A 62,194-nucleotide genomic window follows, 5' to 3' on the forward strand; every position below is an offset into this window, starting at 1 on the left:
CATAACTTTCCTTCCAAGGAGTAAGCGTCTTTTAATTTCATGGCTGCAATCACCACCTGCAGTGATTTTGGAGCCCCCCCAAATAAAGTCTGACACTGTTTCCACTGTTTCCCCTTCTATTTACCATGAAGTGATGGGACCAGATGCCATGATCTTCGTTTTCTGAATGTTGAGCTTTAAGCCAACTTTTTCACTCTCCTCTTTCACTTTCATCAAGAGGCCTTTTAGTTCTTCACTTTCTGCCATAAGGCAGTGTCATCTGCATATCTGAGGTTATTGATATTTCTCCTGGCAATCTTGATTCCAGCCTGTGCTTCCTCCAGCCCAGCGTTTCTCATGATGTACTCTGCATATAAGTTAAATAAGCAGGGTGACAATATACAGTCTTGATGTACTCCTTTTTCTATTTGGAACCAGTCTGTTGTTCCATGTCCAGCTCTAACTGTTGCTTCCTGACCTGCATGGTTTTCTCAAGAGGCAGGTCAGGTGGTCTGGTATTCCCATCTCTTTCAATATTTTCCATAAACAGATGAGAAACCGGAGGCGGAGGGGAGTGAGGTGACCAGACACCAGCAACAATTGTAATCATCAACATCACTGTAGTAACTGCCTATCGGGGCAGACACAGAATATCCCACACTTCCTCACAGCACCCCTGGGAGAAGAGGCCCATAGTTAGTCTCATTTCACACTTAGGGGACCTGAGGTTCAAGAAGATGAAACTCCTTGTCCAGGCCACACAGCCAACAACAGGCAAAAAGAAGGTTCTAACCCAGTCTGCCCAACCTCAGAATTGGGGTATTATAATTTCCATTTTGCCACTAGGCATGGAGTTGTCTCACCATTTTCCAATGAGGCAGCTGTAGCCTGGGGCCATCACACTTGGGCCCCTGGGCTGTGTTCCTGATTCAGGATAACTCTCTGCTCAAGATTTCTGTACAACCCTCAGCTCTGTGCCCACAACAAGGAGAAGCAGGGCCTCAGATGTTTGCAGAACTGGGCACAGACAGCCTGGGAGGTGAGTCTGCTGACCAGTCCAAGGCTCTGCTGGATGGGATCCTCTGTGTCCCAGCCCCAGAACTGGGCACTTGCCCTGTGCTCTGATGACGGGATCACAGTTAGCATGAAGAACACTAGCTACCCAAGCCTCCGATCCTACCCCTACTTTGTCCTGGCCACGTTCACCTTAGGACAGGGTTCCAGTTTCCTGCTGAGGTGCCGGTGGGTGAAAGGACAAGACTGACCTTGGCTGACCTGGAGCTACCAGCGCTCCCAGCCTACTGCCACGTGGGCACCCGTCTGTGCTTCCTGGCCTGGGAGTTCCAGGTTGGCATACGCCCAAATGCACCAGGCATTACCACCAACTAAAACAGCACAGGTCAAGGAATAAACAGGGCATTCAAGTGCAAGGACTTTCCTGCCCCACCATCCGACCTCAGTGTGATCTGAGTCAAAGGTCCTTCCTGGGGAGTCAAATGCTGGGTTCATGTCCTTGTGAAACCTGGGCCACTCACCTCCTTTCCCTGAACATCAGTACCCTGAATTGGAAAATGGGGTTTTCCAAATCTCCTTAGGGGGTTGTCATGAGCACCAATGGTGAAAGGAGACCTGCAGTGCCAAGCCCACGGCCCGGGTACTGCCCTTGACCTACTGGATTCTGGATACTGGGGCCAAAGAGTGAGACTTGCTGCAGCCCCCAGAGACTGAGAGTCAGAACAGCTGATCTCAGTGGGAGAGGATGCAGAACTGGGTGCACTCGCCAGCTCTGCCCCTTCCTATCTGTGTGGCCTTGAGGAAGTCATCCTCCCCTTCTGAGCCTCACGCCCCAAAGTCAAGATGAAGACAGTAACATCCCTGCCTGGTTGCTGATGAGGTGACACAAGATGAAGCAGGATAAGCCCCTAGGGTTGTGCAGTCATGTCTAGGCAGAGGTGGGGCTCCGGAGGATGCTGTGGGGATCACAGCTCTTAGAACACAAGGTAAAGTACCTGTGAGCCACCCTAGTCCAGTTACTTCCAATTCTGGCCAGCCACCCCTGAGTTCCTGACCCTAAGTATCTAGGGAGGAACTCAGGGATCTATTGTTTAAACAAACTTTTTAGAAAAACTGGAAACAGAACTGCCATATGACCCAGAAATCCCACTGCTGGGTATATACACCGAGGAAACCAGAATTGAAAATGACATGTGCACACCAAAATCATTGTAGTACCGTTTACAATAGCTAGGACATGAAAGTAACCTTGATATCCATCGGCAGACAAATGGATAAGAAAGTTGTGGTGCATATACACAATGGAATATCATTCAGCTATAAAAAACAAGGCACTTAAGTCAGTTCTAATGAGGTGGATGAAATTGGAGCCTATTATACAGAGTGAAGTAAGTCAGAAAGAAAAACACCAATACAGTATATTAAGGCATGTATATGGAATTTAGAAACATAGTAATGACCATCCTATATGCAATACAGCAAAATAGATACAGATGTAAAGAACAGATTTTTGGACTCTGTGGGAGAAGGCGAGGGTGGGATGATTTGAGAGAATAGCATTGAAACCTGTATATTACCATATGTGAAATAGACGACCAGTGCAAGTTCGATGCATGAAGCAGGGCACTCAAAGCCAGTGCTCTGAGACAACCCAGAGGGATGGGATAGGATGGGAAATGGGAAGGGGATTCAGAACGGGGGAACACATGTACACCTGTGGCTTATTCATGTCAATATGGTAAAAACCGCCACAATATTGTAAAGTAATTAGCTTTCAATTAAAATAAAATAATTTATTTAAAAATTATTTAATCTTTTGTCTTAAAAAGTGATTACCCAAGCAGAAAATTTCAACAAATGAAAAAGATATGAAATGGAAGAGGAAAATAAGTTGGGGTCAATTCATGTGTGGCTATGGATTCATCCTTCTCCTTCTCTGGACCATGGGTCCTCAGTTGTCCCAGCAAGGAGGTTAAGTTGAATGCTAAGCTTTCCTGTGGCGATTATGTCTGTTATGTTTCCAGTGTGGTTATTGGAACTGGGAGTTGTCATCTAAAGGCAGGAGGTGATGTGAGTATACAAATGTATTAAATAAGGACTGACTGTGAGTTTGAATGGCAGGAAACAACTCACACTGGCTTCAGGAGGAGAGTTCTGGAAAGAGGGAATGGTCTGTGCAGAGGGCCAAGGCAGCAATGATGTTGGTATTTTTCTGGAAAAGAAGGAAGACAATAGGGCCACGGAGAAGGAGGCAGATGAGTTTGGGGTGGCAGTGAGTAGATGACACAGGGGCCATGATGGGGACTTTGGTTTAAGGTCAGTGTTTTAACTTCTTGCAGCTGCATTGAGAGTAGAGGAGTTGGGGGCAAGTGTGCAGAGGGATACTGCATATATGGGGATATATATGGAGGCAGACCATATTCACCCTCAGGAGAAACTCTACTGACTCAATGGAGTGGGCAGATGGGGAGGACGGGTCCTGAGCAACCTGTCATTGCAAACATTTTTCCTGAAGCTGGTTCCACTATGAGGGATGTTATGGAGAGCACTCAGACACAAGAGAAGGTCTGGGAAGAATGACCTCACAGGTCACTGACCCTGATGCTATGGGCCACAAGTCTAGCCCCATCTCTGTCCCTCTCTTACAGGCTGGCTGCTTTCCCTCTCTGAGCTGAGTTTCCAAACTCTGATAAAATTAAGCTGGATGATCACTATGGATCCTTCTACCAGAATATTCTCCAATTCATCTCAGTTTTTACCCCAGCCCCCCACCAGCATGGCCACCATGTTCGTAGCTGGAGGCTCCATGAGAACCTGCTCTTAGTCTTGGAACAAAGTCCTCTCCATAGCCATCTAATTCAAGCATCCTTGGTGACCTTTGTTTTGGAAGTCTCTCTGTTCACTCTGGACAGGGCTTATTTTCACTGGAGTCTTCTTGGATGGCTCTGGACGCAGAGCTCGTTTCTGGGGACAGCCTTCCCATCACCATCAATATGAGGGCCCTCAGCACCCAGCAGAATTCCAGGAGGCTGTGCAGAGGAGCAAGGACTTTGTAAGTATTTTTCTTCAAACCCGTGACTGCTGGGTTTCCCCCTTAATGTCACCCCACATGGAGGCCTACTGAAGTCTTTGGTAAGAGGCATAGGGATGAAAGTGAAAGTGTTAGTTTTTCAGTTGTGATCAACTCCTTGCAACCCCATGGCCAGTAGCCCACCAGGCTCCTCTGTCCATGAATTTCTCCAGGCAAGAACACTGGAGCCATTTGCCATTTCCTTCTCTAGGAGATCTTCCCGACCCAGGGATTGAATCTGCTTCCCCTGCATTGCAGTCCTTACCATCTGAGCCACCAGGGAAGCCCTTCAGAAGGTTCTGGGGGCAAGAGGCAGAGGGGTGGGGCCACTTGAGTTCACTAATATTTTGAATAGAGCAAATTAATAAATAGATTCAATGAGGAGAAGTGTCAAATTGATGAGGAATGCAATGTCATGATGTGGTACGCACTTATTTGCTCATACTTTTATTTGGCAAAATTTACTATGTTGTACTGTACTAGGTACTTGGTAAAGAAATTGCCTGCCAATGCAGGGGACAAAAGAGATGAGGGTTTGGTCCCTGGGATGGGAAGATCCCCTCAAGGAGGGCACACCACCCACTCCAGTATTCTTGCCTGGAGAATCCTACGGTTTGAGGAGCCTGGCAGGATACAATCCATGGGGTCACAAAGAGTTGGACACGACTCAGTGACCAACATTAACACTGTTGTAGGTGCAGGTTTTTTACTGTAAATTGGGATTTCAACCATGAAATAAGTCACAATCCCTCCTCTAAGGAAGTCACAGCCTGGTAGGGAAGGCAGGCAATTTGTCACTAATTGGTACCCAGGACTCTGCACAGTGAATGAAGGCAGCAAGATGGTGGAGTGGGGCCCCCTATCATAGACTCTGGTGAGGGGTCTAGAGGACATGACGGCCTTCTGAAGCTGAAAAGTCAGTAAGAAATGACTCAGCTAAAAATGAAAAGAAGAGGAAAATGTTCCAGGCAGAGAAGCCAGCATGTGCAAAGGACCTTCAGTGAAGAGAATTGACCTGACTTTTCACATCACAGCTCCTTCATTCACTGGTTGGTTATCTCTGGGCAAGAAAGTTTCTCTGGCTTTTTGACCTGGGCTGCCCGTCTGTAAGAGAGCAGATAGCCACGTCTATCTTCAAGGACTGTTGAGTGTAAGAGTGATAGGTGCTCATCCGAGATCCTGTTTCACTGTGGAAAATTCTCACTCCTGTTCCTCCCATGACTGTACAGGTGTCTGGACAAGATGTTTCAGCTTTGGAAACGTGTTCTCTTGTGCGGCCTGCTCTCCGGGACCTCAGCATCTCTTCTTGACAGTCTTGGCAAGGATGTTCTGAGGAAGCTGAAATCTGGTCTTAAGAAAGGACTTGACAACCTTGACAGTACACTTGAAAGTGAGTCACAACAGGGATGATCAGTGGCACCTGGGAGCTTGCTTCCTAAACACTAAGCCTGTATTAGCAAAGGCTGCCAGCAGGAGTGCACCTTATGGGTGGTTTACCAAGAGAGGTGACTAACTGGTTCCTAGAAACAGGCATTACTTAACTGAATATCACTTTGCATCTTATATCATGATAAACTTTGCTAATATATTCATAGGATAAATTCCTAAAGGTGACATTTCAAAAGTTCAAAAGGTATGCATATTTTAAAATACAGTACAAAGTCATGACCAACCTAGACAGCATATTAAAAAGCACAGACATTACTTAGCCAACAAAGGTCCATCTAGTCAAGGCTATGGTTTTTGCAGTAGTCATGTATTCTTGTGAGAGTTGGACTATAAAGAAAGCTGAGTGCCAAAGAATTGATGCTTTGAACTGTGGTGTTGAAGAAGACTCTTGAGAGTCTTTTGGTCTCCCAGGAAATCCAACCAGTCCATCCTAAAAGAAAGCAGTCCTCAATATTCATTGGAAGGACTGATGTTAAAGCTGAAACTCCAATACTTTGGCCACCTGATGCGAAGAGCTGACTCATTTGAAAAGACCCTGATGCTAAGAAAGATTGATGGCTAAAGGAGAAGGGGATGACAGAGGATAAGATGGTTGGATGGCATCACTGACTCAATGGACATGAGTTTGAGTAAACTCAGGGAATTGGTGATGGACAGGGAGGCCTGGAGTGCAGCAGTCCATGGGGTCACAAAGAGTCAGACATGACTGAGCAACTGAACTGAACTGAACATATTGACAAATAATCCCCTATGTTAATAGTTTCTTTAATTATCTATGAGAGTATCTTTTTTTCTACTCTCTTGACAGCACTGGTTTGGACAACTGAAATTTTTCCAGGCTCACAGATGAAAGGTTATAGTTCATTTCCGTATTCCTCTAATTATGAAAGAATTAGCTCATTTTTTTCATAGTTTATTAGCCATTTATATATTTCAATTTAAATATTTAAATTATATTTGTAGCATATTCTTCTTTTGGGTCATTCAATTTTCTTAGTAATTTGTATTAACTAATTGCAAAAGGATTCCTACCTAGACCAGGTAGCTTTAGAATTACCTAACTTTCTAGTGTATATTTCCTAGTAATTCTGATTTCTTGAAAGAACTTGGTTTTCTTTTCACTTTTTGGAAACATTACTAGCACACTGCTAATCATTCTTTACATGAGAAGCTAAATTCTGAAAATTACTGCCCTTCAAAACTTGCCAGGGGTTGAGAGGGACTGTGTGATAGTCGCTCAGTTGTATCCAACTCTTTGTGACCCCATAGCCTATAGCCTGCCAGGCTCTACTGTCCATGGCCTTCTCCAGGCAAGAATACTGGACTGGACTGCCATTGCCTTCTCCAAGGGATCTTTCCAACCCAGGGACTGAACCCAGGTCATCTCCACTGGAGGCAGATTCTTTACCATCTGAGCCACAACCTGAAAGATACAGGAGGGACCCACTTTCCAATTTCTACCGATAAAACTGAGCTCAGAAGCCAAAGTGTCTGCATCAAACTTACTTAGTAGGTTACAGGACCAGGTAGCTTTCATCCCTGCATCACTATGACTAAGTACTGCCCATTGCAAAGCCACATTGCAGTGCTTTGATTACCTACATTTTCGTGCAGCTCTTTCTTATTCTTTCAGCTAGTTGCCTTGTTGTTTCTTATGTGAATTATTTTCTACAGAGATTTTCTTAATACTTTTGAAATGTGCCATTCTACATCTGCCATGTCACTTGCTCTATCAAATCCCTCTTTCTCTGCCCATTAGGACTCTGCCCTTGTTCTCCTGTATGCGTCATCTCTTTCTAGGCCTCATGCGAAGCTGTCATTCAGGGACTCATCTTTGCCACTTTCATGATTTACCTCTGTATTTTTTATTTGATTCTAGATTTTCCAATTCTTATTCTCTTCTAAGTTTATTTTGTTTGCATGAGCAGCTCATTAGTGCTTCACTGCTAGATCCTGATGTGCAATCAAAACTTATTGCCTCTTCAGTGGGTTGATTGCTCTGTTGATGTATAACAAGTATATATTAGTGTGAAGGCAGTGTAGAAAGAACAAGGTCTCCTAGCTGTGTGAGTTTGATTCATTTCTTAAACTTTTGATATTTTATTTCCCCATCTGAAACTGCTGCTAGGTCACTTCAGTCATGTCCGACTCTGTGTGACCCCATAGACGGCAGCCCACCAGGCTCCCCCATTCCTGGGATCCTCCAGGCAAGAACACTGGAGTGGGATGCCATTTCCTTCTCCAATGCATGAAAGTGAAAAGCGAAAGTGAAGTCACTCAGTCATGTACGACTTCTAGCGACTCCATGGACTGCAGCCTACCAGGCTCCCCCGTCCATGGGATTTGCCAGGCAAGAGTACTAGAGTGGGTTGCCATTGCCTGGTAATACCAACTTTGTGGATTTGTTACAAAGATTAAATGAAATAACATAGGCAAATTGTTTCATTTAGTACCTGGTGCCTAGGAGTTGCTTCTTAAGCTGTGTACCACACTAAATGGAGACTGTTTTGCAGCTATCTTTCAGCAATTGAAGACTGATTTCATGCTCCCCCAGGAATCCAATACTTCTGAGGAGGGCCAGGAGAAGGCTGAGGAAACTAAGAACTTATTGGAACAACTCATTTCTGGAATTTTTCAAGTAGTGTACAGACTTACCGGGTGAGTTGATGTTTTATTTGGAGATCTTTGTTCCCAGGAAAGGGAATAGATCTCTTTGGGGATATAAGTTTAACATGAAAGACAGAAAGTTGAATACACCTCGTGTTTCTCTCAGAAGGCTTCCCTGGTAGCTCAGCTGGTTAAGAATCTGCCTGCAATGCAGGAGACCCCAGTTCAATTCCTGGGTGAGGAAGATCCACTGGAGAAGGGATAGGCTACCTACTCCAGCATTCTTGGTTTCTCTGGTGGCTCAGCTGGTAAAGAACCCACCTGCAACACAGGAGACCTGGGTTTGATCCCTGGGTTGGGAAGATCCCCTGTTCTTGCAGAGCAGAAGTGGTCTGAGGCCAACTCTACTAGAGCATGGGAAAATTAGAGTCAGGGCTGCAGGCCCCATTTGGATCTCATGAGTTTGGGAGTTCTCCTTTTGTGATTTAGGGTCAGGATGAAGATTCTCTTCACCCCCACCTCTACATGTTTTCTGGTACCTAAAGTCCCATTACCAAGGAATAAGACTTTTCTTCTCTGAATATAGCTGAGTATAAAAGTCTGAACAGTCTCAGGAGAGAAGAAAGTAGAATTCACACCACATAGGCAGCCCCACATGAAGTTTGGAGTCAAGACATTCCAGGTTCTAATTCTGTCTCTGCATAAAAAAAAATAAAATAACATTTGCAGCAACAAATGGATAGATGTAGAGATATCATCTTTTCTGGAAAATCCCATGGATGGAGGGGCCTGGTGGGCTGCAGTCCGTGGGGTCGCGAAGAGTCAGACACGACTGAGCAGCTTCACTTTCACTTTTCACTTTCATGCATTGGAGGAGGAAATGGAAACCCACTCCAGAGTTCTTGCCTGGAGAATCCCAGGGACGGGGGAGCCTGGTGGGCTGCTGTCTATGGGGTCGCACAGAGTCAGATACGACTGAAGCGACTTAGCAGCAGCAGCAGAGATATCATACAAAACGATGTAGGTCAGACAAACACAAATATCATAGATACCACTAATATTTGGAAATACAATATGATAGAAAAGAACTTGTACAAAACAGACACAATCAATGACTATAGTAAAGTTGCAGGATATAAAATCAACACACAGAAATCCCTTGCATTCCTATACACTAATAATGAGAAAACAGAAAGAGAAATTAAGGAAACAATTCCATTCACCATTGCAATGGAAAGAATAAAATACTTAGGAATATATCTACCTAAAGAAACTAAAGACCTATATATAGAAAACTATAAAACACTGGTGAAAGAAATCAAAGAGGACACTAATAGATGGAGAAATATACCGTGTTCATGGATTGGAAGAATCAATATAGTGAAAATGAGTATACTACCCAAAGCAATTTATAGATTCAATGCAATCCCTATCAAGCTACCAACAGTATTCTTCACAGAGCTAGAACAAATAATTTCACAATTTGTATGGAAATACAAAAAACCTCAAATAGCCAAAGCCATCTTGAGAAAGAAGAATGGAACTGGAGGAATCAACCTACCTGACTTCAGGCTCTACTACAAAGCCACAGTTATCAAGACAGTATGGTACTGGCACAAAGACAGAAATATAGATCAATGGAACAAAATAGAAAGCCCAGAGATAAATCCACGCACATATGGACACCTTATCTTTGACAAAGGAGGCAAGAATATACAATGGATTAAAGACAATCTCTTTAACAAGTGGTGCTGGGAAATCTGGTCAACCACTTGTAAAAGAATGAAACTGGAACACTTTTTAACACCATACACAAAAATAAACTCAAAATGGATTAAAGATCTAAACGTAAGACCAGAAACTATAAAACTCCTAGAGGAGAACATAGGCAAAACACTCTCTGACATACATCACAGCAGGATCCTCTATGACCCACCTCCAAGAATATTGGAAATAAAAGCAAAAATAAACAAATGGGACCTAATTAACCTTAAAAGCTTCTGCACATCAAAGGAAACTATTAGCAGGGTGAAAAGACAGCCTTCAGAATGGGAGAAAATAATAGCAAATGAAGCAACTGACAAACAACTAATCTCAAAAATATACAAGCAACTCCTACAGCTCAACTCCAGAAAAATAAATGACCCAATCAAAAAATGGGCCAAAGAACTAAATAGACATTTCTCCAAAGAAGACATACAGAGGGCTAACAAACACATGAAAAGATGCTCAACATCACTCATTATCAGAGAAATGCAAATCAAAACCACTATGAGGTACCATTTCACGCCAGTCAGAATGGCTGCGATCCAAAAGTCTACAAATAATAAATGCTGGAGAGGGTGTGGAGAAAAGGGAACCCTCTTACACTGTTGGTGGGAATGCAAACTAGTACAGCCACTATGGAGAACAGTGTGGAGATTCCTTAAAAAACTGGAAATAGAACTGCCTTATGATCCAGCAATCCCACTGCTGGGCATACACACTGAGGAAACCAGAAGGGAAAGAGACACTTGTACCCCAATGTTCATCACAACACTGTTTATAATAGCCAGGACATGGAAGCAACCTAGATGTCCATCAGCAGATGAATGGATAAGAAAGCTATGGTACATATACACAATGGAGTATTAGCCATTAAAAAGAAAACATTTGAATCAGTTCTAATGAGGTGGATGAAACTGGAGCCTATTATACAGAGTGAAGTAAGCCAGAAGGAAAAACACCAATACAGTATAATAACGCATATATATGGAATTTAGAAAGATGGTAACAATAACCTTGTGTACGAGACAGCAAAAGAGACACTGATGTATAGAACAGTCTTATGGACTCTATGGGAGAGGGAGTGGGTGGGAAGATTTGGGAGAATGGCATTGAAACATGTAAAATATCATGTATGAAACGAGATGCCAGTCCAGGTTCGATGCACAATATTGGATGCTTGGGGCTAGTGCAATGGGACGACCCAGAGGGATGGTATGGGGACGGAGGAGGGAGGAGGATTCAGGATGGGGAACACATGTATACCTGTGGCGGATTCATTTTGATATTTGGCAAAACTAATACAATTATGTAAAGTTTAAAAATAAAATAAAATTTTAAAAAATTGAGCAGGACAAAGATTTACTGTAAAAGTTTCTGTTTCAGGGCTTATAGTTCATCGAGAAAATGGTATGCTGAAGAAATTGAGAGTAACCTCATTAGGTAATGGATTGAAATTAATTGATGTGTTTTTTAAAAAATCTAGAAACCAATGTGATATTGTAATTTTCCTCCAATTAAAAATAAACTACTTCTAGTAAAAAAAAAAAAAAAACAAAAAACAAAAAACTCATGGCTAACAAAAGAGAAAACAGGGTGGAGGATAAATTATGAGTTTGGCATAAATATACACATACTGCTGTATATACAATAGACAACTAACAAGGACCTACTATATAGCACAGGGAACTATACTGAGATATTTTGTAACAATCTATAAGGGGAAAGAATCTGAAATAAAAATACCTCTATATCTATATATATCTACATCTCAATCACTTTGCTGTACACCTGAACTTAAAGAAAAGTGAGCGTGTTAGTCACTCAGTCTTGTCTGACTCTTTGCAACCCCATGGACTGTAGCCCACCAGGCTCCCCTGCCCATGTTTCTCTAGGCAGGAATGCTGGAGTGGGTTGTCATTTCCTTCTCCAGAGGATCTTCCCAATCAGGGATCAAACCCGGGTCTCCTGCATTGCAAGCAGATTCTTTACCCTCTGAACCACCATGGAAGCCCCACACCTGAACCTCGCACAACATTGTAAAGCAATTATATATCAATTTAAAAGAAAATTCACCTCTGGCACATATTCACCCTTGGAGTCTTGAGGAAAATCACAGCTGTCTGATCCTCAGTCTGCCATGCCATCCAATGGAGAGAATCCAACCCCTGAGCACGGCTCTCATGAAGACCAAAGCAGACAAGGTCCATGAGGCTCAAATGCTCAGCACAACACTGACACAGAGAGGAGCCCAGCAACGGCAGTCAAGAGAAATGACAAGGGTGCATTGTGGTTTTTGCACAGGGTGAAAATAAGTAACCTGCACATCCTGGATATCACATTAGAAGCGACTTGTGGAAACAACACTGAAGTGAGGATCCCCATCACTGCTGACATCAACGTGAAACTGTGAGTATGGCTTAGAACCTGCGGTTTGGGTAATGCAGTGCGATATGGTCAATGAATCTCCAATCTGGAATCAGGCACTTTTCTTTGCCTCTGCCTTAGTCTCCCCATCTGTAAAATAAGGAGGACTTTGTAACTCTAGAATCCTCACCCTTAAAATGTTCTTAGAAACTTTGCCCAGAGAACAGCATTCCCAGCGGGAGGGAGATAATGCAAAGTGCTCTGTTCCTGGCTGTCCAGCACGAGTGCGGACCCATGGACAAAGGCGCTGGCACCAATTATTTTATTTAAAAAAAAAAAAAAAGAAACTTTGCCCATAAACAAATCTCTTTTGAAAAATCCTCCTTGAAATATATTTCCAAAGTCAAAACACTTACCTAATTATAAAATTTGAAAATTGAGGAGACATGAACATTTATAACTCTTTGGCAAAGTTTCCTCCAGCATCATTTTGTCTCTCAAGATTCTCTTTAAAAATCAGTGACCCAGAGGGATAGTATGGGGAGGGAGGTGGGAAGGGGGTTCAGGATGGGGAACACGTGTACACCCGTGGCGGATACATGTTGATGTATGGCAAAACCAATACAATATTGTAAAGTAATTAGCCTCCAATTAAAATAGATAAATTTATATTTTAAAAAATCAGTGTACAGCGTGTAATGAAGAGCATGTGAAAATTATGTGGAAATACAATTTCTAAGTATTTTAATTACTTTGAAGGTACAAAGAGATAGGAAAATGAGGATGTGTAGAAGAGTCTTTATAAATTAAAGTGCACTATGACTTCATCATTCATTAGTTATGAGATCTTGAGATAGTGACTTAACTTCTCTATACCACATGTTTCCTCATTCTGAAAACAGAGATAATAATAGTGCTTTCTTCTCATGGTATTGCTATCAAGATTAAATGGATTAATTCAGGTAAAACAATTGTTTTGGAAATATCTAATGCAGCATTTTTCTCAAGAAATGTTAGATCTTATTTTTGTTTTAATCATTGGTATATAAATGATTACTATAGAAATTTCATGAGCCAAACCCTTGTGGCCAGGAGAAGAAACTCCTAACTCAAGAATATAGATTCCACAAAGAATACAGAAAATACGGACATTGTCCATGTGTTGTTCAGTCATTAAGTCCTGTTTGACAGACTTCAGTACACCAAGCTTCCCTGTCCTTGTTCAGAGAGATCCCATATAATGTCCATATAGAAGAGAGACTAAAGTGGGCAATGTGAAGGGACTTCTCCATCTCCATTCACTGTGAATCTATTTCCCTGCAGGCCTGTGTTGGGTGAGATTGTCAATTTGGTCCTCGAGTTTTGTGTCCATGTTGAAACTGATGAAGAGACTGGTGTCTCCCAGGTGGTCATGGACGAATGAAGGAATGATCAACACAGTATCTCACTCACCGTGCTGAGCAGGTCAGGTCCACACATCTCAGTAGAGCTGTGGGACCTCAGAGGGGCTGGGACCCAAAATTTCAGCCCTATTCCTTACCTGGGAGGAAGCATAGTAATGTAAAGAAGAGGAAGACTCTGGAGTCAAGCTAGCTTTGCCACTCCCTTATGGTTTTGTAATCAATTTAGCCTCTAGCTGCTTCAGCTTACACATCTGTAAACTGACGATGGTAATAATACCTAACTCATAGCCTACTATGTTAGCCAAATGAGAAAATGAGTGTTTAGCATATAGGCTGCAACATACTAAGCTCTCAGGTAATGATAATATCCATACTGACTGAGACAGGAGCGTTGACCTCTCCAACCATGACTGTGAATTGCTGTATTTCACCTTCAACTTTATGTGTTTTGTTTCATGCTTTTTTGAAGTTACATTGTTAGATGCCTGCACATTTAGCACTGTTATGTTCACTCGAAGAACTGACCCTTCTCATATTACATAATGTCCCTCAATAATAATAATAATAATTCACTGTGTTTACCTTCTTGCCTCTAGTTAAGAGATGGCAAGAGAGTAGTAAATGCCTACCATGGGCTCTAATTTCAGATTGTCCCCAAATCATCCTCTACCACTGAGAAATTCTTGAAATGAGATCTTGAAAACTTAATCCTCTCCATTTCAATCACTTATTTCTGGTAACCCACCAAATCTATGTCTTAAACTGTGTGCTTGAAAAAGCATGTTTAGCCCAGGCAAGAGGGTGGAAGGAGAAAGGCTGATCCTGGTCATGGCTGGGAGAGGAGAAGTGATCTGGAAGCTGAAGGCTGGGGAAGGTTGGCCTTGGCAAAGAACAAGGTAGAACCATGAGCGGACATCAGTGAATCCTGCCTCAACAAGGGATCTGACCACAGGTTGCCTAAGACACCCCTCAAACCAAAGATAGGCTTTGCAGCCTATCATCGGAGAAGGCGATGGCACACCACTCCAGTACTCTTGCCTGGAAAATCCCATGGATGGAGGAGCCTGGTAGGCTGAAGTCCACGGGGTCGTGAAGAGTCGGACATGACTGAGTGACTTCACTTCCACTTTTTACTTTCATGCATTGGAGAAGGAAATAGCAACCCACTCCAGTGTTCTTGCCTGAAGAATCCCAGGGACGGGGGAGCCTGGTGGGCTGCCATCTATGGGGTCTCACAGAGTCGGACACAACTGAAGCGACTTAACAGCAGCAGCAGCCTATCATTACTTGGAAAAACTGAGATGTAAATCCAAATGCCTGAGCCCTGCTGGACCCTGCCTAGCCTATAGTCCCAGGGAAACCATCCTGCCTTCTTGGTCTCAGTGTCTAATTCCACTCTGCTTCTCCAAACACTCTTGGGGCTTTCTCTCTACTATGGGTGAAAACTCAGGCCCTCCCAGGGCCATCTAGGCTCTACCTAGTCTGGGTCTACACCTTGCCCACTCTGCCCTAGATGTGCTAGCTTTTGCTCTGAGCCTCAGGCAAGCTCCTTCTACTCATGACCTGTGCACGGGCTCCTCAGGCAACTGGGACACTTTTCCTGAATCCCATTTCCATGTTTGTCTCATCATTTGGGATCTAAAACAAGGTACCTTCTCCTCTCTCTCGTAAGATTCTACTCTTCTTCTTCTGAATACTTGTCACAAGGTATCATTATATATTCAATCGTAAGTTTACTTCATGTATTCCTTCAGCCAAAAGTGTCTTGAGCATCTGCTCCTTGCCACAGCTACCATTCTGAACTCTGGAGAACTTACTAGTGACTGAGGGCAAGGAGCTTGTTCTTGTGGAGCTTAGTCTCTGGAGGGAAGGGCAGACAGACAGGCACTCAGTCCAGCACTAAAAAGCCCACAGGAAACTGTTCAGTTGCAGTCACCCCTGGGCAGAGCAGCACACCTAACAGGGTGCTATAACACAAAGCCCCCCCCTTAGGCAAGCAGTCATGAGGGCTGCCCTGAGGAGGGGACAGCTAGGCTGAGAGCAGAAGGTGGGAAGGAGCCAAGCTTAGGAAAATGTGTTAATATTGGGTTGGCCAAAAAGTCTTTGGGGTTTTTTTATAAGCTGTTACAGAAAACTCCAAACGAACCTTCAAGCCAATAATTAGCCAATATCCTAGGTACTACGTTAGGAGTTGCTTGTGCTTTGTTTATCACAAATTTATCACAGTTGCTTTGTGCTTGGTTCTGGACACATAGTTGGTGTTCTCTAAATATGTGTTGATGAATGAATGGATGACTAGGTGGATGGATGGGGGAAGGATGGTTGGATGGATGGATAGATGGATGAGGTCTCAGGATTGTCATGAGCTATTGGTGTGGGCTGCTGGTCAACCATGGGGTTCTCAGTGATGAGCGCCCTGGGTAGAGGCTCAAGTCACCTGACATCAAGGTGCTTCACCTTCTGGCCTCCTCCCACTGCTCGCGCTTGGCTGCTCAGTCAACTTCACAAAGCTTTATCAATTCCCTCCCTTTCCTAGGCATATTGGAGTGCTCAGTGAGGTTGTGAACTTTGCAGTCAACCTCGTGAATGAGGTGTTGTCCCTGGTAACAGACTACGAGGTGAGTCCCCCACTCCTGGGGTGCAGATCCAGGCCGGGTGGTGGGGAGGGGTGATTTTCCTTGGGTAGGCTACACTTTCTGGGCACCTACCTTTCTGGAGGGCCAATTTCCATTTGGGCTGTGAGTTGCTACCTACCCCCCTTCACTTAGCCTGGCCTTGGGAGATGAGCAGGGGCCCGACCTGAGCCGAAATCACTGGATCCCACTCTTGAATCATTTGCCATACACATGAACTGCCAGCAGGCCTTTTAGCTAATACTTTTCTTGATTCAACACAAATTTAACACATTTAAATACAAAACATATACATAACATAGTTCAGATTCATTTGTATCATATAAAAATACCATATATACCATGTGCCCAAAATTCCAAAGATTCTATATTAGTCACTCTGGAAGGGGGGCTGAGAATCTAGATTTATTTTAAAAAAAAAGTCCTCCATGTTGTTCTGTGATTTATTGAACTTGAGTCACGCTCAAAGTGTGTTCCTCAGACCAGCATCACTGACCTTTCTTGGACACTCATTAGAAAAGCAGACTCGGGTCCTACCCCAGACCTGCTGCTCAGTAATTTACATTTTAACAATATCTCAGGGAATTGTAGGCACACAAAATTGTGAAAAACACAAAACTATTTCTCTATGGTTCCCAGGGCCCCATTTAACTCTATAAAGTTTCAGAGTCCAGAGGTCAAGGTTTCTAAGGGCATAGGGTTCTGGAATATTAAAATCTAGATTCTTCAAGGTTCTTGGATTCTAATACTCTGAGGTTTGAGGATTCTAGTGTCCTCTGGTTCTCAGATTTGGACCTTCTAGGTTTCCACTGTTCTAGAATCCTAAGGGTCAGAAGTTCTGAGACCTCCAGTACTGAGCATCTCGGTGGGTGGCGGGCAGGGTGCTCATAGCAGGTAATAACCAGTCCTCTTCCTTTCCCATCTCTCCTCTCCTTCCTCACCTTCCAACCTCTTTCCTTCCTTCCCTCTCTCCATTTCTCTCTGTGTGTCTCTCTTTCCCTCCTTGTGACTCTCAGCTGTGCCCACTAATCCACAGCCTCCTTGAAAGCCTGGATGCAGAGTATGTTAAGAACCACATCGGTAAGTCACAGCCTGGGGAAGCAGGGAGGGGGCTCCCTCTGCAGCCTCACAGCGGGGCGCATGCCATGCTACGCCTCTAGCACTGGCAGGTCTGGTCAGGGGACCCTGTAGAAGCTGCAGACCCTTCATCCTGAGCAAGTCTGGACAGTGTGGCTAGGGGTGGTCCCTGCAGACTGATGGCCTCTGTGGTCCTCTGAGAGCTTCTACTGCCCTCCTTTGTCAAGTCTGCAGAACCTGCTGCCCAGAATGATGTGAGAAAGAGGACGGGCCAGATCTGGGTTCAAATCCTGGATTGGCTACTTGGCAACTGTGGAGTCATCAACTGGCTCCGCCTCTCTGAGTCTTGGGTCCCTCCTAGATGAAAGGAGATTGTAAATGCTGCCGAGATGATGAGTGGTTTTAAAGAAAAAGCAGAAAAAGCCTAATATCCAGTAGGTATTGTTAAGAAACATGTCCCTTCCCTTTCCCTCCTTATGGGGAACTGTGGCTTTACCTCCAGCCCTTGGGGGCTTTCCTTGACCTGGGTTTCTGGCATGGTTGGGGTTGCTGGGGCTCTGGGTAACAGAAGCTGGGTGAATGACAGTGTTAGAGACCTGAAGACAGTTCTTCTAGAAAATAGCCAAAGGCCCTGGTCCTTGAGCAACCACTCTGTGCTTCATGTACACCATTTCATTTGATCCTTGCAATGATCCTGTGGGGGTGAGTAGTAGCATCATACCCATTTTTTCAGAAGAACTAATGGAAGCACTTCATGGGGAATAGATGGGGAAACAGTGGAAACAGTGTCAGACTTTATTTTGGGGGGCTCCAAAATCACTGCAGATGGTGATTGCAGCCATGAAATTAAAAGACGCTAACTCCTTGGAAGGAAAGTTATGACCAACCTAGATAGCATATTCAAAAGCAGAGGCATTACTTTGCCAACAAAGGTCCGTCTAGTCAAGGCTATGGTTTTTCCAGTGGTCATGTATGGATGTGAGAGTTGGACTATAAAGAAAGCTGAGCACTGAAGAATTGATGCTTTTGAACTGTGGTGTTAGAGAAGACTCTTGAGAGTCTGCAAGGAGATCCAACCAGTCCATTCTAAAGGAGATCAGTCCTGGGATTTCTTTGGAAGGAATGATGTTAAAGCTGAAACTCCAATACTTTGGCCACCTCATGTGAAGAGTTGACTCATTGGAAAAGACCCTGATGCTTGGAGGGATTGGGGGCAGGAGGAGAAGGGGACGACAGAGGATGAGATGGCTGGATGGCATCACCAACTCAATGGACGTGAGTTTGAGTGAACTCCGGGAGTTGGTGATGGACAGGGAGGCCTGGCGTGCTGCAGTTCATGGGGTCTCAAAGAGTTGGACATGACTGAGTGACTGAACTGAACTGAACTGAACAGAAGCACAGAGAGATGGAGTGACATGCAAGAGATCCATGGCAATCAGTTGACTGGCTGGAGGGTGTCAGTCATTGGTGTCCGATTTCTATTCAACTTTCCAGAGCTGGAGTTGAGAACTGCTACTGAATTCTTTCAGATGAACTTCAGGAAGCCCAACAGAGAAAGTGAAGAGCACAGATGAGGAAAACCACTGCGATGTCCGCCTGCTGATGAGGGCTGTGCTCAGGGCCCTAGGCTGAGAGAGGATGAGACCCCACACACACACAGGGGCTAGAAGAGAAGCAGAAACAAGCTTGGCTTCTCTTCTTTCTCTAGTGGCAGACTGAGCCCAGATCTTGGTCACAGACCGAGTCCTCACCCTTAATCACACACCCAGACTGCACCTGGTTCTTCTGCCTGACTGAGCCCAAAACAGTCAGACTGAGCTTTGACTCCAGTAGTTGACTGAGCCCTGACACTGGTCACAAATAGAGACTCAACCTACATCTCAGTCTGATCCATGATCCTTATCATATTCTGAGACCTGTACCCTTTTCCCTCTGGGCCCTGATCAGTCTTTTCACATCGGCCATTGTTGCTGAGGTGAGGGGGTGGGAGGGTGAGGGGATGAGGGGGCGTCAGTGCCAGGTGCCAGAAGGAGACCCCCAAACCACCAGTGCCAGTCCTTCCCCGAGCCTCAGAGCTCACAGGGTTTGGGGAAAGTACTCCTGCAGCCATGTCTGGTGAACGCAGGAGCTGGTAAGAGCCCCAGGGTGTCCATGCATCACAGTGGGGTCTCCTTCCAGATTGGTTCCCGGGGATGGGACTGAATCTCTGTACCGTCTCCCTCTGGGACGGTCGGTGCTGCCACCATCCCCCAGGAGTGACAACTGAGCCCAGTCAAAGGACACTCTCGGATACTCCTCCTCACAGTCTGGACACCCGATGCTCGTCACCCTCCACCCCCAGCAATAAAAAGCCATTTCTGCACCTCCTGTGTGGTCCATTGCATTCCTTCCATTGGGATTTCAGGGAAGATGAGGTATGGGCAACCAAGGCAGCAGAGACCTGAATCCAGCGCTGGAAGGGAGTTTGGGGATTATCCAGCCCCACCTCCTTGTCTTACAAACATGAAAACTGAGGACCAGGATGGGCAAGAAAGTGACCCGAGGTCATGTAGAGACAGCCTCACTCTGCTTCTGCTACCATCACCACCATGCTGGAGAGTTGTCTTTGCCAGCACACCTGACCTCATGACTTCCTGACAGCACCTTGCTACCAGGAGACACCACTCTTGTTCCCATTGTACACATTAGGAAACTGAGGCTCATAGAGGACAAGTGATTCATCGAGTAGCAGGGTAATTCCAGGGTAGCCACTTGCAGGACTAGGATTTAAACCCACATCTATGGGACTGATTGCTCAGGGAGGTGACCCCATCTCCCAGCACTCAGCCACCTCTCCTCAGGCCTCAGCAGGTCCCACTGTCCTGTCTTTGGTCTCTTCTGCTCAGGACTGATGAGGTCCTCTCATGGCCCTTCTGTTTCTTCAACATGTAAGCACTGAGTTTCCCTTTTGCCTTGCAGTGGGAGGCACAGCACCCCTTACTCACAGCTGTGTCACCTCTGCTGAGGACTGACCCAGGCTATCACTTCAGTGACCCCGGGCCTCTGCTCTCCAGGAGGCCGTCTCACTCTCCTGCCAAGAGGCCCAGGGAACATTTGCCCATGTTGCCAAGGAGCCATCTCAGTGCTGTGCACAATTCTGTGAGGGAAGAACCACTGTCGTCCTCGTGGGAGACTCAGGTTAAGAGAAGCCAGGGTCACACAGAGGCCTGCACGAGCGGCTGCTTCTTTAAAGGCCTTCTGTCTGAAGGATGCCATGCAAGGTCAAGTAACCCCAAGGAGCCCTTCAGTCCCTGAGGCCACATGGGGGCCTTGGACCAGCCTTCCTGAGCTCTCCCAAGAGGACCTCAGTTCAGGCTGTGCCGGGGATGCTGACACAGCATGAGGTTAGAGGTTGGACAGAGCTGAGCTTGACTTAGCCTCTGCCCTTTGCCAGCTGTGGGATCTCAGGCAATTTACAAGAACCGCAGTTTTCTCACCTGCCCCATGGAGTTAAAAGCAAAACCTCCCCGTTGACAGTCATGATGATTAAATGAGTCAATGTGTGTAAAATGCTTAACCAGAGTCTGACACTGGTGAGTACAAGATGAATGTCAGCCTCAACACACTGGAATTACTGTCAAATGGTGTTGAGAAATCCCATATTCAATATTTATACACTGTATATCAATTCTGATTTCTACTGAGTGACTCTGTGAATGGTCTTTGGAGGTGTGGCAACTGAGTCTCAGAAAGGTGACGTGACTTCCCCAGGGCCACACAGCTGGTCAGAGGCAAAGCTGGATTTCATTTGAAGTCAGTCTCCTCCAGAGCTGGTTCTCCCCCTACTGGCCATAGCAAAGGGATGAGAGTTTTCCTCTCTGTCTATACTTTGTGACAATCCCAACTCCCACAAAAGTGCACAAGGAGGTCTCACAATTCAGGACTTCTCTTGAGCAGTAGCCCACTTGGGTCAGGGCTGAGCCTTTGTCCAGGCTGTTCCATTCCCCTGGTCATCATTTCTTCTCTTCCTCCAGCTTCTCAATCCCCCTCAGCCCTCTGACTCTGCTCAAGAGCTGTCTCCTGGTAAGTGGGGGCCACTCCTCAATGTTCCCCCAACAATGAGACCATGTTTTCTAGCTGGTAGGTCTACCCAAGCTACCTCGCCATCATTGTCCCATACAGACAGAGGGTGCAGGAAGTGTCAGCTTTCATGATTATGGTTTACACTTTTTTAATACACTTTTTTCCATTTTTGTGAGAAATAATTGACATTCATCACTGTATATGTTAAAGGCAAGTTTTATTTCTGTGTATTAAGAAATTATTTTGACAATAGGTTAAGCTAATATTCATCTTCTCATGTAGATGCAATAAAAAACAATGAAAAAGAATAACACTTTTTACTTGTGATTAGATTCTTTAGGATTTGCTCTCTTAACCACATTTCTGTATATCATACATCATAACAGATGTATGATATACAAAAGATGTGTGATGTTACACACATATATCATAAAGTGTTAGCAATAGTCATCAAGTTATGCAATACATCCACAGTACTCATTTATTTAGAACCTAAAATATGGGAAGAATAGCAATAAATGCCTACATTAAGAAGCAAGAAAAACCCAAATGAACAACCTACAACTATACCTTAAGGGACTAAAAAGAAGAATAAACTAAGCCCAAAGTTACCATTGAAAGAATACAATAAAGATTACAGCAGGAGTAAATGAAATAAAAAGACATAAAGAATATAAAATATTAACCAAAATATTAATAAAACTAGTATTGGTCCTTTGAAAAAAAAATTGAAAAATCCTTGGTTGGTTCCCATGACTCACAAGGGGGCTATAGGTCTTCGCATGTTTCCTGATTCTGCTTTGTCCTCAAAGATAGAATTTAGACATAATTATATGCCAAAGTTCACTAGAAAAAGAAGCCATAGGAAGGGGAAGAGTCAATGTATCACTTTAGTGCCTTGATCCAAGTGTGCCTGAAGCCCTCCTTGCCAGAAATGTTCCAATTGAAATACAATTCTGGCTTCTTATTTTTTATTTTTGTTGAAGTCAGTTTGACTTGGATCCTGCCATTCAAATCCACAGGAAGTCCTGACAACATATGTGTAGACTCATGTCTTCCTCCTCCATTGTGACATCTACTCGAGGGTCACACGACCACATTGGAAACATAACAGATATCGAAGGCACAGGAGAGCTTAGAGGTCGTCATTTTCACCTCTTTGCTTAAAAGTCTAGGGAGACTGTAGCCCAGAGAAGGAGAAGGACTCATCTAAGGCTGCTCGAGACTTGAATCCCACTTATTTTCCTCTTTCTCTTCACATATGTTAGGTTTCTTAAAATTATCTACTTGGGCAATAGCCTTTTACCATAAAGATTAAGCAATATCACCTGATACGTTTGCTTAAACTTTAGATGCTGAGCCTCTTCCTAGATACTTAGGGTCAGGGGTGCCTGGATAGTCTGGTCCCATAGTGTCTGGCCAGAAATGGAAACAACTGGAATAGGTGGCCCAAAGGTACTTTCAACTTTGATTTCTAAGAGCTGTGACCGCCCCCCACCCCCGCCTTCCTCTTGAACTTCGACTCTGCCTAGACAAGACCCTCACAACCCTGTGTGCTTCTCATCTTCATCTTGTTTCAGCTCAACAGGAACCAGGCAGAGTGTGTTACTGTCCTCATTTCTTGGCTGAGGGGTGTATTGCTCAGAAGGGGAGGATGAATTGCTCAACGTTAAAAGATGGGAAGGGGCAGATCTGGAGAGTGCTCCCAGTTCTGCATCTTCTCCCATCGAGATCAACTGTTCCAGCTCACAGCCTTTGGAAGCAACCGTAAGTCACAGTTGTTGACCCCAGTCCAGCACCCAGGAGGGTCATACAAATGGCTGGCCCTGGGTTTGGCATTGAGGGTCCACTTTCACCATTAAGGAGGCAGGGAAAAACCCCTTTTTCCAATTGAGGATACTGAGGTCCAGGAAAAGGAGGTGAGTGGCCCAGGTCTCACAAGGACAGGGCCCAACATTTTGCTCCAAAGGGATGGACCTTTCATCCAGATCACATCGAGGCCACCCGGTGGGGCAAGAGAATCCTAGGCTTGAATATCCTGTTTATTCCTTGACCTCTGTTGTTTGAGTTGGTTGTTACGCTTGATGCATTGGGCCGCTGTCAACCCGGAACACCCGGTCCAGGATGCACAGATGGATGCCCGCTTGGAATCAGCTAGGAGCACTGGTAGAGAGCTCTAGGTCATCCAGGGTCCATCTCCTCTGGTCACCTTCCTACATCTGAAGGAACTCAATGAACACTGCCAAGACAAAATAAGTGCGGGGCTGGAGGCTTGAGGAGCTAGCTTTCCTCACCCTGACTGTGGTTCTGACTTCAGAGCACAGAGAAGGGAGAAAGTGGCAGCCCAGGTGCCCAAGTCTGGGGTTGGGACCTGGAGGACCCACCCAGCAGATCCTTGGACCGTCAGCAGACCACCCTCCCCACTGTCTGTGCCCAGTTCTGCAAGCATCAGGGATCCTCCTTCCCTTGGTGTGGGGACAGAGGTGTGGGCTGTGGGAAAATCTGGTGAAGAGAATTTTTGGCCTCAGGATCATAGCCCAGTGGTTGGAGAGTGATGGAGTGATCTCAGATCCCCTGGAGGCCCCAGGCTTTAGCTTCCCCACTGTAAATTGGCTAAAACTACATGGTACCTGGATCCCCCTGGAAAAAAGGTACAGAAGAAGTGGTACTCAGATCTCAGCTTTAGGTTCGGGCAGACTGGGTTCAAATCCCCTCATTTCCTGTTGCTGGATATGTGGGCTGAACATGGGACTCCTCTCCCTGAGTCTCAGGTCCCTTCTCTGTGAAATGAGAGTAAGTATGGGACTCTCCCAGAGAAAGCAATGGCACCCCACTCCAGTACTCTTGCCTGGACAATCCCATGGGCAGAGGAGCCTGGTAGGCTGCAGTCCATGGGGTCGCGAAGAGTCGGACATGACTGAGTCACTTCACTTTCACTTTTCACTTTCGTGCATTGGAGAAGGAAATGGCAACCCACTCCAATGTTCTTGCCTGGAGAATCCCAGGGACAGGGGAGCCTGGTGGGCTGCCGTCTATGGGGTCGCACGGAGTCGGACACGACTGAAGTGACTTAGCAGCAGCAGCAGCAGCATCGGACTCTCCGGGCTTCCCAGGTGTCATTAATGGTGAAGAACCTGCCTGCCAGCACATGAGACATAAGAGATTTGGGTTTGATCCCTGGGTTGAGAAGATCCCTTGGAAGGGGGCATGGCAATCCACTCCACTATTCTTCCCTGGAGAATCCCATGGACAGAGGAGCCTGGCAGGCTACAGTCCTTAGGGTCACACAGAATCGGACACGACTGAAGCCACTTAGCACTCACACACTTGGTATTCTTCTCCATTGTATGCTGAGAAAATGCATTTGGATAATGTGGGCAGGCCCCTGATACACGGCTACAGCAGTGATGATGATATTATAATTATTCCTTGTGTCTGATCACTTCACTCCCCTCTACTTCAAGTCTCCCATGTGTACATGACCCCACTGCACAGGGTTGTGGAGAGAATGAAGTGAGGAGATTAAACATCTCATATGCTTTATGCTTAATCAATGGCAACTACATTTCCTATTTTGTGTGCTATAAAGACAGCATGAGCTAGATGGGCTCAGACTTCCAGTAGGCCTCTGTCTACAAATTCTGGCTCCCATGGTGACTGGTGTATAGTCTTCGGGAGGTGCGGTTCTTCACTAAGCCTCAGTTTCCCTTCCAGGCCACTTTAGAGACTCTAAGAACTATGGTGTCAAATACACTTCATTGATTGTAGGGACTGAATGGGGCTTTCTGCAGAGAAGCCCTCCCAGGCAGTCCTGGGCTTGGAGGGCAAGATTGGTTAGTGATGCCTGCCATGGTTCAGGAAGGGAAAGTGGAACAACCGCATGTTCACCAGGGCAGGACCAGGTCATATCTAATGGTCCCTGTACCTGTGAGGGCACATGGACACCACATGGTCATGGAGGTTGAGACTCTGGGACCTGCCTAGTGCTATGGTATGGAGGAGGGACCCTGATCTGGGTTCAGGCTTGGCCCAGTTTATAACCTGCTTTGTGACTCTGAATAAGAGTTTCATTATCTCCTGGGTCTCGGTTTCCTCTAACTACAAAATGAACAGTGGTTCCCTACTAGACAGCTGACCCCTTGGCACTTTGAGAGGTGGTCAGGAATAAATGGGCGCTACTGGCTACATTCCCACCAGCTGGAGCAACATGCATAGGGGAGAAACCTCAGCAGCCAAGCCTACACCCTTAGCCACTACACATACCTGTGGTCACCTGAACAGGGAGGGACCAGACAGAAGGGAGGGGTGGATCTTAATGCAGCAAAACTTCCCAGTGTTTGGGGAGAGGCAGATGTGCCTGGAAAGTACTTGAAAACAGAGCAGCATGGCTCTCCAGGGAAGTCACCCGTGGGCAGGGTCCCCGATCTGTGTGTTATAATAACAGCAACAATAACATGTCACAGAACATGTGTTCATCAGCTAAGATCACAGGCATTGTTATGACACAGGGGACACATCGGGGAACAAAAGAGAAAAGGTCACTGCCCTGTGGGGCTCCCAGTCCAGTGGAACAGCAAGGAGAACACATTTCTAGGGATAGGTGTCCAGGTTTATACATGCTAATGTGTGTACGCTTCAGACCGGTTCAGTGATGTAGGTATATCCATTGTGCCCAGTTTATAGGTGAGTAAGCTGAGTCTATGAGAGGGAGAGCTCACAAGGCAGAGCTAGGATTTGAACCAAGACCCATCATACTTTCAAGAACTGCACACACTGCCTCTTGTCATTCTCCCTATTTTCCTGGGCACCTAAATGCTACATTTGATCACCACTCAGTACTCTTTATTGCAGTAATAGTAATGACAATGATCTCTATTATTCATGAAGCACCTTATCTAGCCAAGGATAGGCTGGGATCTCTACTGACATTTCCTCAGATACCTGAGCAGCTCTTCTAAGGTAATTAGGACTGCAAGGAGAACCAACCAGTCCATTCTGAAGGAGATCAGCCCTGGGATTTCTTTGGAAGGAATGATGCTAAAGCTGAAACTCCAGTACTTTGGCCACCTCATGCGAAGAGTTGACTCATTAGAAAAGACTCTGATGCTGGGAGGGATTGGGGGCAGAAGGAGAAGGGGATGACAGAGGATGAGATGGCTGGATGGCATCACTGACTTGATGGACGTGAGTTGATGATGGACAGGGAGGCCTGGCGTGCTGCGATTCATGGGGTCGCAAAGAGTCGGACACGACTGAGCGACTGAACTGACCTGACTGATGACATTCTTATTCCAGATTCATGTTAAAAAACAAACAAAGCTCAGAGATGTTAAGTGTACTTGACTTCTGTCACACAAGCAACAAAGGAAAAGTCTGGGATGCACACCCAAGGCTGACTAAGAGCAAGTGTACTATGCTATTATAAACAAAATGTATGAATGTCTAAATGTGTACACTTTATTAATAAGCAATAAAGAAAAATGCTTCTGCAGGCTGTAATAAATAATTGTTGAGCATCTGCGTGTCAGGTCCTGGGGATGATGCCCTGTGGTCCTGGTCCTCATGGCCTCAGAGAGTAGGCCGTTATCTCTGTGCCCAAGGAGCTGCTGGGATTCCTGCAAGGCAAGAGCTCCAGGTGCGCCATCTGGTAGGAGTATGGCAGGTAGCCCCAGATGTTCCTGATCGCCTCTCAGAGCCCTGAAGTGTGAGCTGTCTAGCAGAGAACCACTGCTTATTCTGTAACTAGAGGAAACGGACCCTGGGAGAAAATTAATGTCTTGCTCAGGCTCACAAAGCAGGTTTTTAACAGAGCCAAGACTAGAATCCAGATCTGGGTCTCCTTTCCCTTCCTCCAGCTCCAGGCAAGTCAGGGTCCCATCCTCCCTGGACATGTGCTGTCGATGTACCTGGCACTGGCTGCGGGGACCTTAGAGATGACTTGATCCTGCACTGGGAAACATGCAGTGTGTCCACTCTCTCCTCCTGAACTTGTGGCAGACATCACCAATCAATCCTTCCCTCCAAGCCCAGGGGCTTCCTGGGAGGGCATCTTGGCCGAAAGCTCCATCCAGGCCCTACAATCAATGAGAATCCTACTGAGACTCCCTAACTGGACTCGAGGGGAAGCTGGAGCAGAATGAGGAAATATATGTGCCAAGGGCTATATATCAGCACCCAAGCATGGCAGAATTTGTGAATATAGGTGCCCTGTAGATAAGCCCATTCAAGCTTTTTTAATCTTTACAGAAGACAAAAATAATGAATGCAGCTGCAATTGATTAAGGATATTAGCTGCTTAATCGACCCACTACAGCCTCTCAATGACCCTGTGCAGTGGGGTATTAAACAGATGAGAAACCTGAGGTGGAAGGGAGTGAGGTGACCAGACACCAGCAACAATTGTAATCATCAACATCACTGTAGCAACTGTCTGTCAGGGGCCTACACACATTATCCCACCACTTCTCACAGCGCCCCTGGGAGGAGAGGCCCATAGTTAGTCCCATTTCACACTTACGGGACCTGCAGCTCAGGGAGATGAAGCTCCTTGTCCAGGCCACACAGCCAGCAACAGGCAAAAGGAAGATTTGAATCCAGTCCGCCCAACCCCAGAGTTGGGGTATTGTAATTTCCATTTTGCCACTAGACATGGAGTTGTCTTGCATTTTACAAGAGGCAACTGAAGCCTGGGGCCAACACCAGGTCTGGACTCACTACATCACACCGGCTCCTTGGGCTGTGTTCCTGAGGTGGGAAAACTCTCTTCACAAAATTCCTGCACAGCCCTCACCTCTGTGCCCACAACCTGGGGAGTAAGGGCCTGGACGTTTGCAGAACTAGGCACAGACAGCCTGGGAGGTGAGTCTGCTGACCAGTCCAAGGCTCAGATGGATGGGGTCCTCTGTGTCCCAGCTCCAGGCTTAGGCAGCTGCCCTGTGCTCGGATGATGGGACCATAGTCAGCAAGAGGAACACTAGCTACCCACGCCTCTGGTCCTACCCCTACTTTGACCTGGCCGTGTTCACGTCAAAGTGTTACAGGTTCCTGCTGAGGTGCAAGTAGGTGATCGGAGGAGACTTACCCTGAGTGACCTGGAGCTCTACTGGTGCTCCCAGCCTAATGCCATATGGGCACTCATCTGTGCTCCCTGGACCGAGTGTTCCAGGTTGACATGTGCTCAATGCACCAGGCATTACCACCAACTCAAACAGCAGAGGTCAAGGAATAAACAGGGTATTCAAGTGCAAGGACTTTCCTGCCCCACCAATTGGCCTCAATGTGATCTGAGAGAAAGGTCCTTCCCTGAGATCGCAAATGCTGGCTCCTGTCCTTGGGAGACTTCGGCCAGTCACCTTCCTTCCCTGAACCTCAGTTTCCTCAACTAGAAAATGGAGCTTTCCAAACCTATTTAGCGAGCTGTCTTGAGCACCAATGGTGAAAGTAGTCCTGCAGTGCCAAGCAAATGGCCAGGTACTACCCTGAACTTACTGGGGCCAGAGTGAGACTCGCTGCTGCTCCCAGAGGCTGAGAGTTGGAACAGCTGATCTCAATGGGAGAGGATGCAGAACTGGGTGCCCTCTCTAGATCTGCCCCTTCCCATCTATTCCACCCTGAGCAAGTCATCCTTCCCTTCTGAGCCTCACTTTCCCCTGGTTGCTCATGAGATGAAAAAGCAAGGTGAAGCAAGATAAGCACCTAGTGCTGTGCAGTCGTGTCCAGGCAAAGGTGGGGTCCAGAGGATAGTGCTAGGATCACAGCTCTTAGAACTCAAGGTCAAAAGTAGCTTTGAGCCACCCTAGTCCAGTTACCTCCACTTAGAGAGGAGCTTGGGCATCTACAGCTTAAGCAAACTTATGTGATAATTCTATTTAATCTTTTCTTTTTTAATATAAATTTATTTATTTTAATTGGAGGTTAATTACTTTACAATATTATATTGGTTTTGCCATACATCAACATGAATCGTGTTCCCCAATGTTCATCGCAGCACTGTTTATAATAGCCAGGACATGGAAACAAACTAGATGTCCATCAGCAGATAAGTGGATAAGAAAGCTGTGGTACATATACACAATGGAGTATTACTCAGCCATTAAAAAGAATACATTTGAATCAGTTCTGATGAAGTGGATGAAACTGGAGCCTATTATACAGAGTGAAGTAAGCCAGAAAGAAAAACACCAATACAGTATACTAACACATATATATGGAATTTAGAAAGATGGTAACGATAATCTTTTCTTTTAAAAATACATTGCCCAGGTGGAAAACTTCAACAGAACTAAAACACGTGAAATGGAAGAGGAAAATAAGTAAGGTTCAATTCACGTCTAGCCTTGGCTGAGTCCTTCTCCTTCTCTGGACCATGGGTACCCCAATCTTCCCAGCAAGGAGGTTACATTGAACTCTAAGGTCTCCTGTGGCTTTGATGTCTGTTACATTTCCAGTGTGGTAAGTTGACCCTGGAGTTGTCACCTAAAGGGAGGAGTTGATGTGAATCTATAAATGTGTTAAGTCAGGACTTACTGTGAGTTTGAACAGCAGGACCCAACTCACGCTAGCTTCAAGAGGAGAGTTCTGTAAAGAGGGAATGATCTGTGCAGAGGGCCAAGGCAGCAATGATGTTGATATTTTTCTGGAAAAGAAGGAAGACAATAGAGCCATGGAGAGAGAGGTAGGCGTGTTTGGGGTGGCAGTGAGTAGATGACACAGGGGCTATGATGGGGACTTCAGTTTAAGGTGAGAGCTTTAACTTCTGGCAGCTGCATTGAGAGTAGAGGAGTTGGGGGCAAGTGTGCAGAGGGATACTGCATATATGGGCATATATATGGAGGCAGACCATATTCACTCTCAGGAGAAACTCTACTGATTTAATGGAGTGGGCAGATGGGGGAGGGTGGGTCCTGAGCAAACAGTCGTTGCAAATGTTTTTCCTGAGGCTGGTTCTACTGTGAAGGATGTTATGGAGAGCACTTGGACACAAGAGAAGGTTTGGGAAGAACGACTTCACTGGTCACTGACCCTGATGCTACTATGGGCCGCAAGCCTGGCCCCATCTCTGTCCCTCTCTTACAGGCTGACTGCTTTCCCTCTCTGAGCCTGAGTTTGCAAATGCTGATAAAATTAAGCTAGATGATCACTATGGATCCTTCTGCCAGAATATTCTCCAATTCATCCATTCACAGTTTTAGCCCCAGCCCCAACCCACATGGCCACCATGTTGGTATCTGGAGGCTCCATGAGAACCTGCTCTTAGTCTTGGAACAAAGTCCTCTCCATAGCCATCCAATTCAAGCATCCTGGCTGACTTTTGCTTTGGAAGTCTCTCTGTTCACTCTGGACAGAGCTTATTTTCACTGGAGTCTCCTTGGATGGCTCTGGACGCAGAGCTTGTTTCCGGAGGCAGCCTCCTACCCCATCGCCATTAATATAAAAGAGCCCTCAGCACCCAGCAAAATTCCAGGAGACTGCGCAGGGGAGCAAGGACTTTGTAAGTATTTTTCCTCAAACCATGAATGGTGGGCTCCACCTTAATGTCACTCCACATGGAGGCCTACAGAAGGCATTGGGGAAAAGAGGCATAGAGATTAAATTAACCCCTCAGTTGTGTTTGACTCTTTGTGACCCCATAGACTGTAACCTATCAGGCTCCTCTGTCCATGGATTTCTCCAGGCAAGAATACTGCAGTGGTTTGCCATTTCCTTTTCCAGGGGATCTTCCTGACCCACAGATGGAATCTGGGTCTCATCCATTGCAATCTTTACCTTGAGGCACCGGGGAAGCCCTTCCAAAGACTCTAAGGGCAAGAGGCAGAGGGGTGGGGCCACTTGAATTAGCTAACTTTGAATGGAGCAAACCAAGAAATAGATTCAATTAGGAGAACTGTCAAATTGATGATGAATGCAGCATCATGATATGATACCACTTATTTGTTCATACTTTTGTTTGGCAGACTTTATTTTGTTATGCTTACTGGCGGCAGTTTTTTACTATGAGCTGGGAATTCAACTCCTTGTGAAATAAGTCACAATCCCTCCTCTAAGGAATTCACAGCCTGGTGGGAAAGGCAGCCAAGTGGTCACTAATAGGGACCCAGGACTCTTAACAGTGAATAAAAGCAGCAAGATGGTGGAGTGGTGACACCTAACCTAGTCTCTGGGGAGAGTTCAAGAGGACATGATGTCCTGCTGAAGCTGGAAAGTCAGTAAGAAGTGATACAGCTAAAAATGAAAAGAAGAGGGAAATGTTCCTTGCAGAGAAGCCAGCATGTGCAAAGGACCTCTAGTGAAGAGAGCTGACCTGGAGTCAACAGACTTTTCAAATAGTAGCTCCTTCATTCACTGGTTGGTTGTCTCTGGGCAAGTTTCTCTGGCTTTTTGACCTGGGTTGCTGGTCTGTAAGAGAGGAGATAACCACATTATCTTCAAGGACTGCTGAGGGTCAGAGTCCTAAGTGCCCATCCATGATGTCATTTCCCTGTGGGTAATTCTCACTCCTGTTCTTCCCGTGACTGTCCAGGTGTCCGGACAAGATGTTTCAGCTTTGGAAACGTGTTCTCTTGTGCGGCCTGCTCCCTGGGACCTCAGCGTCTCTTCTTGACAGTCTTGGCAAGGATGGTCTGAGGAAGCTGAAATCTGGTCTTGAGAAAGGACTTGACAACCTTGACAGTACACTTGTAAGTGAGCCAACAACAGGGATGGGCAGTGGCACCTGGGAGCTTGCTTTCTAAATACTAAGCCTGTATTACCAAAGGCTGCCAGCAGGGGCAGCTCCTTATGGGTGCTTTACTGAGAGAGGTGACCAACTGCTTCCTGGTTCATTTGTTTACTATTTTTCTAGAAACAGGAAATACTTAGCTGAATATCACTTTACATCTTCTATCACGGTAACCTTTGCTAATATATTCACAGGATAAAATCATCAATGTGACATTTCAAAAGGTCAAAAGGCTTGCATATTTTAATTTACAGCACATATGGACAAATAATCCTGTATATTAATAGTTTCTCCAGTCATTTGTGAGAGTATCTTTTTTCTACTCTCTTGACAGCACTGGTTTGGACAACTGAAATTTTTTCCAGTCTCACAGATGAAAGGTTATAATTCATCACAGCATTTCTATAATTATGTAAGCATTCACTCATTTTTTTCATATTTATTAGCCATTTATGTATTGTAAGTTAAATATTTAACTTATATTGGTAGCATATTCTTCTGTTGGGTCATCCAATTTACTTAGTAATTTGTATTAACCAACTGGAAAAGAATTTCTACCTAGCCTGGGTAGCTTTAAAATTACCTACCTTGATCACAATAAACTGTGGAAAATTCTGAAAGAGGTGGGAATACCAGACCACCTGACCTGCCTCTTGAGAAACCTATATGCAGGTCAAGAAGCAACAGTTAGAACTGGACATGGAACAACAGACTGGTTCCAAATAGGAAAAGGAGTACGTCAAGGCTGTATATTGTCACCCTGCTTATTTAGCTTATATGTAGAGTACATTGTGAGAAACGCTGAGCTGGAAGAAGCACAAGCTGGAATCAAGATTGCCGGGAGAAATATCAATAACCTCAGATATGCAGATGACACCACCCTTATGGCGGAAAGTGAAGAGGAACTCAAAAGCCTCTTGATGAAAGTGAAAGAGGAGAGTGAAAAAGTTGGCTTAAAGCTCAACATTCAGAAAACGAAGATCATGGCATCTGGTCCCATCACTTCATGGCAAATAGATGGGGAAACAGTGGAAACAGTGGCTGACTATTTTTTTGGGCTCCAAAATCACTGCAAATGGTGATTGCAACCATGAAATTAAAAGACACTTACTCCTTGGAAGGCAAGTTATGACCAACCTAGATAGCATATTCAAAAGCAGAGACATTACTTTGCCAACAAAAGTCAAGGCTATGGTTTTTCCAGTGGGCATGTATGGATGTGAGAGTTGGACTGTGAAGAAAGCTGAGTGCTGAAGAATTGATGGTTTGAACTGTGGTGTTGGAGAAGACTCTTGAGAGTCCCTTGGACTGCAAGGAGATCCAACCAGTCCATTCTGAAGGAGATCAGCCCTGGGATTTCTTTGGAAGGAATGATGCTAAAAGCTGAAACTCCAGTACTTTGGCTACCTCATGCCAAGAGTTGACTCATTGGAAAAGACTCTGATGCTGGGAGGGATTTGGGGCAGGAGGAAAAGGGGATGACAGACGATGAGATGGCTGGATGGCATCACCGACTCGATGGACGTGAGTTTGAGTGAGCTCCGGGAGATGGTGATGGACAGGGAGGCCTGGCGTGCTGTGATTCATGGGGTCACAAAGAGTCGGACTCAACTGAGTGACTGAACTGAACTGATGCAGGGGAGCAAGGACTTTGTAAGTATTTTTCTTCAAACCTGTGACTCCTGGGCTTCCCTGTTAATGTCACTCGACATGAAGGCCTACAGAAGGTTTTGGGGACAAGAGGCATAGGGATGAAAATGAAAGTGTTAGTCCCTCAATCATGCTCTACTCTTTGGGACCCCATGGGTGAACTCCAGGAGTTGGTGATGGACAGGGAGGCCTGGTGTGCTGCAATTCATGGGGTCGCAAAGAATCAGACACGACTGAGCGACTGAATTGAACTGAACTAGTGAATCATATTTCCTTGTCATTCTAATTTCTTGAAAGACCTTGGTCTTCTTTTTACTTTTTGGAAACATTACTGGCACATTGCTAAATGTTCTTTGTAGGAGAAGCTAACCTCTGTAAAGGACTGCCCTTCAAACCTTGCCAGGGCTTAGGCAACCTTATAGATACAGGAGGGACCCACTTTCCAATTTCATTGCTGATAAAACAGCAATGCTTCTGAACACAGAAGCAGAGGTGTCTGCATCAAAGTCACCTAGTAAGTTATAAGACCAGATGTAGTTTCCATCGCTGCATCATTATAACTAGGTACTGTCCACTGCAGAGCCACGTTGCAGTACTTTGATTACATACTTTTTCTTGCAGCCTTTTCTTATTCGTTGTTTCTCATTTGAATTATTCTCTACACATATTTTCTTAATACTTTTCAAATGTGCCATTCCACATCTGCCATGTCACTTCCTCTATCAAATCCCTCTTTCCTCTGTCCATTAGGATTCTCTGTTCTTGTTCTCTTCTTTAGTCAACCCTTTTCTAGGCCTTATGCAAAGCTGTCATTCCTAGACTCCTGTTTGACAATCCATATATTTTCTTTGATTCTAGATTTTCCATTTCTTACTTTATTCTACATTTGTTTTGTTTGTATGAGCAGCTCATTAGTGCTTCACTACTAGAAGCTGATGTGTAATCAACACCTATTGTCTGCTCAGTGGGGTGATTGCTTTGTTGATGAATAATGAGTATGTATTAGCATGAAGGTGGCATAAAAAGAGCAAGGTCTCCTAGCTGTGTGACTTTGATCAATTTCTAAAACTTTTGATCTTTTATTTCCTTACTGAAAGTGAAGATATTAGTAATACCTAGTTTATGCAGTTGTTACAAAGATTAAGTGAAATAACATAGGCAAATATTCTCATTTAGTACCTGGTGCATAGGAGCCGCTTCATAAGTTGTGTACCACACTAAGTGGAGATTGCTTTTGCAGCTATCTTGGAGCAATTGAAGACTGCTGAGGCGGACCCAGAGAAGACTGAAGAAGCTAAGAGCCTGTTGGAACAACTCATTTCTGGAATTTTTGAAGTAGTGTACAGGCTTACGGGGTGAGTTGATGCTTCATTTGGAGATTTTTGTTCCCAGAAAAGAGAATACATCTCTTTGGGGACATAAGTTTAATATCAAAGATAAAAAGTGAAGGTGGAAGTCGCTCAGTTCAGTTTCGTCACTCAGTTGTATCCGAATCTTTGCAACCCCATGGACTGCAGCACGCCAGGGTTTCCCTGTCCATCACCAACTCCAGGAACTTGCTCAAACTCATGTCCATCGAGTCAGTGATGCCATCCAACCATTTCATCCTCTGTTATCACCTTTTCCTCCTGCCTTCAATCTATCAGCCTTAGGGTCTTTTCCACGGAGTCAGTTCTTTGCCTCATGTGGCCAAAGTATTGGAGTTTCAGTTTCAGCATCAGCCCTTCCAATGAATATTCAGGACTGATTTCCTTTAGGATGGACTGGTTTAATCTTCTTGCAGTCCAAGGAACTCTTAAGAGTCTTCTCCAACACCACAGTACAAAACCATCAATTCTTCAGTGCTCAGCTTTCTTTATAGTTGAACTCTCACACCCATACATGACTACTGGAAAAGCCACAGCTTTGACTAGATGGACCTTTGTCAGCAAAGTAATGTCTCTGCTTTTTGATATGCTGTCTAGGTTGGTGATAGCTTTTCTTCCAAGGTGCATGCATCTTTTAATTTCATGGCTGCAGTCACCATCTGCAGTGATTTCGGAGACCAAAAAATGAACTCTGTCACTGTTTCCATGGTTTCCCCTTCTATTTACCATGAAGTGATGGGACCAGTTACCATGAACTTTGTTTTTTGAATGTTGAGTTTTAAGCCCGCTTTTTCAGTCTCTTCTTTCATTTTCATCAAGAAGCTCTTTAGTTCTTCTTCACTTTCTGCCATAAAGGCACTCTCATCTGCATATCTGAAGTTATTGGTATTTCTCCCAGCAATCTTGAGTCCAGCTTGTGCTTCATCCAGCCCAGCGTTTCAAATGATGTACTCTGCATATGAGTTAAATATGCAGGGTGACAGTATACAGTCTTGACATACTCCTTTCCCAATTTGGAACCAGTCTGTTGTTCCATGTCTGGTTCTAACTGTTTAATCTTGACCTGCATACAAATTTCTCAGGAGGCAGGTAAGGTGGTCTGGTATTCCCATCTCGTGAAGAATTTTCCACAGTTTGTTGTGATTTACACAGTCAAATTTTCTCAGTCACATCCAACTCTTTGTAACCCCATTGACTATGAATATCATGGAACTCTCCAGGCCTGAATACTGGAGTGTGTTGCCATTCTGTTCTCCAGGGGATCTTCCTACCACAGGGATTGAACCCAGGTCTCCCACATTGCAGGCAGATTCTTTACCAGCTGAGCCACCAGGAAGCCCATAGTTGGTTGAGTCACTCATGTGGAAAAAGGTTCCTCTTAGAATGCTGTGCTCTGCTATGCTTTAGTTGCTCATCATGTCTGACTTTTTGCACACCCTTGGCCTCTAGCCTGCCAGCCTCCTCTGTCCGTGGGGATTCTCCAGGCAAGAGTACTGGAGGGATGTGCCATGCCTTCTTCCAGGGGATCTTCCCAACCCAGGGATCAAAACCAGGTCTCCCACATTGCAGGTGGATTCTTTACCAACTGAGCCACCAGGGAAGATGAATAAACCTTGCATATTCTTACAGAGCAGAAGTGGTCTGAGGCCAACTCCACCAGAGCTTGGGAAAATTAGAGGGCTACGGGGGCTGTCCAGGTATCTCACAGGCTTAGGCTTTCTATTCTGTGATATCAGGGTCAGGATGAAGGTTCTCTTCACTCTTACCTCTACCTGTTTGCTGGTGCCTAAAATCCCTTTCCCAAAGAGTAAGACTTTTCTTCTCCGAATATAAGTGAGTATAAAAGTCTGAATGGCCTCAAGAGAGAGGAAACTAGAATTCACACCATGTAGGTAGCCTTACACATGAAGTCTGGGAATCAAGCAGTTCCGAGTTCTAATTCTAGCTCTGCAAAGAAAGGAATGAAATAATGCTGTTTGCATCAATAACCAAATGGATGTAGAGATAATCATACTAAATGAAGTAGGTCAGACAGAGAAGACAAATATCATAGATACCACTAATACATAGAATCTATAATATGATATTAGAGAGCTTATATAAAAAGACTCATTGACAATGGAAAAAAAAAAAAAAAAACACTCACAGTTACCAAAAGGCAAACAGTGTGGAGGCTAAATTAGGAGTTTGACATAAATATATACACACTACTATATATACAGTAGACAACCAACAAGGACCGACTATATAGCACAGGGAACTATACTCAATATTTTGTAATAACTTATAAGGAAAAAGAATCTGAAATAAAAATACATCTATATGTATCTATATTTGAATCACTTTGCTCTATGCCTGAACCTAATGAAAAGTGAAAGTGTTAGTCACTCAGTTATGTCTGACTCTTTGTGACCCCACAGACTGTAGCCCACCAGGCTCCTCTGTCCATGAAATCTTTAGGCAAGAATACTGGAGTGGGTTGCCGTTTCCCTCTCCAGGGATCTTCCCAAGCCAGGGATAAAACCCAGGTTTCCTGCATTGCAGGCAGATTCTTTACCCTCTGAGCCACCGCGGAAGCCCCACACCTGAACCTAGCATAACATTGTAAAGCAACTATATATCAATTTAATAAAAAAGAACAAATTCTGACTCTGACACATATTCACCCTTGGAGTCTTAAGGGAAATCACAGCTGTCTGATCATCAGTCTGCCATGCCATCCAACGGAGAGAATCCAATCCCTGAGCAGGACTCTCATGAGACCAAAGGCAAGGTCTATGAGGCTCAAATGCTCAGCACAACACTGGCATAGACAAGAGCCCAGCAATGGCTGTCAAGAGGAATGACAAGGGTGAATTGTGGGTTTTGCACAGGGTGAATATCAGTAACCTGCACATCCTGAATATCACATTAGAACCAGCTTCTGATGGCAAAGGTGCTACCTTGAAAATCCCCATCACTGCTGAAGTCAAAGTGAACCTGTGAGTATGTCTTGGAATCTGACGTTTGGGAGATGCAGTGCAGTATGGCCGATAGATCTCCAATTTGAAAACAGGCAATTTCCACCCTGCTACCTTAGTCTCTCAATCTGTAAAATAAGGAGGTCTTTGCAAGTCTAGAATCCTAACATTTAAAATGTTCTAAGAAACTTTTCCCATAACCAAATCTCTCTTTTTTTAAAATCCCCCTATGAAATACATTTCCAAAATCTTAACACTTTTCTAATTATAAAACTTGAGAATTGAGAAGACATGATCACTTATAACTCTTGGCAAAGTTTACCCCAGCATCATTTGTCTCTCAAGATTCTCGTTAAATGGCAGTGACCAGTATGGGCTGTGGAGCAGTGTGCAGTATGTAATGAAAAGCATGTGAAAATTATATGGAAAATATGATTTCTAGGTCTTTTAATTACTTTGAAGATACAGAGATATAGGAAATGAGGATGTGTAGGAGTCTTTATAAATTAAAGTACACTATGACTTCATCATTCATTAGTTATGAGATCCTGAGATAGTTACTTAAATTCTCTATACCACATGTTTCCTCATTCTGAAAACAGAGATAATGATAGTACTTTTACAAATGCTATTGCTGTAGAGATTAAATGTATTAATCCAGGTAAAATATGTTTTTGGAAATACCTAACATAGTATTCTGATCTGAACGTAGTATTTTCTTGCTGCTGCTGCTGCTAAGTCCCTTCAGTCATGTCCGACTCTGTGCGACCCCATAGACATCAGCCCACCAGGCTCCCCCATCCCTGGGATTCTCCAGGCAAGAACACTGGAGTGGGTTGCCATTTCCTTCTCCAATGCAGGAACGTGAAAAATGAAGTCGCTCAGCTGTGTTGGACTCTTAGCAACCCCATGGACTGCAGCCTACCAGACTCCTCCATCCATGGTATATTCCAGGCAAGAGTACTGGAGTGGGGTGCCATTGTCATCTCCGAGTATTTTCTTAGGAAATGTTAACTCATTTTTATTTTAATCATTGGTGTGATACTCTATATAAATTTCACATGAGCCAAATCCTTGTGGCCAGGAGAAGAAGTTCCTAATGTAAGAATGTAAATTCCATTAAAAAAAAAAAAAAACAGATAGTATTTACATTGTCCATTTGTTGTTCATCAACTAAGTCCTATCTAACTCTTTGTGACCCCATGGACCGCCGCACACCAGGGCTGTACTTGTTCATAGACATCCCATATAATGTCCACATAAGAGAGAGACTAAAGTGGGCAATGTGAAGAGACTTCTCCACCTCTGTTCACTGTGAACCTATTTCCCTGCAGGCCTGTATTGGGTGAGATTGTCGACTTGGCCCTCAACTTGGTCCTCCAGTATAGTGTCAGCGTTGAAACTGATGAAGAGACTAAAGTCTCCAAGGTGGTCGTGGAAGAATGCAGGAGCGATCAACAGAGCACCAAACTCACCATGCTGGGCAGGTCAGGTCAACACATCTCAGCAGAGTGGGGATGTCAGAGGAGTTGGGACTCATAATTTCAGCCCTATTCCTTACCTGGGAGGGAGCAGAGTATGGAAAAAAGAGGTTAGACTCTCAAATCAAGTTAGGTTTGCCACTAACTTGCGGTTTTGTAATCAATTTAGCCTCTAGATGCTTCAGTTTTCACTTCGGTAAACGAAGGATGGTAAGAATACATAACTCACAGGCTACTGTGTTAGCCAAATGAGAAAACCAAGTGTTTACCATACAGCCTGGCACATACTAAGCTCTCAGTAAAAATAATATCCATGCTGACTTTCAGTCTCTTTGTTCTTCCCCTTACTGAGACCGGAGTGCTGACCTCTCCAAATATACCTGTAAATTGCTATATTTCACCTTTCAGCTTCATCTGTTTTAGCTTCATGCTTTTTGAAGCTCTGTCATTAGATACATGCACATTTAGCATTCTTATGTCTACTTGAAGAACTGACCCATCTCATATTACATAATGGCCCTCAATAATAATAATAATTCACTGTGTTCACCTTCCTGCCTCTAGCTAGGAGAGGGCAAGATGAATAGTAAATGTCTACTATGGACTCTAATTTCAGATTGTCCCCAAACCATCCTCTACTTACTGAAAAATTCTCAAAAATGACATCTTAAAAACTGTGTCATCTCCATTTAAATCACTGATCTTCAGTAACCTACCAAATGTACATCTTAAACTGTGTGCTTGAAAGAATATGTTTAGCCCAGGGAAGAGGGTGGAAGGAGAAAGGCTGATCCTGGTTCTGGCTGAGAGAGAACTAGTCTGGAGTTGAAGGCTGGGGCAAGTTGGCCTTAGCAGATAACAAGGCTGAGTCATGAGCAGAGGTCAGTTCATCCTGCCCAACAGGTGTCTGATCACAGCTTTGCCTAAAGACCCCCAAAGTAAAAGATAGGATAGGTCTGCAGCCTATCAGCACTTGGAAAGACTGAGATGTCAGTCCAAATGCCTGAGCCCTACTGGACACTGAGTAGCCTGTAGAGCCAGGGAAACCATCCTGCCTTCCGGGTCTCAGTGTCCCTGTCTGTAAAATGGGATTCCACTCTGCTGCTCCAAACTCTCAGGGGGCTCTTCTTTCCACTTTGGATGCAATCTCAGGCCCTCTCAGGGTCATCTAGGCTCTACTTGATTTGGATCCACATCTTGCCCACTCTTCCCTGGACCCGCTAGCTTTTGGTCTGAGCCTCAGACAAACTCCTTCCATTCAAGACCTGTGCACGGGTTGCTCAGGCACCTAGGACACCTTTCCCGCATCCCATTTCCGTGTTTGTCTCATCGTTTTGGGTCTAAAATAAGGTTTCTCTCTTTCTCTCTCATAAGATTCTACTCTTGCCCTTCTCACTACTTGTCACAAGTTGTCATTAAATATTCAATCGTAAGTTTACTTCATTTATTCCTTCAGCCAAAAATGTGTGGAGCAGCTGCTCCATACAGGCAGGCACCATCCTGAGCTCAGGAGAAAGTACTGGTGACTGCTGGCAAGGTGCTTGTTCTCATGGAGCTTAGTCTCTGGAAGGAACAGCAGACAGGGGAGCATTCAGTCCAGCAGTAAAGAACCCACATGGAAAATGTTCGATTGCTATCATCCCTGGGCAGAACAGAACACCAAACAGGGCGCTATGACAGAAAGCCCTCCCTTAGGCAAGCAGTCACAAGGGCTGCCCTGAGGAGGTGACAGTTACGCGGAGAGCTGAAGGTGGGAAGGAGTCAGCCTTAGGAAAACCTGTTAACACTGGGTAGGCCAAAAAGTCTTTTGGGTTTTTCCATAAGCTCTTGCAGAAAACTCCAAACGAAACTTTTATCCACCCAATATTCAGGTACCACATTAGGAGCTGCTTGTGCTTTATTCATCTGTATGTCACCAGTCAGTCTTGCTTTTGAGCACAGAGTTGGTGCTCTCTAAATATGTGTTAATGAATTAATGGACGACTAGACGCATGGATGGATGGAAGAATGGGTAGATGGATGGGTGGATAGAAGAATGGATGGATGGAAGAATGGGTAGATGAATAGAAGAATGGATGTTTGGATCAATGAGGTCTCAGGGTTGTGATGAGACTCTCATGAGCTATCGGAGTGGGCTGCTGGTCAACCATGGTGTTCTAAGTAATGATCCCACTGGGGAGAGGCCCAAGTCACCTGGCTTCACGGTGCCCCACCATCTTCCACTCTCTTCCCACTGCTCTTGCTTGGGTGCTCTGCCAACTTCACCAACCTTCATCAGTTTCTTCTCTTCTCCAGGCGCATTGGACTGCTCACTGAGGTTGTGGACTTTGCAATCAACCTCGTGAATGAAGTATTGTCCCTGGTAACGCATTACGAGGTGAGTCCCCCACTCCTGGGGTGCAGATCCAGGTCTGGTGGGGGCAGGTGTGACTTCCCCTGGCTGGACTGTACTCTGGGCACCTTCCTTTCTGAGGGGCCAACTTCCTTGGGGCAATCAGTTGCTACCTGCCCCCCTTCACTCAGCCTGGCCTGGGAGGAGGTGACCAGGGGCCTGATATGAGCTGAAATCACTGGGTCCACACTTGAACAATTTACCATACCCATGGACTGCCGGTAGGCCTTTTAGCTAATATTTTTCTTCATTAAATATAATTTTAATTCATTTAAGTAAAAAGAAATCTGTACATACCATAGTTCAGATTCATGTGCATCATATAAAGAAACCATATATACTATGTGCCCAAAATTCGAAAGGTTCTATATTACTCAACTCTGGAAGGGGGCTGGGAATCTGGCTTAATTTTAAAAAAAAGTCCTCCATGTTGTTCTGCAGTTTATTGAACTTGAGTCATGCTCAACGTGTGTTCCTCAGACCAGCAGCACTGACCTCCCATGGACATTCATGAGAAACGGAGACTCAGATCATACCACAGAACTGTTGCTCAGTAATTTGCATTTTAACAACATCTTCAGGGAACTGTAGGTGCACAAAAGTGTGAAAAACACAAAACCATTTCTCTATCATTCCCAGGGCCCCATTTAACTCTATTAAGTTTCAGAGTCCAGAGGTCAAGGTTTCTAAGGGCATAGGGTTCTGGAATGTTAAAAGTCTAGATTCTTCAAGGCTCTAGGATTCTAATGTTCTAAAGTTTTGTCTCCGGCCCTATCAGCCTGAAGGCGCCCGATCTCCTCTAATGTTCTAAAGTTTTAGGATTCTAGTGTCCTCTGGTTCTCAGATTTGGGCCTCCTAGGCTTCCACTGTTCTAGAATCCTAAGGGTCAGAAGTTCTGAGACCCCCAGTACTGAGCATCTCTGTGGGTGGCGGGCAGGGTGCTTACAGCAGATAATAACCAGTCCTCTTCCTTCTCCCATCTCACCTCCCAACCTCTTTCTTTCCTTCCCTCCCTGCATTTCTGTGTCTCTCTCTCTTTCCCTGGCTCCTTGTGACCCTCAGCTGTGCCCACTGGTCCGCAGTTTTTTTGAAAGCCTGGATGCAGATTATCTTAAGAACCACATCACTAAGTCACAGCTTGGGGAAATGGTGAGGGGGCATCCTATGCATCCTTACAGGGGAGGGCATGCTGCTCTATGCCAGCTGCACCGGCAGGTCTGGTCAGGGGACCCTGGAGAAGTTGAGGACCCTTCGTTGTGAGCAAGTCAGGAAAGTGTGGCTGGAGGTGTCCCTGCGGACTGATGGCCTCTGTGGGCCTCTGAGAGCTTCTATCCCTCCTTTGTCACACTGGCAGAACCTGCTGTCCAGAATGATGTGACAAAGAGGACAGGCTAGATCTGGGTTCAAATCCTGGATATTTTCTTAACAACTGTGTGGTGGGGCCAACTGGCTCCACCTCTCTGAGCCTCGGGTTCCTCCCAAGTGAAAGGAGATTATAAACAATGCCGAGCTGATGAGTGGATTTAAAGAAAAAGCAGAAAGAGCTTAATATCCAGTAGGCATTGTTAATCAACACTGCCCCTCACCTTTTATTTCTTATGAGGAGCTGTGGCTTCACCTCCAAACCCTGGAAGCTCTTCTTGACCTGGGTCTCTGGCAACACTGGGGTCACTGGGGCTGGGGAGGGGGGGCAACAGAAATGGGGTGAGTAACAGTGTCAGAGTCCTGGAGCAGTTCTTCTAGAAAATAGCCACAGACCCAGTTCATTGGGCCATCACTCTGTGCTTCTTATATACTATCTCACTGGATCCTTGCAATGACCCTGTAGGGATACATAATATCATCATACCCATTTTACAGATGAAGTAACTGAGGCTCAGAGAGACAGAGTAACATATGAGAGGTCCCATGGCTGTCAAGTCTGACCTGCTGGATGGTTTCAGCCTTTAGTGTCTAATTTCTATTCAGCTTCCAGTGCTGGAACCTGAGACCTGCTACTTATTTGTTCTTTCAGATGAACTTTATGAAATCCCAGAGGCAAAATAAAGAGCACAGATGAGGAAAGCCTCTGCGATGCCTGCCTGCTGGTGGGGGCCGGGCTCTGGGCCCTGGGCTAAAGGAGGATAAGCAGCAACCCCCTCCTCCCGCCCCGCCAGACACACGGACACACACACAGGGGTCTGTGGAGAAGCAGAAGCAAAGTTTGGCTTCTTTTCCTTCTCTAGCAGACTGAGCCCTGATCTTGGTCACAGACCGAGTCCTGACTCTTGACACACACCCAGACTGCATTTGATTCTGCTCTCTGACTGAGCCTAGAACACAGTCAGACATAGCTTTCACTCCAGTTGCTGACTGAGCCCTGATTGAGCCTCTATCCACTGGTCATGGATAGAGCGCTGACCTGCATCTCAGTCTGACCCCTGATCCTGATCATACATTGAGCTCTGAACCCAGGCTCCTCTGAGCCTTGCTCAGTCTTTTCACATCGGCCATTGTTGCTAAGGTGAGGGGGTGGGAGGGTGAGGGGATGAGGAGGGCTCAGTGCCAGGCGCCAGAGGGAGACTCCAAACCACAGGTGCCAGCCCCTCCCCGAGCCTCAGAGCTCGCAGGGCTTGTGTGGAACCACTCCTGCAACTGTGTCTGGTGAACACATGAGCCGGTAAGGTCCCTGGGATGTCCATGTCTCACACCAGGGTCTCCTTCCAGATTGGTCCCCGGGGACGTGGCTGAATCTCTGTACCGTCTCTCTCTGAGATGGTTGGTGATGCCACCATCCCCCAGGAGTGACAACTGAGCCCAGTCAAAGGACACTCTCAGATACTCCTCCCTACAATCAGAACACACTATGCTCATCATCCTCCATCCCCAGCAATAAAGAGCCATTTCTGCATCCTGTGTGGCCCATTGCACTCCTTCCACTAGGATTTCAGGGAAGGCAAGGTATGGGCAATAAGGGCAGCAGAGGCCTGGATCCGTAGCTGGAAGGAAATTTGGGCATAATGCAACCCCTCTTCCATGTCTTAAAAAATAGGAACACTGAGGCCCAGGATGGGCAAGAAGGTGACCCAAGGTCACATGAAGACAGCCTCACTCTGCTTCTGCTAACACCACCACCATGATGGAGGGCTGCCTTCACCAGCACACCTGACCTCATGACCTCCTCATAAGGACCCTTCTGCAGGAGACACCAATCTTGTCCCCACTGGACAGATGAGGAAACTGAGGCTCATAAGGACAAGTGAGATATTGAGGTTACAGGGTAACAACTGGCAGGACTAGGTTTTAAACCCATGGGTGTGGGATCTCTTTCTCAGAGAGGAGACGACCCATCTTCCACTACTCAGCCACCTCTCCCCAGCCCCCAGCAGGTCCCGCTGTCCTGGCCTTGATCTCTCCCACCAAGGACTGATGAGTTTTCTCTCGGGGCCCTTCTCAAAGTGCAAGTCCTCAGTTTCCCCTTTGCCCTGGAGCCTGGAGCACAGAGCCCTTTACTCACAGCCGTGTCACCACTGCGGAAGATGGACCCAAGCTATCACCTCAGGGACCCCCGCCTCTCCTGTCCAGGAGGCCATCTGACTTTCCTGCCAAGAGGGCCAGGGAACATTTGCCCATGTTGCCAAGGAGCCATCTCAGTGCTGTGTGCAATTCTGTGAGGGAAGAACCGGCTCTCGTCCTCATGGGAGACTCTGGTTAAGAGAGGCCAGGGTCACACGGAGGCCTGAACCAGCGCTGCTTCACTCAAGGGCCTTCTGTCTGAAGGATGCCCCACAAGGTCAAGTCACCATAGGGGGCCCTTGAGCCCCTGGGGCCGCTGGAGGGGCCTTGGACCAGCTCTCCCAAGAGACATCAGTTCAGGCTGTGCCGGGGCTGCTGACACACGTGAGGTGAAAGGTTGGACAGAGCTGAGCTTGACTTGGTCTCTGCCGTTGCCAGCTGTGTGATCTCAGGCAACTTACTTAACCTCTCAGAACCAGTCCTCAAACCAGCCCAATGGAGTTAACAGCAAAACCTCCCCCGTTGTGTTGATGTGAGAATTAAATGAGTCAATGAGTGGAAAGTGCTTTACCAGAGTCTGACACTAGTGAGCACAAGATGAATGTCAGCCTCTCACACTGGAATCCCTGCTACACGGTGTTGAGAAATTCTGTATTAAATTTTTATACACTGTATCTCACTCAAATCTGGTTTCTACTGAGTGATGCAGTGAATGGTTCTTGGAGTAGGCATGACAACTGAATCTCAGAGAGGTGAAATGACTTCTCCAGGGCAACACAGACTGTCAGAGGCAAAACTGGATTCCATTTGAAGTCAGAGCTGGTTCTTCCCCTGCTGGCCATAGCAAAGAGATGAGAGTTTTCCTCTCCATCTTATTTTCTGACAATCCCAACTCCCAGAACAGTACACAAGGAGGTCTCACAATTCAGGACTTCTCTTGAGCAGTAGCCCACTTGGGTCAGTGCTGAGCCTTTGTCCAGGCTGTTCCATCCACCTGGTCATCATTCCTTCCCTCCTTCCAGCTTCTCAATCCTCCTCAGCCCTAAGACTCTGCTCAGGAGCTGTCTCCTGGTAAGTGGGGGCCACTCCTCATTGTCTCCCCAACAAAAAGACCATGTTTTCCAGCTGGTAGGTCTACCCAAGCTACCTCGTCATCATTGTCCCATACAGACGGAGGGCTCAGGAAGTGTCAGCTCTCATAAAAAAGGTTTACACTTTTTTAGTCATCTTTTTCCCATATTTTTGGTAAGAAAATAATTGACATTCATCACTGTATAAGTTGAAGCCAACAGTTTGATTTCTGTGTACCATGAAGTGATTATGACAATAGGTTCAGCTAACATTCAAGTTCTCATATAGACACAATAAAAAATAAAGGAAAAAGAACAACAATTTTTCCTTGTGATGAGAACTCTTAGAATTTGCTAACAAAGTTTCTATATAGCATACATCACTGCTAGCTATAGTCATCATGTTGTACATTATACCCCTAGTATTAAAATATTAGGAAGAGTAGCAATAAATGCCTACATAAAGAAGCAAGAAAAACCCAAATAAACAACCTACCTCTGTACCTTAGGGATTAGAAAAAGAAGAATAACTAAGCCCTAAGTTACCACTGAAAGAGTACAATAAAGATTACAGCAGGAGTGAATTAAATAAGAAGAGAAAAATAATTGAAAATATTAACCAAACTAATATTGGTGCTTTGAAAATGTAAAAGAAATGAAAAACCCTTAGCTAGATCTTATGATTCACAGGGGGCTTTAAGTCTTCACATGTTGCCTGGGTCTGCTTTGTCCTCAAGATAGTATTTATATACAAATATTTTGGCAAAGTTCACTAGAAAAAGAAGCTGTACAAAGGGGATGAGACAATGTATTGTTATAATGCCTTGATCCAAGTGTGCCTGAAGTCCTCCTTGCCACAAAAATTTCAGTTCAAATACATTTCTCACTTCTTGTTTTTATTTTTATTGAAGCCAGTGTGAGTCAGCTTATACCATTCAAATCCACAGGGAGTCCTGACAACACATTTGTAGACTCATATCTTTGTCCTCCATTCTGATGCCTACACGAGGGTCACACAACCACTTTGGAAACATAACAGACATCAAAGCCACAGGAGAGCGTAGAGGTCATCATTTTATCCTCTTTGCTGGAAAGTCTAGGGAGACTGTGGCCCGCACGAATGGCTTGGCACTGCAGGTGCACTTCACCATTGGTGCTCACAACAACACACTTAATAGGTATGGAATACCTCGTTTTCCGGTTGAGGATATTGAGGTTCAGGGAAGGACGGTGACTGCCCTAGGTCTCACAAGGACAGGAGCCCAGTCTTTGCATCCGCAGGGAAGGTCAGGGCACACTGAGGCCAGCTGGTGGGGCAAGATGTTCCTTGGACTTGGATATGTTTATTCCTCGACTACTGCTGTTGGAGTTGGTTGTTAGCCCTGGTGCATTGGGCCCCTGTCAACCTGGAACATCTGGTCCAGGAAGCCCAAATGGGTGCCCACTTGGCACCAGCAGAGACCTCTGAGTCACCTGTGTCCATCTCCTCCAGTCCCCCAACTGCATCTCATTTCTGGAATTTTTAAAGGCTTACAGGATGAGTTGATGCCTCATTTGGAGATATTTGTTCCCAAAAAAGAGAATACATCTCTTTGGGGACGTAAGTTTAATATCAAAGATCAAAAAGTGAAACTGAAAGTCACCTAGTTGTGTCCAATTATTTACGACCCCACAGACCATACAGATCATGGAATTTTCCAGGCCAGAATACTGCAGTGCCTAGCCATTCCCTTCCCCACAGGATCTTCCTAACACAAACCCCTCTGTCTCCCACATTGCAGGCAGATTCTTTACCAGCTGAGCCACCAGGGAAGCCCATAGTTTGTTGAGTCACTCATGTAGACAAAGGGTTCTTCTTGGAGTGCTGTGCTCTGCTGTGTTTAGTTGCTCATCATGTCTGACTTCTTGCACACCCATGGCCTGTAGCCTGCCAGCCTCCTCTGTCCATGGGGATTCTCCAGGCAAGAGTACTGAAGGGGTGTGCCATGCCCTCTTCCAGGGGATCTTCCCAACCCAGGGATCAAGCCCAGGTCTCCCACATTACAGGCGGATTCTTTACCAACTGAGCCACCAGGGAAGATGAATAAACCTTGCATATTCTTACAGAGCAGAAGTGGTCTGAGGCCAACTCCACCAGAGCTTGGGAAAATTAGAGGGCTGCGGGGGCTGTCCAGGTATCTCACGGGCTTAGGCTTTCTATTCTGTGATATCAGGGTCAGGATGAAGGTTCTCTTCACCTTTACCTCTACCTGTTTGCTGGTGCCTAAAATCCCCTTCCCCAAGAATAAGACTTTTCTTCTCTGAATATAAGTGAGTATAAAAGTCTGAATGGCCTCAAGAGAGAGGAAACTAGAATTCATACCATGTAGGTGGCCCACACGTGAAGTCTGGGAATCAAGCAGTTCTGGGTTCTAATTCTGGCTCTGCATAAAAAAGAATGAAATAGCTCTTTCAGCCATCTTGGACCCTGTGAAGGCCTGCGGGGAACGGGACTTCTAAAATGACAAATATGTCTGGAAGGCTGTGGTCCAAGACCATTTTTGCTGGCTATAAACGGGGTCTACAGAACCAAAGGGAACACACTGCTCTCCTGAAAATTGAAGGTGTATATGCTCGAGATGAAACTGAATTCTATTTAGGCAAGAGATGTGCTTATGAGTACAAAGCAAAGAACAACACAGAAACTCCTGGTGGAAAACCTAACAAAACCAGAGTAATCTGGGGAAAGATAACTCGAGCTCATGGAAACAGTGGCATGGTTTGTGCCAAATTCCGAAGCAACCTTCCTGCTAAGGCCATTGGACACAGAATTCGTGTGATGCTGTACCCTTCGAGAATTTAAACTTCTTGAAAATAAATAACAGTGTGGATTTGTTCTGTTAAAAAAAAAAAGAATGAAATAATAACATTTGCAGCAACAAGTGGATGGATGTAGAGATAATCATAGTAAATGAACTAGGTCAGTTCCATTCAGTCGCTCTGTCATGTCCGACTCCTTGCAACCCCATGAATCGCAGCATGCCAGGCCTCCCTGTCCATCACCAACTCCCAGAGTTCACTCAGACTCATGTCCATCGATACAGTGATGCCATCCAGCCATCTCAGCCTCTGTCGTCCCCTTCTCCTCCTGCCCCCAATCCCTCCCAGCATCAGAGTCTTTTCCAATGAGTCAACTCTTCGCACGATGTGGCCAAAGGACTGGAGTTTCAGCTTCAGCATCATTCCCTCCAAAGAAATCCCAGGGCTGATCTCCTTCAGAATGGACTGGTTGGATCTCCTTGCAGTCCAAGGGACTCTCAAGAGTCTTCTCCAACATCACAGTTCAAAAGCATCAATTCTCCGGCGCTCAGCCTTCTTCACAGTCCAACTCTCACATCCATACATGACCACTAGAAAAACCATAGCCTTGACTGGACGGACCTTTGTTGGCAAAGTAATGTCTCTGCTTTTGAATATGCTATCTAGATTGGTCATAACTTTTCTTCCAAGGAGTAAGCATCTTTTAATTTCAGACAAAGACAAATATCATAGATAGCACTAATTTATGGAATCTAAAATATGATACTAAAGAACTTATACAAAAGACTCATGGACATAAAAAAAGAAAAAGAAAAAAAAAAACAAACTCATGTTTACCAAAAGGGAAAGCAGTGTGGAGGATAAATTAGGAGTTTGGCATAAATATGCACACTCTACTATATATACAATAGACAACCAACAAGGACCTACTATATAGCACAGGGAACTAAACTCAATATTTTGTAATAACTTATAAGGGTAAAGAATCTGAAATAAAAATACCTCTCTCTCTCTCTCTCTCTCTATATATATATATATATATATATATTCAGATATATATCACTTTGCTGTACACCTGAACCTAATGAAAAGTGGAAGTGTTAGTTGCTCATTTGATCTGACCCTTTATCACCCCACAGACTGTAGCCCACCAGGCTCCTCTGTCCATGAATTCTCTAGGCAAGAATACTGGAGTGGGTTGCCATTTCCTTCTCCAGGGATCTTCCCAAACCCAGGATTAAACCCAGGTCTCCTGCACTGCAAGCAGACTCTTTAACCTCTGAGCCACCATGGTAGCCCCACACCTGAACCTACATAACATTGTCAAGCAACTATATATATCAATTAAAAAAAAAAAACAAATTCTGGTTCTGGCACATATTCACCCTTAGCGTCTTGAGGGAAATCACAGCTGTCTGATCCTCAGTCGGCCATGCCATCCAATGGAGAGAATCCAACCCCTGAGCATGGCTCTCATGAGACCAAAGCAGGCAAGGTCCATGAGGCTCAAATGCTGAGCACGAGGCTGGCATAGAGAAGAGCCCAGCAATGGCTGTCAGGAGGAACGACAAGGGTGAATTGTGGGTTTTGTATAGGGTGAGTATCAGTAACCTCCACATTCTGGATATCATATTCGAAGCAACTTCTGAAAACAAGGCTAATGTGAGGATCCCCATCACTGCTGAAGGCATCGTGAACCTGTGAGTAGCCTTAGAATCAGGTTTGGGAGGCACAGTGAGGTATGGCCAATAGGTCTCCAATCTGAAATCAGGCACTTTTCCACCCTGCTACCTTAGTCTCCCAATCTGTAAAATAAGGAGGCCTTTGCAGCTCTAGAATCCTCACCTTTAAAATGTTCTAAGAAACTTTTCCCATAATCAAGTCTCTCTTTAAAAAGAATCCTCCGTATTTAAAATAATAACACATGTAATTATAAAACTTGAGAAGTGAGAAGACATGAACACTTATTCCAACATCATTTTTCCTCTCAAGATTCTCTTAAAATACCAGTGACCAGAACGGGCCATATAGTGTACAGTATTTAATGAAAAACATGTGAAAATTATATGGAAAATACAATTTCTAAGTATTTTAGTTACATTGAAAATACAACAAGATAGAAAAATGAGGGTGTGTAAAAGAGTATTTATTAATTAAAGTGCACTATGACTTTATCACTTTAGTTATGAGATTTTGAGATAGCTAATTAACTTCTCTGTACCACATGTTTCTTCATTCTGAAAACAGAGATAATGATAGTACTTTATTCAAATGGTCTTCCTGTAGAGATTAAATGGATTAATCCAGGAAAAATACCTTAAATGTTCTTTTTTTTTTTTTTTAATCATCGCTGTGATAATCTATAGAAATGTCGCATGAGCCAAACCCTTGAGGCCAGGAGAAGAAATTCCTACTGTAAGAATGTAGATTCCATAAAGAAAACAGATAGTATTCACAATGTCCATTTATTTTTCAGCCACTAAAGTCCTATCCAGCTCTTTGTGACCCCATGGACCGCAGCACACCAGGCCTGTCCTTGTCCATAGACATTCCATAAAACGTCCACACAAGAGAGAGACTAAAGTGGGAAATGTGAAGAGACTTCTCCACCTCTGTTCACTGTGAATCTATTTCCCTGCAGGCCTGTGTTGGGTGAGATTGTCTTCTTGGCCCTCCACTTGGTCCTCCAGTATAGTTTCAGCATTGAAACTGATTAAGAGCCTGATATCGCCAAGGTGGTGGTGGAAGAATGCAGGAATGATCAACACAGCATCTCTCTCACCGTGCTGGGTAGATCAGGTCCTGCAAAGTGTCCCCAAATCATCATCCACCTACTGGGAAATTTGAAAAATGAGATCTTGAAAACTGAATCCTCTCCATTTAAACTGCTGATCTTCAGTAACCCACCAAATCTACATCTTAAACTGTGTGCTTGAAAGAACATGTTTAGTCCAGGGAAGAGGATGGAAGGAGAAAGGCTGATCCTGCTCCTGGCTGGAAGTGGAGAAATGGTTTGGAAGCTGAAGGCTGGAGCAGATTGGCCTTGGCAAGGAACAAGGCTGAGCCACGAGCAGAGGTCAGAGCATCCTGCCTCAACAAGCAATCTGACCATAGGTTTGCCTACAGAACTGCAAAGCAAAAGATTGGCCAGCACTTGGAAAGACTGGCATGTGAGTCCAAATGCCTGGGCCCCGCCGGACCCTGCCTAGCCTATAGCACCAGGGAGATCACCGACCTTTATCAGTTTCCTTTCTTCTCCAGGGGCATTGGACTGCTCAGTGGGGTTGTGGACTTTGCAGTCAACCTCGTGAATGAGCTGTTGTCCCTGGTAATGCACCACGAGGTGAATTGTCCACTCCTGGGGGTGCAGAGCCAGGCCTGGTGGGGGGAGGGGTGACTTTTCCTGGCTGGGCTGTACTCTCAGGGACCTTCCTTTCTGAGGGGCCATCTTCCTTGGGACAGTCAGTTGCTCCCTGCCCCCCTTCACTCAGCCTGGCCTGGGAGATGAGCAGGGGCCTGACATTAGCTGAAATCAATGGTCCCACACTTGAAACATTTACCATAACCACAGACTGGCAGTAGGATTTTTACTCATATTCCTTCATTCAACACAATTTTAATTCATTTAAATACAAAAACTATACACATCATAGTTCAGATTCACATGTATCATATAAGAAAACCATATGTACCATGTGCCCCAAATTCCAAATATTCTATATTAGTCATTCTGGAAGGAGGCTGGGAATCTGGATTTATATTTTAAAAAGTCCTCCATGTTGTTCTGTGATTTACTGAACTTGAGTCACTGCTCAAAGTGTGTTCCTCAGACCAGCAGCACTGACCTTCCATGGACACTCATTAGAAACGCAGACTCTTAGGTCCTACCCCAGACCTGCTTGCTAATTTGCATTTTAACAGCACCTTCGGGGAACTGTAGACACACAAAACTGTGAAAAGCACAAAAACACTTCTCTATGGTTCCCAGGGCCCCATTTCACTCTATAAAGTTTCAGGCTCAAGAGGTCAAGGTTTCTAAGGGAATAGTGTTCTGGAATGTTAAAAGTCTAGATTCTTTAAGGTTCTAGGATTCTAGTAGTCTGAGGTTTTAGGGTCCTAGTGACCTCTGGCTCTCAGATTTGGACCTTCTAGGCTTCCACTGTTCTAGAATCCTAATGGCCAGAAGTTCTGAGGCCGCAGTACTGAGCATCTCTGTGGGTGGCAAACAGGATGCTCACAGCAGGTACTAATCAGTCGTCTTCCTTCTCCGTCTCTCCTCTCCCTCCTCAGCTGCTCAACTGTTTCCTTCCTTCCCTCTCTGCGTTTTTCTCTCTGTGTCACTCTCTTGCCCTGGCTCCTTGTGACCCTCAGCTGTGCCCATGAGTCCACAGTTACTTTGAAAGCCTGGATGTGGATTATGTTAGGAACCACAAGGCTAAGTCATAGCCTGGGAAAGTAGTGAGGGGACTCCCTTTGCAGCCTTACAGGAGAGGGCACCACACTCTAGCCTGCAGCACCAGCAGGTCTGGTCAGGGGATCCTGGAGAAGCTGCAGACCCTTGTGAGCAAGTCAGAAAATTGTAAGCAAGTCCTTGTGAGCAAGTCAGAAAATTGTGGCCGGAGGGGCCCCTGCAGCCTGTGAGTCTCTGAAAGCTTCTACTGTGCTCCCTTGTCACACTGGCAGAACCTGCTGCCCAGAATGATGTGACGAAGAGGACGGGCCTGATCTGGGCTCAAATCCTGGGTATTCTCTTAGCAACTGTGAGTTCGGGGTCAACTGGCTCCACCTCTCTGAGCCTCGGGTTCTTCCCAAGTGAAAGGAGATTATAAACACTGCCAAGCTGATGAGTGGATTTAAAAACAAAGCAGAAAGAGCATGGTATCCAGTAGGCATTGTTAATAAACATGGCCCCTTCTCTTTCCCTTCTTATGAGGAGCTGTGGTTTGACCTCCAGCTCCTGGAGACTCTCCTTGACCTGGGTCTCTGGAAAGACTGAGGCTGACAAGGCTGGGGCCAACAAAATGGAGTGAGTAACAATGTTAGGGTCCTGGAGGCAGTTCTAGAAAATAGCCACAGACCCAGTTCCTTGGGCGATTGCTCTGTTCTTCTCATATACTCTCTCATTGGCTCCTGGCAATGATCCTGTGGGGATGGGTAGTGTTATCACACCCATTTTACAGATGAACTAACTGAGGCTCAGAGAGATCAAGTGACATGCAAGAGGTCCCATGGCTGTCAAGTCTGACCCACTGGAGAGTTTCAGCCACTGGTGTCTGACTTCTATTCAGCTTTCAGTGCTGGAGCCTGAGAACTGCTGTTTGTTCCTTGAGAGGAAGTTTATAAACTCTAACTGGAAAATCCATAGAACAGTTGAGGAAAACCTCTGTGATGCCTACCTGCTGGTAAAGGCCAGGCTTTGAGCCCTGGGCTGACGGAGGATGAGACCCTCCAGAAACACACACAGGGGCCTGTGGATAAGCAGCATAGCTTGGCTCCTCTTCTGTCTCTAGTAGCAGACTGAGCCCTGATCTCGGTCACAGACCGAGTCCTGACCCTTAATCACACACCCAGACTGCACTTGATTCTGCTCACTGACTAAGCCTAGAACAGTCAGACTGAGCTTTGACTCCATTGTTGACTGAGCTCTGACACTGGTCATGGATAGTGACCTGACCTGTGTCTCAGTCTGATCCATGAACCTGATCAAACGCTGAGCCCCAAACCATGACTCATCAAGGTCCTTGGTCATTCTTTTCACATTAGCCATTGTTGCTAAGGTAAGGGTGTGAGGAGGGCTCAGTGCCAGGTGCCAGAGAAAGACCCCAAATCACAGGTGCCAGTCCCTCCCTGATCCTCAGAGCTCGCAGGGTTTGGGGGGAAACACTCCTGCAGCTGTGCCTCATGAACATAGGAGCCAGTAAGGGCCCCAGGCTCTCTGTGCCTCACATCAGGGTCGTCTTCCAGGTTGGTTCCCAGGAACTTGACTGAATCTCTGTACCGTCTCCCTCTAGGACCGTCCATGCTGCCACCATCCCCTAGGAGTGACAACTGAACCCAGTCAAAGAACACCTCTCAGATACTCCTCCTCACAGTCAGGACACCCTATGCTCATCACCCTCCACCCCCAGCAATGAAAGGCCATTTTTGCACGTCCAGTGTGGTCCGTTGCATTCCTTCCATTGAGATTTCAGAAAGAGCAAGGTATGGGCAATCAGGGCAGCGGATACCTGGATCCAAAACTAGCAACACATTTGTAGACCATGTCTCCCTCCTCCAATCTGATGCCTACTCGAGGGTCACACAACCACACTGGGAACAACAAATATCAAAGCCACAGGAGAGCTTAGAGGTCATCATTTTCACCTCTTGGCTGAAAAGTCTAGGGAGACTGTGGCCCAGGCAAACGCCTTGGCACTGCAGGTGCACTCTCACCATTGGTGCTCACGTCAACTCACCTAGTAGGCATGGCAAACCTCACTTTCCAGTTGAGGATACTGAAGTTAAGGGAAGGGAGGTGACTGTCCTAGGTCTCACAAGTACAGAAAACCAGCATTTGCGTCCGCAGAAAAAGTCAGGTCACATTGAGGCCAGCTAGTGGGGCAGGAGAGTCCTTGGACTTGAATATGTTATTCCTCGACATGCGCTGTTTGAGTTGGTTGTTACGCCTGGTGCATTGTGCCCATGTCAATCCGGAACACTTGGTCCAGGAAGCCCAGATGGGTGCCCACTTGGCATCAGGCTTATAGCACCAGCAGAGACCTCTGGGTCACCTGTGTCCAGCTTCACCAGTCCCCCACCTGCATCTCAGTAGGAACCTGATGAACTCAGCTAGGACAAAGTACAAGTAGGGCTAGAGGCTTGAGGAGCTAGCCTTCCTCACTGTAACTATGGTCCCACCATCAGAGCACAGAGTAGGAAGAAGGTAGCAGCCCAGGTGCCCAAGCCTGGTGCTGGGACATGAAGGACCACATCCAGCAGAGCCTTGGATCCATCAGCAGACCACCCTCCACACTGTCTGAGCCTCATTTATACACACCTGAGGTCCCTCTTCCCCTGGTTGTGGGCACAGAGCTGAGGGATGTGAGGAAAATCTTGTGGAGAGACTTATTCTCACCTCAAGACTGCAACCCAGGGGGTGGAGAGTGATGTAATGAACTCAGACCTGGAGTTGGCCCCAGGTTTCTGCTGCCTCATTGTAAATGGGTTAACAACCTGGTATCTGGATCCCCGTGGCAAAATGGAGATTAAAAGTGTACCAAGGGGATGGTGGTCAGACCTCAGTTCTGGATTCAGGCAGACTGCTTCCTAATCCTCTTTTCCTGTTGCTGGCTTATGGCCTGGACTAGGGACTGCATCCCCCTGAACCTCAGGTCCCTAGTGTGCAAAATGAGACTAAGTATGGGAGTCTCCTCCCAGGTGTGCCTTGAGGATGTGGAGGGATAATGTGTGTAGGCTCCTAATACATGGTTACAACAGTGAGGATGATATTATAATTATTGCTGGTGTCCGGTCACTTCGCTCCCTTCCACCTCAGGTGTCCCACCTGTACATGACCCCACTGCACAGGGTTATGGAGAGGACGAAGGGAGGAGATCAAGCATCCAATATGCTTTATCCTTAATCAATGGAAACCAGATTTCTTATTTTGTGCACTATAAAGACCACATGACCTAGATGGGCTCAGACTTCCAGTACACCTGTGTCTATAAATTCTGGCTCCCTGGTGACTGGTGTATAAGCTTTGGGAGGTACAGTTCCTCACTAAGCCTCAGCTTCCTGTCAGGACCATGTTAAAGATTCCAAGAAATATGATGTCAAGTACAAGTACACCTCATTAATTGTAGGGACTGGATGGAGCTTTCTGCAGAGAAGCCCTCCCAGGCACTCCTGGACTTGGAGGGCTGGATTGATTAGTGATGTCTGCCCCAAGTTCAGGAAGGGAGAGTGGAATGACTGCATGTTCACCAGATCAGGACCAGGTCATTTCTAATGGCCCCTCCAGCCAGTGATGGGGGCATGGACACCACATATATTCACAGAGGTTGGGACTCTGGGACCTGCCTAGTGCTGTGGGGTGGAGGAGGGACCCTGATCTGGGTTCCAGGCTTGGCTCAGTTTATAACCTGTTTTCTGACTCTGAGGAAGACGTTCATTTTCTCCAGGGTCTCCATTTCCTCTAACTGCAAAATGAATAGAGGCCTCCTGCTACACAGCTGACCCCTTGGTGTTCTGAGAGGTGGTCAGGAATGTCTGGGGGCTACTTGCTACATTCCCACCAGCTGGAGCAACATACGTAGGAGAGAAATCTTGGGCCAGCCCGCCCACACCATTAGCCACTACACACACCTGTGGTCACCTGTGGGGCCAGAGAGAAGGCGGGTGGTGGGTTCTAATGCAGCAGAAGCGCCCCATGTCTGGGGAGAGGCAGACATGCACAGAAAGTACTTGGAGACAGAGCAATGTACTCTCCCTCAGGGTCACCCATGGGCAGAGTCCCCGATCTGTGTGTTATAATAACAGTGACAACAACACGTCAGGGAGCATGTGTTCATCAGCTACGATCACAAGGCATTGTTATGACACAGGGGACATGTCAGGGAACAAAACAGACGAGATCCCTGCCTAGTGGGGCTCCCTCTCCGGTGGATGAGGAAGAGAGCTAATCTTTAGGGACCGCGGTCCAGATTTATGCATGTTAACTGTGTACCCTTCAGACCAGTTCAGTGGTGTAGTACACCCATTTGCCCTATTCACAGGTGAGTAAACTGAGTCTCTAAGAGGGAAAGACTATGACTTTCTTTGACTATTCCAAAGCCTTTGATGTGTGGATAACAATAAACTGTGGAAAATTCTGAAAGAGATGGGAATACCAGACCACCTGACCTGCCTCTTGAGAAATTTGTATGCAGGTCAGGACGCAACAGTTAGAACTGGACATGGAACAACAGACTGGTTCAAAATAGGAAAAAGAGTACGTCAAGGCTGTATATTGTCACCCTGCTTATTTAACTTATATGCAGAGTACATCATGAGAAACGCTGGGCTGGAAGAAGCACAAGCTGGAATCAATATCGCCAGGAGAAATATCAATAACCTCAGATATGCAGATGACACCACCCTTATGACAGAAAGTGAAGAGGAACTAAAAAGCCTCTTGATGAACGTGAAAGAGGAGAGTGAAAAAGTTGGCTTAAAACTCAACATTCAGAAAACGAAGATCATGGCATCCGGTCCCATCACTTCATGGGAAATAGATGGGGAAACAGTGGAAACAGTGTCAGACTTTATTTTGGGGGGCTCCAAAATCACTGCAGATGGTGATTGCAGCCATGAAATTAAAAGACACTTACTCCTTGGAAGGAAAGTTATGACCAACCTAGATAGCATATTGAAAATCAGAGACATTACTTTGCCAACAAAGGTCCATCTAGTCAAGGCTATAGTTTTTCCAGTGGTCATGTATGGATGTGAGAGTTGGACTGTGAAGAATGCTGAGTGCCGAAGAACTGATGCTTTTGAACTGTGGTGTTGGAGAAGACTCTTGAGAGTCCCTTGGACTGCAAGGAGATCCAACCAGTCCATTCTGAAGGAGATCAGCCCTGGGATTTCTTTGGAAGGAATGATGCTAAAGCCGAAACTCCAGTACTTTGGCCACATCGTGCAAAGAGTTGACTCGTTGGAAAAGACTCTGATGCTGGGAGGGATTGGGGGCAGGAGGAGAAGGGGACAACATAGGATGACATGGTTGGATGGCATCACTGACTTGATGGACGTGAATCTGAGTGAACTCCAGAAGTTGGTGATGGACAGGGAGGCCTGGTGTGCTGCGATTCACGGGGTCACAAAGAGTCAGGCACGACTGAGTGACTGAACTGAACTGACTGAAGAGGGAAAGATCATAAGGCTAGTAAGTGGGAGCACTCTGCTTTGCTTACAGCCTCATCATACTTTCAAGAACTGCGCACACTCCCCCTTGTCTCCCTCCCTATTTTCCAGGGCTCCTGAATGCTGCCTTAGGTCACCACTCACTACTATGTACTGCAGTAATAGTAATTATGATGACCTCTGTTATTCATGGAGCACCTTCCTCAGCCAGGACTGGGTTGGGCTCTCTACTGACATTTCCTCATTTAGTGCCCCCAGCAGCTCTTCCTAAGGTAGAGGATATTCTAGTGCTTATTTTCATGGTTGAAAGGAAAAAAACAGGGCTCAGAGAGGTTATGACATTTACCTGCTGTCACACCACCAACAAGGAAAACTTCTGGGATGTACACCAAGGATGACCTAAGAGCAAGCTTATTGTACTGTTACAAATAAAACACATGGATTACTGGATGGGGACATTTTAATTAATCAGCATTAGAAATGCTTATGCAAGCTCTAAAAAATATTTATTGAAAATCCACTCTGTGTCAGGGTCTGGGCATGAAGCCTGTGGTTTTGGCCCTTATGGCTTCAGAGAGGGGGCGGTTATCACTGTGCCCAAGGAGCTGATGGGATTCATGCTCAAAGCAAGAGTGTGGGGTGCCTGGGCAGGTGGGAATGTAGCAAGTATCCCTTAGATGTTGCTGACCACCTCTTAGAGCCCTGAGGAGTCAGCCATCTAGCAGAGAACCTCTGTTCATTCTGCAGTTAGAGGCAATGGAGACCTTGGGAGAAAATGAACATGTTACTCAGAGTCACAAAGCAGGTTATTTACTGGCCAAGACTGGAATCTAGATAAAGGTCTCCATTTCCTTCTCCCAGCACCAGGCAGGTCCCAGAGTCCCACTGTCCATGACTGTGTGGTGTTGCTGTGCCCATCGCTGGCTAAAGGGCCTCTTGGATATGACCTGGTCCCACAGTGGCACACACGCAGTGCCTCCACTCTCCCCTCCTGAACTTGTGGCTGCTGCTGCTGCTGCTGCTGCTAAGTCGCTTCAGTCGTGTCAGACATCACTCATCAATCCTTCCCCCCAAGTTCAGGAGCTGCCTGAGAAAACTTCTTACCAGAAAGTTCCATCGAATCCCTATATTCGATCAGATCATATTTGAGACCATGGTACTGTCTTCACTAACTCAGCCCCAGAAGGGAAACAGGCATATGAGGAAGCACACAAGGACACACACCTGTCAGGGCTGTACAGCATCACCCAAGGGAGCCAGGACTTGTGGACATTGGTATATGGATGCCTGAGCCCATTTTATCTCTTTCAGTCTCTGCTGCACACAAAAGTAAGAAATGCAGTAGCCGTTGCTTAAGCACTAAGCATATTGAGTGCTTTATCTTCTCTAGTCTTCTCCATAACCCTCTGGGGTGGGACCACGTATAGACCGGAGGGGAGTGAAGTGACCAGACAACAGGAGCAACTGACATCATCATTTCATCACTGGTGTCACTGCATAACAGGGACCTACTTCAAGCTCAGCCCTTCATACACATTATCCCGCCACATCCTCACCACACACCTGGAGGAGAATCCCATCTTTAGTCCCATTTCACACACAGGGGACCTGAGGCTCAGGGAGATGAAGCTCCTTGCACAGCCAGTAACAGGAGGAGAGGATTCAAACTCAGCTGGCCCAGCACTGGAGCCAGGGTATGAGCAGCAGCACCTCAGTACCATTTTAATTTCCATTTGCCACCAGGATCCAAACACAGGTTGATTACCTATTTTACCAGCTGAAGCCTGGGGCCAACACCAGGTCTGAGCTCACTATATCACACTCAGTCCCCTTGGCTGTGTCCTCAGTAGAGACAATTCTCTGCACAAGGTTTCTGCACAGCCCTCAGCTCTGTGCCCAAAACCAGGGGAAGAAGGGCCTCAGATATTTGCAGAACTGGACACAGACAGTCTGGGAGGGTGGTCTGTTGATGGGCCCAAGGCTGTCCTGGATAGGGTTCTCCATGACCCAGGCTTAAGCTTGGACACCTGCCCTGTGTTTTGATGGTAGGACCACAGTCAGGGTGAGGAAATCTAACTCCCAAAACCTCTGGACATACCCCTACATTCTCCTGGCTGCTATCATATCCAGGACAGGGTTCCAGGTTTCTACTGAGATGCAGGTGGGCAAATGGAAGAGACGACCCTGGGTGACTAGCGGGTGCTCCCAACCTAATGCCAAGTGGGCATGCATTTGCACTTCCCGGACCGGATGTTCCGGGTTGACAGGGGACCAATGCACCAGGCATTACAACCAACTCAGACAGCAGAGGTCAAGGAATAAACAGGGTATTCAAGTCCAAGGACTCTCTTGCCCTACCAGCTGGCCTCAAGGTGATCTGAGTGAAATGTCCTTCCCTGGGGACCCAAATGCTGGGCCCTTTCCTTGTGAGATCTTGGCCAGTCACCTCCCTTCCGTAAACCTCTTTCCTCAGCAGAAAATGGGGCTTTCTGAACCTCCTCACAGAGTTGTCCTGAGCACCAGTTGGGAAAGTTGACCTGCAGTGCCAAGCCCAGGCCCTGGCACTCACCTGCCCCTACTAGGAGATGGGCATTTTGGCTAATGATTGCCACTCATTGCTGCCCCCGGAAGACAAAAAAGAAACTGACTTTGTCCTGGATGTGGTCCATGATGAGAAACTACCCAGCACCAGCCAGTGTGACTCCAGGAGACCATGGCCAGGTGGATGTGGGTCTTGGGAAGATAGGATAGTGAGAAAAGGAAAGAGGCAGGAAGCCTGAAGGAACCATATCCCCATGGGGCAGCGAGACTCAGGGAGAAAAAAAAGCTGGGAGCAAGAGTCATACAAATGTGCCACAGTGATCTTCGAACGAGAGACCAAGGAAATTTTGAATCATGGCTCACAGTCACATCAAGTCACACAGGACATTAGCAATCATCTGGTCAAATTACC

General features: G+C 45.8%; 1 protein-coding gene and 2 pseudogenes across 1 annotated transcript; all 3 read left to right on the top strand.

The window, feature by feature from the left end:
• The first annotated feature begins 1,123 nt into the window (after positions 1-1,123).
• Positions 1,124-17,128, top strand: LOC112449237 (short palate, lung and nasal epithelium carcinoma-associated protein 2A-like; annotated as a pseudogene).
• A 6,381-nt stretch (positions 17,129-23,509) lies between these two features.
• On the top strand, positions 23,510-42,167 carry BPIFA2D (BPI fold containing family A, member 2D). The gene is made up of 5 exons (XM_059892793.1): positions 23,510-23,591; positions 35,015-35,147; positions 38,033-38,140; positions 39,454-39,606; positions 41,896-42,167. Exons 1-5 carry the CDS (start codon positions 23,510-23,512, stop codon positions 42,158-42,160), a joined length of 741 nt encoding a protein of 246 aa, XP_059748776.1. The 3' UTR covers positions 42,161-42,167.
• On the top strand, positions 49,005-49,438 carry LOC100297498 (ribosomal protein L35a pseudogene; annotated as a pseudogene).

Source organism: Bos taurus, chromosome 13 (genome assembly GCF_002263795.3).
Source record: "Bos taurus isolate L1 Dominette 01449 registration number 42190680 breed Hereford chromosome 13, ARS-UCD2.0, whole genome shotgun sequence".
Taxonomy (NCBI): Eukaryota; Metazoa; Chordata; class Mammalia; order Artiodactyla; family Bovidae; genus Bos; species Bos taurus.

Coding starts and splice junctions, on each gene's coding strand:
- BPIFA2D (XM_059892793.1), top strand. CDS start 23,510: ATGCATTGGGCCGCTGTCAACCCGGAACACCCGGTCCAGGATGCACAG. Junction 23,592..35,014: donor GGAATCAGCTAGGAGCACTG/GTAGAGAGCTCT, acceptor TACCACACTAAG/TGGAGATTGCTTTTGCAGCT. Junction 38,141..39,453: donor GCTGAAGTCAAAGTGAACCT/GTGAGTATGTCT, acceptor ATTTCCCTGCAG/GCCTGTATTGGGTGAGATTG.